The 72089-nt window shown below is 45.6% G+C and overlaps 2 protein-coding genes across 3 annotated transcripts; one reads left to right on the top strand and one right to left on the bottom strand.

Annotated features, from left to right (window-relative positions):
- Window positions 1-37518: 37518 nt before the first annotated feature.
- Window positions 37519-44373, bottom strand: LOC115314584 (putative nuclease HARBI1). Of its 2 annotated transcripts, XM_040501655.2 has the most exons (4): window positions 43842-44373; window positions 42721-43140; window positions 41594-41833; window positions 37519-39552 (listed from the first exon to the last, which is right to left on the bottom strand). In XM_040501655.2, exons 1-3 carry the CDS (start codon window positions 44225-44227, stop codon window positions 41596-41598), a joined length of 1044 nt encoding a protein of 347 aa, XP_040357589.1. In that variant the 5' UTR covers window positions 44228-44373; the 3' UTR covers window positions 37519-39552; window positions 41594-41595. The 2 variants fall into 2 exon arrangements, 1 of the variants encoding a protein (XP_040357589.1); XR_006078123.1 differs by lacking the exons at window positions 42721-43140; window positions 43842-44373 and having other exon boundaries at window positions 39396-39611; window positions 41594-42022.
- A 20345-nt stretch (window positions 44374-64718) lies between these two features.
- LOC121837157 lies at window positions 64719-67309 on the top strand. Its single transcript, XM_042292675.1, has 2 exons — window positions 64719-65518; window positions 66383-67309. The coding sequence occupies exons 1-2, from the start codon at window positions 64992-64994 to the stop codon at window positions 66555-66557; spliced, it is 702 nt and encodes a 233-aa protein (XP_042148609.1). The 5' UTR covers window positions 64719-64991; the 3' UTR covers window positions 66558-67309.
- The last annotated feature ends 4780 nt before the right edge of the window (window positions 67310-72089 follow it).

The following is a 72089-nucleotide window of genomic DNA, read 5'->3' as shown; positions in this document are numbered from 1 at the left end:
ATACCGATGCGATCGATGTTGTGACCGTACATGTTTAACCTTTCTCCAGCATGAAGAAGAAGAGTGCACTCAGATCCGAAGAAACGGAGCCTTCTGAAGAAGAGTAAGTATTTTCAGTTTGCTCTGCTTTCTAACAAGAAGCCTGATACAAAATAACCAAACTACGTTTCCGAAATTGGAAAAAAATACATATAAAATAGTTTCAGACCTTTTTTTTTTCGGAATGCTGACTGTTTTCAAAGTCAACAAACATCTGTTTAAAATTGTTTTTGATTGTTACAAAAGGCAAATCTAGGGCCAAGTGAAAATTTAGCGAAATTTAGCGTACAGTCTTAGGTCATGGGTAGGGGGGGGGGATATTTATATCAAGAGCTCCCAATAAACATGGTGAGTGAGAATGTTTGCCTTGACATATGCAGAAAGATATGGATAACATGTAATCCAAGTGTGCTGCCTGTGACACGCATACCTCGGCATTCTCACTCATGAGTGCGATCACTCACGATCACTCACGCTCACCGTCAGATTTGAGGTGATCGTGAGTGAGGCCGCGAGTCTCGAAAAATTGTGAGCGTGAGTGTGAGTGGGATCATGAGTTATGTGAATTCACGAGTGTGAGTGTGAGTGTGATCGTAAGTTATGTGAACTCATGAGTGTGAATGTGAGTGTGAGTCCTGAGGGCTCATGAACGTGAGTCTGATTGTGAGTGTGATCGTTAGTACTGAGAACTCATGAGTGTGAGTGTGAGTGCGAGTCCTGCGAACACATGAGCGTGAGTTTGATCGTGAGTGTGATCGTGAGTTCAGAAAACCATGGAATGTGAGTTTGAGTCCAGAGAACTCATGAGTTTGAGTGTGAGTTCTGAAAACTGACGAGCGTGACTTCTGAGGACTCATGAGTGTGAGTGTGAGCTTGAGTTCTAAGTGAAGTACTCATGAGCGTGAGTTTTGCGATCTCTTGAGTGTGATTGTGAGTTTCAAGGCTCATGAGCATGAGCCTGGATCAAGACGTGAGTCTTGCCTGGATCAAGACGTGAGTCTTACCGCTCATTCACACTGAAAGCGGATCCGCGTTCGCAAAGCGGTTGCGAACGCGGTTGTAGTATAAGGATCCAGTACAATTGCACGCGCACTTGATGTCATCGAGTGCGCGTGCAGTTGTACTGGATCTTTATACAACCGCGTTCGCAACCGCTTTGCGAACGCATATCCGCTTCCAGTGTGAATGAGGGGTTAGGGCAGATTGCATTAGTCTGCCTGATGAAGTGAGAGCTGCCGGGCCATCTTAGTGTGCGAGGAGACTCCCGCTTCGCAACTACTGTGTGGGGCTCAGGGTTGGTTTGGGTGTCGCTCGCCTGCTCCTCCGCCATGTAAGCGCGCTGGGTCCTGTGGAGGGTGGAGGAGGAAAGGGAGGGGGGGGGGGGGTGCTTGCTCTTGCAGGCTCCTCCTTGCCAGCGCCCGCTGCAATGTCTCAACACGCTGTGGAGGGCAGAGGAAGTATGGGGGAGGGGGGGGGGGTCGCATTCGTCTCTCCACGCCGTTCGCTCTCCGCTTCTCGGCAGACGGCGAGACGCCAACGGACTGACGGCGCCTCGAGGCGGTGCGGTAACGTCGGAGTTGGCGAAGCGCTCCAAACGGTTAGCGCTCCTCTCTCTGTGGCATAGAAAGGCTCGTGTGGATTTCGGGTCCTGTTGCCAAGTTGGTGCCGGTGCGCATAGAATTTTATGATTGCGTCAACTATACCGTTCGCACGGCTGCGACAAAATTAAGTGACTCGCATGATCCTCATCATCACCCAATCGAGCAAACAATTTTGCCGTTCGCACGGCTGCGACAAAATTAAGTGACTCGCATGATCCTCATCATCACCCAATCGAACAAACAATTTTATCTTTCCGCACACCTCACCGTACTTTTCGCATATGAGTTAACACTCAAAAAGTGCAACGAAGGGGGTGTCATGATAGATCAAAGCTTCGAGTGAGATGTTTTACATTGTGCGATATCGTGCTTTTATGTGTCGTTCGGGGCAAGATAGCACAAGCGCATGATATCCAGCCGGCAATGGCCAGGCGGAGCCACGAGAGTGCTGCATTCAGCTCCACAAGCGGAGGTGCTTCTGTTAATGGGGCGGCCAGTCTGCCCGTCAGGCCGTGGCGAGCGGCGGCGACCCTAATTTCAGCAGTTCCTGTGTGCACGTGCGCGCCATGTCCCTGTTTATTTTATGTTTGGAGCATATTCTAGAGTTGTCATTTGAACACCAGTTTGAGTTGTCTTCACCACTTGTGGGGTCGCTCTATAATAATCGCCTCCCGATCGGTCTGAGAAGGCAACGAGAAGGCAGCGAATGGGTTTACTGCACTTCCCGGTTGCCCGTCTTCGAGAGCCGGCAGTCGGACCCGCCGACCATAGTTGTTGCCCGTCGTTCATAGCTCGCAGTCGGGGTTTGTGTCCAGGCCTGCGGATCGTCCTTCCCACGCCAGCGCTGCGTTGGCTAGCTGTTCCGGGCTATCACAGTCAGTCTCGCTGCAGAACCACTCCTGGACCGTCATGGCCTAGGACGGTATAGCAAGGGCTCGCCATTTCCGCCAGTCCTGATCTGAACCTCGCTGGTGGAATGTTCCGGGGATCGACATGGGCCGGACCAGCCAGAACGGCCCTATCGTTACTGCCCGGCCCCAGCCTCGTGCAGCACGCTCTTCCTCTTTCCTCGCCAGCTGGCCCCCGCTCGCGCCTCGCTCGGCCGTCCTCTTCTTCTCCCGACGCCCCCATGACACTAGAATAAAATGTGGATAATTAGAACCGAACTCTGCATGCTAAAGAACAGTACACAAGCCTGGTGTAAAAAGGCGACAGGCAACAAAATGCACGTGAGAAGGATATTTACGCTTCGCATGAGCTTTTTCAAAAGAAAACCTTTTGCGTCCTATTTTTTGCACGCCGTCACATTTGTTACCAGACTCAGGATTAAATTTTGTAGCCGAAACAAACAAAAACATTTTTTCTACGAAAATCTACTATTTGAAAACTTGCAGGTTTGGAAGGTTTTGGTTGCGACCGCGCGTGCCGAACGGCTCGCGCGGTCGCAACCAAATGCACGCTTAGAACTGCGAGTACCGGAGCGGGGCAACGGGCATCTCGCCTGAATACCTGATCGCCTGATCCTCGATGACACAGCGAAGCCCAACAATCGGCCCGATTTTTCCCACCGTATTTCTCTATGTGGCTGTCTCAGAGACTCGTAAAACAACTTGTTTAATATGTTATTTTGCCAAGTAGTCTGCAAAACGAGTTTGTCAGACCACTTTTTTAAACCTGCACATGTATCTTCGTTCAATTCAACAATTAATGTAAAATTCACTGACTTGATGCGTCGCACTGCAGTAATCCACTACTGTCGCCGTGTCGCTTCCCAAAATATTGAAGGGAAGCGGTAAAGTTTGACGCTTGAGTCACCTTCGTGCCTGTGGCACTCTTTCACGCAGCAATAACGATGTTTATTTTTTGGGGAAACTCTACGAGTAGGCGAGATGTCGCAGGAACCCGGTGAGGTCATGGAGACGTGAAGTTGAGACTTACTTTTACGAAAAACGGTTCCAAAAGGCTCACGCCGATCCGAAATGCCACGTTCACACGCGGTTCCTAAACGCGCCCGCCTGCAGTACCCGCGCGACCCGGGTCGCCCACCTGTCTTACTCCAATGAATTTAATGGCTCCACGGGATGCGTAGAATTCGCCGTGTGCCGTGTGCCCGCTTACAGTGAGAAGTAGAGGACGGCGGCGCGCGGCGCCGCAACGTCGCGGCGCCTGCCCCACGGCCACGGCCGGGTTGCCGGCGCTCCGGCTGGGTGCGACTGCGAGGCGCCAATTGCCCGGGCTTCTCGGGCTTCGTGCATGACGTACGCTGTGCTCCCCTTGCCCGTTGTTTACTCGTGCTGCGTTTTTACGTTATTATTGTTGAATGTATGGGTACTCAGAGGGTGGTAAGATTTTCTTGTAAAACAAAAATAATATATTTGAGAATCAACTTTTTACAATTAAATTGATTAAATTCTAAAACACTTCTAATCGCTTGAAGGCCAATGACACACATCGCGATGATTCAAGCCCGTAATAAATTTTTACAGTGGTGTAGCACAGGTCAAGATTGATCAGCGGGTCGTTGAAGACTTGAAGTACGCTACTGCGTTGAGTGAATACTTGTCAACCGAGCGACAGAAAACCTGTCTTGAACCGATGGCTACAGAAACGACGCGGGTTTGACAATTATGTAACATAAATTATAATATTTCTTGTGAATGTGCAACCAAATGTCTAGAAAAACCGTTTGTCATAATTTCTGCCAGTTATGAAAAAAAGAATGCCACTCAACTTCAACTTCCCGAATGTGCTGCTAATTTCCGGGAACTAAATGCGCGAAATAATGTTAAATATGGTGTTTAAGAACACCGACCAGTTCAATTTTGATTGTGCCCGCGTAAGCTGTTGTGGTCGCAAAGCTGTGACACCTCATGTCGTGCAAGCACGCACACTTAAAAGGAAGGCATGTAGTTGGGCTAGTTGGTGGTACATACTGTTTGGAGGGAATAGCGCAAAAAGGACGTAGGACGAGGTCGAAGAAACACACAGACAGGGCGCTGACTTACAACTGAGAGTTTATTGCTCTGAAAAAAGAGAAATAAACACAGAAAGGAGGAAGGGGAGAGAACAAACAAATCAAACCAATAACATGCGACTTCACCCACGCCCACGCTCCGTCACACGAACCTGCCACACTTTCTTACAAAATCCACCTCGTCATTTGCAAGGGCAACCGAAGGAGCGCTCACACACGTGTCAGCTCCAATAGACGCGATAAAAAACGCTTCGTCTATCTCCCTCGCAGTTTTGTTTTTGTGACGAGACAGAATCTTTATGTCACGAAATGACGGCGTGCAGCCACGCCTGTCACAATGAACCGCTAGGTTTCGTGAGGGCGAGGGACGGAAAAAAGGGAATGTTCCCTTGCCCTTACGTTTACACAACGCCAGGTTTGACCAATATACACCCTGCCGCAGGACAGGGGGATCTGGTACACGACCCCGCTTACACAGGCGACGTACGGGGTGCGATGTTTGACGTCGCACACAACGGAAGGGCGTCCCTCTCTACTAACAGCAGCACAAAGGTGTGAAAGATTAGATGGCGCCGAGAAGACGACAGGCACCTCAAACCTACCGGCAACGTGCTTAACTCGGTGGGACAAGGCATGGATATACGGAAGTACGACAGGTCTAGCGGATGGCTTTTGTTTTTTCCCAGGACTAGCGTGCCCCCTAAACATCCGAACAAGGGACTCAGCAACACCCACCACAACCGCCGAAGGGAAGCCCGCAGAGGCAAGCCTATCAACCTGAATCATAAAACTTGACCCACACCTAGGGTGACATGATTTTAACAAAGACGCCCTGAGACACGACCCAGCAATAGCCCTTTTCACCAATTTTGAGTGTGCCGAGTCATAAGGAAGTAATCCCTTCTTTGATCTAGGATCATAGGCCGAGTACACGTGTGACGTTTGATTTGTTTGTTCTCTCCGCTTCCTCCTTTCTGTGTTTAATTCTCTTTCTTCAGAGCAATAAACTTTCAGTTGTAAGTCAGCGCCCTGTCTGTGTGTTTCTTCGACCTCGTCCTACGTCCTTTTTGCGCTGTTCCCTCCAAACACTTAAAAGGACCATGAAGACACGTGCACCTTCGATATTTTATTTTACAATTGGAATAGGCTTCAGGCAATCTTGTCAAAGTCATAACTAGGGATGCCGCGAACCACCCTAGGTTCGAAATCGAAAGGTTTCGATATTTTCGAACCGAATTGAGGTTCGAAATCGAAATATTTCGATATCTTCAATAGTACCGAGGTTCGAATTCGAAAAGTTCGCAACTTTCAAAGACCGTGGAGTTTCGCAATCAAAATGTTCGAAGCTTTTACGGTTTCTTAAAATTCGGATTCGATTGTTTTGAATATTTCTTTACTTGTTATTCGAGAAATTCGAAGATTTCCAACTTTCCTAACTTGAAATTCGAGAGATTCCAAAATTTAAAACTTCTTAGGATCTAAAGTTAGAAAACTTCGAACATTTCGAACTTCTTTGAATCTGAATTTCGAAAATTTGAAGATCTCGATTTTCTTTGGATCTGAATTTTGAAAAATTCAAATTTTTATAGACACAAAGTTCGATAAATTTGAAGATTTCGAATTTATTTCTGCACAAAGTTCTAAAGTTCGAAGGTTTCAATTTTCTTTTAAGGCTAAACTCGAAAAGAACTTAGAAGGTTTCGAATTTCTTTAAAGTCCAAGTGCGGAAAGTTCGAAGTCGGGCTTTCATATTTCTCCACAGTTTCAGTTTCAAATATTGTTTTCACGCCTCAGTGGTTTTCATGAAATCAGGTTTAGAAAAGTTCGGGTGTGATATTTAGACTGTGCTAAGTTGGTCAGGCAATTAAATGAGACGACGAGTGTCCCGGATGTACTGGAATATTTGCCAGTGCAGAGCGATGTGTGACCACAGAACAGTGATTATGACCGCCAGCCCGGGGGGGGGGAGGGGGGTAATTAACGTGCATCACGCAGTAGTGATCACAAGAACGCAATGCTTAACGATACAGTCGATACTCATCCAGTATGAAACGGCCAGGGGAAGGTAGGTGATTGAGGCTCAGAAAAGCTTGAAGCGATCTGGCAAACTGCCTACCTACCCCCTTGCACGCTGATACTAATCCGATCGAACGCCGCCCGAGTGACGGTGGCATATAGTAATATTAGTTTGTACATGATGCAAAACCATGATGGAATGAACTTTGAAAGAAAAATTGTACGAAGACAGAAAAACGAGAGGAGAACGTCTCAAACTCAGCTAGCTCAGGACAACGTCGAGTTTGAGACGTTGTCCTGTCCCCTTTTTTTCTGTCTTCTTACACTTTTTCTTTCAAATTTCACTTTCAGTCTCAGGATTTTTCATCACGATCAACATACACCAGCTCGCCTGCACCTTGGCAATTTTTCAGTTTGTAATTGCTCTAGATGCTTATTTTCCGGGACGGAAGAAACGCCGAGCAAAACGCACAGAAGCCGACACAACTCGAGGTCGAGGAGCGTTCTACCATACCAGTGACGTCAGAAAAGTAAAAACTGGGGACAAAACAAGAAAAGAAAAAATAGGGGGGGGGGGATTTTGGACTGTTAAAGAAAACAATACGGGGAAATACGGTGTGGTCGAGTTTATTTTAATCTGAAATTATCTCTGCATATGTATAGCTACTGTCGTCCTTCACAGCATAAAAGGTCGCGTACATGGTCGTTGTTAGAAACTCGTCACTACTCGTCACATGCTCAGTGGTTCGGAAGTTCAAAGCTATGTCTTTGCAACCTATATAACTATGCCAATAATAATAATAATAATAAAATGAAACATAACAATAAATGCGGAAATAAAAAGCTGGCGAGAAAAAAGAAACTATCAAGAATCCGCCGGAAGTGTTGTATTCTTGCAGATTCAGAGGCCCAGAACTACGAAACAAGTTTCTCCTACCAAAATGTGTACAGGCTAAAAGAAACACGTTCCAAAAACGTAAAACGACAAAAAAAAAAAAAAAAACTAAAAATGATTTTTTTTTAATGACGTGCTGAATTTGAACAGTATTACAAAGCTTCCCCCATGAGTGAATTTAGTCCTCAACGTGAAAAAACAATAAATACATCATTTTGTATTCTGCAGATGGCAATAATATGTACTGTCTGTGGTGTTAATTTAAATCCGAGGCGAAAACAATTACCGAGTTTAGAGCACAATCGCCCGTAGATACATGTTCGGACATTTCTTCGAAATTCATCTTTAACCGCAATACCTATTCTCACCTAAAGACGACACTTACCTAGGCTATACGTAGATAAGTCTTAAAAAGTTTAACATCTGTACCATACAGAGCTTCGGCTATAACGTGCTTCAAATATGGAACGAACGACAATTGTCAAAAACCCGTCGTCCTTGCTGGCTCCTTCGGGAATTTATTTCTTTAAAACCAAGCATGCCAGATGATTGAAATAAACGGCATTGTCTTTCGCAAGGAATGCGGCACCGCATGTCGATATTTGAGAAAAGAAATTACGAATGTACAACGTACGGCTTGAATCCAAATGAAACCGCCCGCCCGTCTTTCGAAGTTCGACGACCTTGAAACTTTTACCCTAAAAGTTCGAAGTTCTTCGAACTTTTGACTTTTCAGGAATCGAAAGTTCGAAAATTTTCGAATTCTTTAGATAAATAAATTCGAAAGTTCTTTGATAGGATGGGGGTCCATATCACATGAGCGAATGACATTTTAGCGAACAGCGACATTTGAGCGAATGGTCGGTTTAGCGAATAACGGGGGCGCGCGTTAACCTATCCGCCGCGCTGCGCTTTACGCCGCTTCGCGGCGACAGTCTGCGGCGGCTCATTACAAAAATGTGAACCCATTTGGCCCACCCGAAAACGCCGCTTGGCGGCGTCCGACTATTCGCTAAAGTGTCATTCGGTGAAACGTGGGCGTTCCCTAAAACGTCATTCGATCAAGTAAGTGCCTCCCCACTCAGGAAGACGAGTGCGTATGCTTGTCTTCCTGAGTGTCTGGTTTGAGATTGGTTTTCCCTGCGCTGTCACTGTCAAGTTCGAAAGTTCGAAAATGATCGAATTTCTTAGCGTAGGGAATTCAAAAGTTCGAAAAGCTTCAACCATTTTAGTGGAAGAAATTCAAAAGTTCTAAAATCATCGATTTTTTAGTCTATCAAGTTCGAAAGTTTGACAAGCATCCAATTTCGCAGCGTAATAAGTTCAAGAAGGATCGAACTTTTTAGCATAAAAAGTTCGAAGGTTCGAAAAACATTGCGTTTCTGAACATGTAAAGTTCAAAATTTCTAAAAGCGTCGAACTTCTTAGTTTAACAAGTTCGAAAATTCGATTTCCGTCGAATTTCTCGATATGTAAAGTTCAAAAATTTGAATTATTTCGAACCGCTTGAATCGATCATCGAACCTTCGGTTCGAAAGACGTTCGCGGCATAACTCATAACCTGTACTGACGCTTGTGTGCCGAACAAATCACTTAGATAGACCCCGCTAGTATTCGTACCCGTGGCGACGCCTCGAAAAGGCGGGAAGACCTATTTTCCGTGACGTTCAAGCGTAACATCAGAGTAGGCTCGTAAAGGCCGGTTCACACATCTGCGTTCCGATCTAGAGGAACGACTGAAACGATACGAACGACATGACACCGGGACCACCGTGACACATGATTGCTTGATAAAGCTGCTCTTTGCCATCTCTGTCACGTTCTGTTATGCGAACAGAATCGTCCCGGTGTGATGTCGTTCGTGTTGTTTCTGTCGCTCGGAACGCAGACGTGTGAACCGGGCTTGAGGTAATAGACCGACCCACCGCCAGTTTCGCTACGCCTCCTGCGGCGCAAGGCATTGCGGAAAGTGTAGCCTTTCCGCACGAGGGTCAACGCTAGAGCACTGCACGGGCCGGAATTTCTAGGCCCGGCCGACCCGGCCCGGTAGAGACACGGCCCGGGCCCGGCCCGAGCCCGACAGAAGTTTTAATTTTTAGGCCCGGCCCGACCCGGCCCGGAAGAGACACGGCCCGGGCCCGGCCCGAGCCCGACAGAATTTCAATTTCTAGGCCCCGCCCGACCCGGCCCGATGGCTGTAGCCCGAAATAACCCATTCCCGTTTGAACCCGTCCCGTTTCCACCCGTTCCCGAAACGAGCTCCCCATTTGAACCCCGTCCTGTTTCGACCCATTCTTTAAACGCCCTTCCCATATGAACTCGTCCCGTTTCGACCAGTTCCCTAAACGCCCTTCTCGTTTGAATTTGTCCTGTTTCGACCCATTCCCTAAACGCCCTTCTTATTTCAACCAGTTTCCGAAACACCCTTTGCGTTTGAACGCGTCCCGTTTCAACCTCCTTTTATAAGGCCCTGCACATCGCAACCTCTTCGCAAAAAGTCTCCATCGTTCTAAGCCTGGTCTGCGCACCTTTTCTGTTTACGAATATGTTCTCAAGTAGCTTTACATGTCAACGCGTTCTTAAAATATACAACCCTTTCAGGCAAGATTAAGTTTAATATATTCCTACTTAACCCCTTAAAAGTTTTTTTCAAGATAATTCCCAAAACGTGCAAGCGCGGAACGGACTATGTACACTGCGCGACGCTGATACCGCGAACACGACGTTGGCTCTTTTTTCGAATTTTACATGGAAATGGTATTAGTAGGCACCAAAGTATACCGCTTAGGTCTTTGGCCCAGATGAGCACTTCTAAAAACACTAATAGTTTTGAAAACAGCGTTTTGATTCTATGAGATAAACATAAAAACACGACGATCGCTTGTTCGCGCTAATATAGTGTCGCGCTCTGTGCAATAAGGGAGTCTTAGAATAACGTACTCAAGCACTTTGAGCAAGCTAAAGTTAGCATCGCCATAGGTTTTACATCGCAACGCTATTTTTACGGTACCCAAAGGGCTTGCGTACGTTTTTCTAAATCTTCCTAATAGTGAAATAGATATTTTTGAGAGCTATGAATCAGACAGACTGACAAGGAAACAGTGCACCCTCAAAACAAGCACTCTCATTCACACAAAAGAAAGAACCACTTACACACCGCTGAAGTGGTTCTTTCTTTTGTGTGAATGAAAGCTTAGAGAGCTTGTTTTGAGGGTGTGCTGTTTCCTTGTCAGTCATGAACAACCAACTCGCCCGAATCTCCGTTTTAACAGGAATCAGACATGTTGACAAGCATATGACTGGGACTTTATTTTGTTTACAATTTATAACACTGAACCCTCGCTCACACGAAAAAAGCTTGAAGGCTTTCTAGCTTCAAGACGTCTTTCAGTTATTATTTTTAACGACGCTGTAGTGAATTTGCACTTCGCTTTTTTTTGTATTCAATGAACCTAAAAGATTAATGAGCAAACTTTTTGCTATCAGCAACAATTTATGATTTACGGCACAAGATTGCCCAGGCACGGCCCGGGCCGGTTCGGGCCGGCGCGGCCCGAGAACTTTTTTGTTCAAGCCCGAGCCCGGCCCGGGCCCGAGGAAATACGTGCTACCCGGCCCGAGCCCGGCCCGCGGGCCGGGCCGGGCTCGGGCTTTCGGGCTGGCCCGGGCCCGTGCAGTGCTCTAGTCAACGCCGCTGTAGGCTTCCGAGTGTCGATCACGAGCCGTCTCGTGCACTACCACTCCCTCCTGTGAAGTAGAACTATATATATGGCTGCGTCACGCACGCTCCAGACGGTTGGCGAGGGGGGAGGGGGCTGTATAAAACGGGAAAAAGGGTTTAATGCCTATGCAGATTGTTATCCTCCAGGAAGGGGGAAAGAAAGATGAGAGAGGGGTTTGTTAAAGATAGTTGGCCGCAAATATGCGGAAGGGTGCCAATCAATCAACGTATGTGAGGGAAAAGTTGGAGAGGAAATGTAGAGCGTTGGGCAGATCAGCTCATGGGAAACAGCGACGCGCGCAATCTAGCTGGTAGTTGTGTCTCTTTCAGGACTCATATGAGTCACACAGGTCTGTCGCGTCTCCGCGAAGCGGCGGCGCGATTAAGTTCACGTTTCACGGCTACCACAATTGTCATTGTGGTAGCCGTGAGAGTGTGTGAGATCGGACTATTGGTCAAAGCGAACGGCGAGCTCTGGTTTTCATTTTTTGTCGGGAGGTGTTTACAGATATTCCGTTTTGCTGGTTGATAACAAGAACCTATTGATATGTCGGCCTGAAATGTTCACTACAGTACACACGGATGAGCACTGTTGAGCACTATATAAATAGGATTACGCTTCCAGCGAGAGCTCCAGCACGTAGAATCGGTCACCTGCCCAATGGCAAAGAAGACGACATAGGCGATAGATCTCCGCCAGCTCCGACTCTACACCCTACAATAATGTAAATACCTTGTTCATCGACTCTTAAAGACTACCGAAACCGACAGGTTAACCTCTACGTCACTACCTTTTTCGGAAAACTTGCAAGACGAGAATGCAAAACATCAGTTTTTGGTATTTTGCGTGCATTGCTGGGCACAAAATAAGCCTTACATAATTCTACACAAAAAAAAAAGAATGGTATACGAGGCCACCACCGCTTCGAGAAACACCCCTTCAGAAAAAGTTTGGAACGATTATGCATCTCGCGAGCTTCGAGTGTGCACGCAGCCAAGAGCACGACAGAAAGCAACAATTACGTCCGGCCGTCTGGCTGTCGAGTGCCGAGCCTCAGCTTCATAGGGCAAGCTCCTTACGTAAACAAATAGCCGCTAGACAGGCCGAGCACGCGCCCGTACAACCAAACGTATCCAAAAGAACGCCTCGCCGCACGCACCACTCCAGCAACGTGAGCGCACAGCGCACTGCGTACAAGGAGAGTGGAGCATTTGCGCTTGCGTCACCTGCGCCCTGTCCGTAGCGGACACCACGGTAGTGCGCTGCGAACATGCGAAGAACGCGAGACGCCAAGAAGCCGCGTCGATGAAAGAGAGAAAGAGAAATGTCGTCTAGACGTCCGAGTAAAGAAAAAAAAAAAAAGACGTGTCGACGAAATGTAGCAAACTCTGCCAAGCATCGAATGTCGAAGAAACGGTCTGCCGATGAAACATCGCAGTGTCAATGAAACGATCTGTCTATAAAAACTTGTTCGATGAACTGCGAGCCAAGAATGGCGCGGCTTGCCACATAAAAAGTGGCGCACCCTACGTGATCGAGACCCCAAATCCCCGATCCACTCTAAACCAAATTAAGCAAAGCCATGCCAAACCAATCCAAGGACGGCTGCACGTATCAAGATAATAAATGCTGACACTGCTAAAGTTGAGGCTTGGGCGAGTTGGTACATACTTCGGAATTAAAAACAGCGCGGAAAGACGAGGACCAGACAAAGAAGTGACACGGACGTAGCGCTGACTTACAACTGAGTTTATTGAACGCAAATCGCAATATATATTTGCGGTGTCACGAACAAAAAAGAAGAAAGAATTCAGCCCATGTGATGCACCACCAATAAACATAAAACAATGATAAAACATATATACATATGTATAAAAATAATAAAATAAAAATGCGCCATGACACAGCCGTAAAGAGTACGTGCTAAAAAAACGAGCAAGTCAGAGAAGCAGAAAATTCATCTCTTTGCCTGATAGGGCCACAGAAAGACTGCTTATACATGCTGCACCCAACCTCGCTATTTCAACAGCCTCAAGAATTTCCCGAGTAAGCTGGTCCCTAAGGGTAACTGCAAAGAAAAAAAAAGTTTTTTTTTTTTTTTTTTAAATAACCTAATTGGGACAAGCATGTCAAAAAACAATTTTTCCGCGAGAAAAAACATTTTTTACAGCAATATTTATGGCGTGAGACTCATTTTAGTTTGCGGCTATTTCGTCCGTTTTAAATGGCGCGCCACGAAGTTGTGATTATGTGACGTCAATTCCAAAAGGTTCTCATTGGCTAAGAGTTTGATTGACAGCTTAGATCTTGGTTGTTAAACCTTTGTTATATGTTGCAATTTCCTTTTGAGCGGCATATTTTTACGTTTAAAGAATAACCCATGTGTTGAGAGTTATTATTCTTTACAAAAGGTTTACAAGACGGGCACTTCCGTTTGGATTCATACCATAGAGTAATATAGTAAACGTAAAGAGAGGACACAGGAGCCGATTCGCGGCCCAGATAGTGCGTTTCATACCCTCCGCTACGTGGCGCTTTTCTGCAATTTGGTTAAAATTAATTAAAACTCTTTCTGTGAAAAGTATTTATTTTTTAAATGGTAATGCTTTAATATTGTTTAAAGTGCTTAAAACCACCAAATAGTTTAAAGTCACATACGTCACAAAAACCACGTGATGAATGGCGCCTGCCATGGCCTGCCTGCCTGCACGCCGTCGCCTCTGCATCATTCTGCATGGCCTCTGCTCGTCCCTGCGTCGTTCGTCTGTGCCGTGCGTGCCGTCCATCTGTGCTTCCTGCTGCATCATGTTCGGTCGACTTTGCATCAATCAAGGTGACGCATGACCGCCCGCGTGCTCGCATGCTCGGCGTGAATTCGTGGCGCCGATTGGTTCGAGCTTCTCGCGTTGTTGTTTCTGCCGGGCTGTCTGGCTGCACTTGAACGTGTGTGCAAGTTGATTTTCGATGAGATTGTTTTAAAAAAAGAATTTAACTTATGACCCTGCACACGACATTGTCCATGGGTTTACAGATGACGGTGTTGAACGAACCTCTAACATTGCAGATAGAGCCTTGGTTGTTATGCTGTCTGAAATTTCCAGGAGGTGCATTTAGCCCCTTGCAGACACTGCTGTGCACACTCCAACGTCTTCTGTTTAACGCAGTCTCCTTATTTCTCGCATTCGGGAGCTTAAAGGGGCGGTGCAACGATATTCAATTGGAATGTTTTTCACTTTACACGAGCTTCACTAGTGGGACTCAAGGATACTCGCACGCAACGCCACTGACCAAGAAATTCCTTTGTTGCGCTGTAATTTTGAGGACAAAACCCAGTGTTTTCATTCGATCTCCTTCGAAAAACCCGATGACGTAGCTGGGCGGTAGCAGTACCGCCCAGTGACGATATTTGAATACGGCTCATAGAGTGGACCCCAGCATGGCGTGGACACTCGATTTGGACTCGTGATAATCGATAGCTCGAGAAACATTCGGGTAGTGTCCTGTGTCCAATCGCTGCAATGACGACAACAGCCGAACCATAACAATGTCTGGAACTCGGCGCGTGTACTGTGCCTTGCCAACCCCAGCGCATGGCTATGATCAACATTGGCGGCATATAATCGGCTCCAGATCACGGGGCCGCTTGTTCTGGCTGCGAGTTGCGGGGATGAACTCTGCTTGTTTTTCTTTATTTTTTTCTGCGAGTTCAATTGCGTGTGCCGAAAACGAACGGGTATTTTACAGATCATTAACGTCAGGGATTCGTTCTAAGCGGTATTTGCGCAAAATACAAATATCAGTGCATCGCCCCTTTAAGACTGTTGGCTTCACAGTAAAGGCTGTGGTCTGTGGTTAGGGGGCTTCAAACGTAAGCTTGGTGTGTGTGGTGATATGCCATTTTTGAAGTTGACAACGAACACGTTTACTTTGTCTTTGATGTTCTGCACCTTCCCAAAACAACCAAGAGAAATCTCCAGGCCCCCAAACTTTGCATTGGAAATGAGGTCATTGAGTGGTCGTCTATTGTTGAACTTTATTGTTCTATCCATGAGATGACCTTGCAATTGGCTCCAAAAGTTACTGAGAGAAACATTTTTTCAAGAACCTTTCGGTAACATGGAAGAAAATTGTGCCCCACAGGTACTGAGTGCCTCACTCTTTCTTGGCTGGCTGCCTTTCATTTCATTCAGCAACTAGAAAATCACTTTGTTCCCATAATAGAGAGTGTGACACATGTTCGAGGAGTGTGTGCCGCCTAGTATAGCACACTTTGAGGTCTGGATGGTTTTAGCCTTTGCCCAGAGGAGTACCACAAAGGGTTTTTTTAAATTGTTTTGCAGAATACGCTTGTGTTGACATGTTTGATTTCATAACCGGAATTCAGACAAAGTTCGGTTGCACTCTTCAGTGGCTAGTAAGAACGAGACAGGTTTAACTGTTAATAGTGTATTAACAGAGGTGGTTGCCAAACCAAAAACAAAAAGTGCTTATTAAGTGGGCGGTGCAGCTTGCTCTCCAAATATTTGTTTCCCCTTTTTCCAGCGAATGTGTATCACGGCTCCCTAACAAAAATATCTGTCCACTTTCTACAAAATTTCGATAGAAAATAGTGTATAGAGGCTAAAAATATTTGAAAGAAAATGTATCCACTTTTGTATCCACTGTCCATAGTTTTTTAGCCGCTTTTTTCTGAAGCCATATTTCTTTTCTGAACGATTTCGGGGAAGGTTTAGGGACGTTGAATCTTGTCAGATTTCGAATAGAGTTCTCATTATTTGGTAATGGCTCGCCCACAGTGAGTTCGAGGCTATGCAAATTGGTGTTTTTTTATATTTGCCGGAAATCGGGAATTTGTTCTATCCGGCGTGTGCTTCGCACTGTTATTATGCTATTATGACTGGTAATTATAGTGATGACTTATTTATTTTCGCACTTACTTCCCGTACCCGAGTCGGCTTCAAAGTGAATGTATCATACAGCATGTTCTGCGTGGAAAGGTTTTGTTAACTTGGTTCCGCTAAGAATCTATTACGAAGTCTACGATATGCCGAAGTCCTTCATACTCATTTATTTTTGTGAGTATCGATCTCCTTCGTATAAAACATACAGAGCTTCTGAAGTAAATCATGTATACATGAATGTGGTCCAATAAAATGTCTTCGAACCACTTACTGTTGTTGACCCCAAAATGCTCCACCAGCCAGGAGTCAATGCGGCGATTGTGTAACTTCAAGCTTTACAATAGAAAAAGAACAAGAAATATATATACTTCTGCTTTGTGAAGTAAGTTGAAATATTGTTTGACACATTTTGCACGGACTCTATCGTAAAAAAATAAAGCAAAAGTGCGTCAGTATTAAAAAAAAGAACTAAAAGAAACAGCGGCTTCAGGAGTCAAGGAGCTTCCGAGAGCCGAGCGAGGCGGGGAGGAAAGAGAGAGAGAAGGGTACCGGAGAACCGGAGCAGAAACGCCCAAACCAAAACCGAAACTAACTTGAACGGAAACGGAATCAGATTATACTTAATACCGCCCGCTAGGAGCGCTACTTGTCACTGGTCTATCTGGGCCGCTGGGGCCTATGGCAGTGTCCGCTTTTTAGCTTGTGTATATTACTCTATGGGGGCACTTCTCCGGTCACGTCTTCGCTACATGTGCTCGCAAACCGCGTCAAACCAAAACAACGAAAACAATACCGCGGCCTGGCGTAGTTGCCAGATCTTGCCGGAAGTCGAGACGCTGACGCTGCGTCGTCCAACGGTTCAACTCCGCAACGCAAGGAGAGTGAGGGGCGGGGCGTACTCCTCTTTCGCGGGGGTCGAAAGAGCGGGAGTTTCAAACGTGGAGAGGTTCTCACTCTACTAAATTACGTCCTGTGGCGTAAATATTGATAAAAAAAAAATCATTTTTTTCGCGGAACATTTGTTTTGTGACATGCTTGTCCCAACGAGGCTGTTTAAAAAAAAAGCTTTTTTTCTTTGCAGTTACCCTTTAACAACCTCAGACCGTTGGAAGTCGGGTAGGCAACCACAGTCGCGGCAATGAATGCCCAGATGACCGGACGCGGTTGTGGAGACACAGTAAGCGTGCTCTTTTAACTTGTCGTTGAGACTGCGGCCCGTCTGGCCGACGTAGCGCCTGCCACACGTCAGAGGGAGAGAATAAACAACCCCCTCAGAACACGAGACGAAGCGATCTCGATGCCTCGTACTGCAAGCCATGGCTGCCCTCGAAGAAGGGTTAACAGCTCTGCACAACCTGGACAACTTGTCCGGGGCAGGGAATAAAACGTCGACGTCACATCTGCCAGCAATGCGTTTTAGGTTGTGGGACAGGCCGTGTATGTAGGGAATGACCACAAACTTTCTTCTTTCCCTTCCCTTTCTGTTGTCGGCCTCTTCTTCACTTGTCCAGGGCTGTTCTTGATATCTTTCAGCAAAGACTTTTAGCACGTACTCTTTACGGCTGTGTCATGGCGCATTTTTATTTTATTATTTCTATACATATGCATATATATTTTTATCATTGTTTTATGTTTATTGGTGGTGCATAACATGGGCTGAATTCTTTCTTCTTTTTTGTTCGTGACACCGCAAATATATATTGCGATTTCAATCAATAAACTCAGTTGTAAGTCAGCGCTACGTCCGTGTCACTTCTTTGTCTGGTCCTCGTCTTTCCGCGCTGTTCTTAATTCCGAAATGCTGACAGTATTTTATAAAGGCCGAGATGACTGAAAAACAATGTCGGCTGATGATTCCTTAAATCGCAGCCTAGTGCGGCAAGCACGGTCGATCAACAAAAGCAGAAGTAGCTCGAGTGAGAAGGAAAACTCGGCCTCCAACGGTCTCTGCTCATAGAACAGCATACGACTGACGGACACCACAGAACTGCGGAACCCCTCACCCAACACATCCAACAGGGATTATGGTGATATTTCAAACCAGACGGACGTCACCCTATCTAACAATACCACCCCCCCCCCCCCCGAAAAAAAAAGAAAAAAGAGAGAAAAAAAATTTGGTCAGTGCATATATTTATTATATATATGCTGCATAAACTTCCGTAGAATTACGTGTGGGTGGCACACGAAAAAAGAAACGGGGATGATATATGCATTAATCGTTCATTTGTGTACAAATGAGCGAGGTATGCACAGCGAGTCGAGGCTCTAATCACTGCGACGTTGTCTGTGTAACCTGTCGGAAGGCGCGTTTGTGTTTTTCCGCTGCCCTTGTCAGCAGGCGAAAGTTCAACACACCCAATTTCGTCAGCTGGCATTTAGTTATTTTCGTAACTAATCAGGGTGAACGAGATTTGGTAGAAATGTGCGGAGCATAAACATAAACATAGTACATTTCTTTCAAATTGGATAAGCGGTTCAGAAGTTCACTGTTTTGGGGTAGTATCCCCGTCGCACGACTCACGCGGAGACAGGCCAACGGCTTGCGAGGAACAAAAGAAAAACAAAGAAAGCAACCTGTAAGCGTGATGACCTGTGAGTGTGAGGACCTGTGGGTAACATGAGCGTGAAGACCTGTGTGAGCGTGAGGACCGTGAGGACCTGTGAGGTGTGAGGACCATGAGGAGCTGTGAGTGTGAGGACCTGTGAGTGTGAGGACCTGTGAGTGCGAGGACCGTGATGACCTTGAGTGTGAGGACCGTGAGGACCTGTGCGAGTGCGAGGGCCGTGAGGACTTGTGAGTGTGAGGACCGTGAGGAGCTGTGAGTGTGAGGACCTATGAGTGCGAGGACCGTGATGGCCCGTGAGTGTGAGGGCCGTGAGGGCCTGCGTGAGTGTGAGAACTGTGAGGAAGTGTGAGGACCGTGTAGAGCTGTGAGCGTGAGGACCTGTGAGTGCGAGGACCGTGATGACCTGTGAGTGTGAGGAACGTGAGGACCTGTCAGTGTGATGACCTGTGAGTCTGATGGCCTGTGAGTCTGATGATTTGTGATGACCTGTGAGCGTGATGACTGTGATGATATGTGAGCGTGACGACCGCGATGATGACGGCGAGTGAGTTTTGGTTTTGTGTTGAACCGTGAGGGTGAGTCCGGGTGATGACCCTATTTTGAATAAATCGTGATCGTGAGTGGGCGTGAGTCCTGACTGAGGAAAAAATAGTGATTGTGAGTCTGAGTGAGGACAGCTTAAAATGCCGACCTATGGTGACACGTTTACTTGTGGTTAAGCTCGTCATTACTGGTGTAATGCTTTCAAATAGGGTGTTGCCACCCCGAAAGAAGAACTGGGAAGTAAAAAAGCAGTTAGATACCAGGATAATAATTTTTTTCACTTAATACACAAATATTATCTCACCTTCAGTAGTGCTAATTGGTTCGCAGAACGAACGAGTCTCATCATGTAGTTGACCTTTGAAGTTGAAGCAAGCACTTTCTAAGAATCGTGATATCTATGAAGGAGTTCTAAATGTCTCGAGGTTTACAGGTATCGAGAATTCACCTCGACCCCTCCTGTTTGGGTTACGTTGAAGTGTTGAAACGTTCACTATAAGTACTTTAAATTAAACGAAAACTGCCTCCTTCAGATGGATACACCCGCGCGCCACACAGCGAGCAAATTTCGCTACACAAACCTTAGTTTGAGAAACGCTGGTAATTTTCTTAAAATCTGGAAATGTCATTTTGACCGCTTTCGATGAATTTTAGGGCAATTTTAAAATAATAATGAGAAAATAACAGTGACAAAACCTTTGGTTTCACATGCAAGTTGTTTCTCCTGTCCTTATTTCGAGACCCATAAGGGAAGACTTTACTCTATTTTACCTTATGATTTACCCACAGGAAAGGCTACAAGCTCGAGCTCCTTTTTCTAGGGCACATCTCGGCGGCAAAAGTTATCATGCATTAAGGGCAGCTGCCAACGCTTTGAGCTCAACCTGCTAGCCTTTGCTGTGGTATAACATAAGGTGAAATGTAGTATAAAAGCTGGTTTACAGTGCACAGTTTTCTTACGGTTACTAACGTTACGTTTTAGTCACCGAAACATTCGTGTCGCGCATTTCTCCGTGCCAGGCAATATCATTGAACTGGTAGCCACGCTTAATATGCAGCAGATATGTCCTGGCGACTAGTGCGCAAGCTTTCGCAACATAACATAACGTTGAAGAAAATGGGTCTATTAGTAGAAGCTCAAAGGATAGCTCCGTACAAACGTAGAACCAAAATAAATGACTCATATAGATTTACCGAAACTAAATACGAGCACTGCCAAAATATCACACTATTCAGAAGCCGCAATCCACTCTAAAACCAGTATTAGAAATGCTACCACAAGCTTCTCGGCAAGCATTGAGCGGGTTGGATATTTGTCAAGCAACCTTGTGTCCCTATGTCATATTCGTGCTCAAGGAGGTTACGTTTTCTGCTGTCACATCTTTAGGTTTGTTTTTCTGTAGCAACTCCAGCTGTCCCAGCAGTCATTTCCTGCTTGTTGAGTGATATTTTAGCGGCTGTAGCTTGTAAATGCTCCTCGGTGAACAGACACGACGATGATTGACTTCCGGATCGCTCAAGGACGCAGGGGTGCCGAATGTAACTTTTACGGGCGGCAATAGTTTAGTGCGTTCCTGCTCAGCGCGAGCTTACGATTAGCTTCCGCAGCGCCCACAAAGATTGGGGTCTTTCTCACAGGATAAGTGGGGCGTCGGGCGGAGCCTGGGCGGAGGCTGCGTTCACTACGGTGAACTCGCTCTTTGACTGGCAACTTAAAGGCACCATGAAATGATTTTAAAGTTTATTTCTGCTTGGCGTTCGTTCTCAACTCAGAAGCCCAATAAGAATAATTCACGAGGCCGTGATATGCTTGGGCACCGGATGCGATGAAGGATGTTTCGACGTGCTTTTTGAACACACCATGGAACCTGTCATTCCGAAGTGATGATAAGTACCGTCACGTCACTCAATGGCCACGAAAACCAATTTAAATATATGCCGACGGATTGATTGTTGACGAGAGTATACGTCCAAGTTATTCAGTGCTCGCGTCTAATGCTTGAGCCAAGATCGGCTGCTATGCTTGAGCAGCGCGGATACATGGAACTGAAAAGGCGGAGAACTTCGGAAATAAAGGATGTAAGAAATATCCCGCTCTATTTTCTAACTTTCGTAGCGAAGGGCAGGCTTTTTATGCTCGTGTACTAGTTCTATTTTGGCGCACTAAACGATATGCGATCTCAGCTGAGAATTCATTTCTTGGTCCCTTTATGCCTGCGGTACCCCAGCGGCCATCTTAAACAAGCAAGTAGTTGAACCATCAGGGCGGCGTTGGCTGTCCGTGTGAGCAAATACTGAGGAACTCTGCGCTCCAATTTCGAAAATTGCTTTCGCATCGTCTGCGACCATGAGTTACCTTCACCGCTCTTCCGCCGCTCCTTGCACGTGTTCACCCACCTGCGCGTCACGCGTACGTTCATTGTCGAGACGACAGTGTACCGGGTAATCCCCAACTAAAGGCTACCCTGCCTCAACTTATCCAGTTGCCAAGTGATCTGAGCGAGATGGGGTTTTGCAGCGTTATGGAAAAGTAGGACCGCCAATTTTAAACTAGGCTTTTTTGAAGTTGCACGAGTTCTGTACAGGGCTGCCAAAGGCACAGGCGCGAGGGCGTATCGGTACACAATGCTTGGGTTGCAGGAGCACTCGCACAAAGAAATGTTAGAAAGCGCCTTTCCAAACCGTACACCGACATTCCTCAGCGTTGCGATCCTACGAGTAAAAAAGGAGTACACATTCGGCAATGCGTCAACGTCTCGTGACCGCGCCCTGGATGCCGGCCGCACCTGGCGCTTCCTGTCACCACTGCATTTGCTTGCACACGCTGCCGATTGGCGGTTCTTTCCTTTTTTTATCTTGTATCGTCGGTCTTTTGAGAATACTGAAACTTTGATATTTTCTCAGGCCTTGCTCATAGTACCTCTGAACTGCAGTTATGTAAACACATTGTGATGTAATTTGATATATGGAACGGAGTGCCTACATTCTTATCTCGTGTGTAATGCCGGCATAATATCCCTTCGCAGCAAAAGGGTCAAAAGAGTGGTAGGGTCGGCAGCAAAAACTATTTCAATGTCCGAATTATGATCAAACACCATTAAGAACATAAAAAAGAAATCTCATGGCCGCAATAAAAGGATTGCTACGACAGGATGGTGCGTGGAGCACAAATAATACTCGCAGTGACGTTGACGGAACGCGACATGCCAGATCTTTTCTGATGGCAGTCGTCAAAGAATGTGAGCCAAAAGTTGATCTGGTGCCTTGTTTTGATCGGCGTTGCACAGAAACTCGTCCATTATTCGTAGTCGTCCTGTCTCGTCTGTGGTGAACATAGTGAACATGATCTCGATGATTTTTGGTTTCTGTAGCTAAACCAGACTATCAAATATGAGACGTCCACTGACGCTTGCGTCGGCTAACAAAACCTCAATCGCCGATCGCAGCCGATGCCGTGGGTGTACACAAATACATCAAGTCGTCTGCTTCCAGTTTATTCGGGAGCCGCCTGCGACAAGTAAGAGAGCGAAAACTGGGTGGGAGCAGTTAAAGCGCTGCGCTTTTTTGCCGATCAGTAGACACTCCGCGAATTCTGACTCGAGCTACTCCGTGCGGAGCTGAGGGAGCCGCTACTGAACACGACCAATCAGAAACCAAGAATTGTTGAAATTTTCTAATCTCCGCGTTATTTGCCAATTCATTTTTCCAGTCCTAGTAATTCGTCCCAATCGCCATTCTATTTAATAATTCATTATCTGTATGAAAGGATATAATTTAAGACTCGTACGTGGCCTACCGGATGGCAATAAAAAATGGCATAGTATTTGAAAACTACAGTGTCACCCTAATTCACAAACTTGTTTCGCTAAAAATAAGAACTGACGCGCAAGCGAGCTGATGGAAGTTTATACTAAAAAGGCCAGAAACGGGAAAAACAAAAAATAAATAAATAAGAGCGGGATAAACACAGCATATATATATATATATATATATATATATATATATATATATATATATATATATATATATATATCACTATTTGGTTACGTTGGCCGAAATTAAACAAAATAATTTCGCGAAAGGCTACTGTTATTAATTTACATGAGGAGCGTAGTCATTATGTTTGCAGCAAGTTGAAAGCAGAAACGTAATTCGATGAAGCATTGTCAAGCTATTTGATGAGTTGGCGTTCAATGAAGCGGCATTCGATGAAATGTCAACTATTCGATGAAACCTCAATTAATAAAACAGAGTCTCGTCGAACGACGATGCCAAGCTGTGTGAGCCGCGATATTTCATGCAAAAAGGAGAGAAAACAGAATCAACAACAACTAAAACCACAGAGCTGCCCTCCTCATTTCATTCACAGTTGGAGCTCGGTCTACACATTGCGCCGATCAAGCACCACCAACAGCTCAACACCTAAACGCCACGTCGTTCACTATCTCTGTTTGGGTGTTTCAGCCCACCAATATAACACACGCACCCAATGCGCCGTGAGAAAGCTCGTTTTTTTCTGTGTATGTGTTTCCCTATTGTCTAGCCTTTGTTTGCGCTCTGACCAAGAGTGAAACCAACTATACTAAAACATCGATAGTTGTCTCTTTTTAGCAACGCTCGCACACCTAAACGATATGCTTGACTTTGACGCAATGGCATTATCCTCTCCCATACACGGGCAGTTGGACAAAATAGGTTGGTCGGCCTTCCCTCTTTAGCTGTGAACCGTTTTGACCGTGACGTATGTATGATTCAAAGAAGCACCGACATGCGGGCGCCCCTCTGGAAACATGTCATGCTCGCGTAGAGGTATTTAGGGCCTATAGAATTGTCCGTAGGTATTCATTTCTAGGCCAACTCGTCGGCGTCAGTGGGCACAGGCGCTGGAGGCGTGAGCAAAATGCTGGCAGATGTCGGCTTGAGGAGCCCCACGCTCCCCCTTTGCGGCAGATGGCAAATAAACAAAGCACAATACTTGTCGACGGGCAATTCACTGAATAGGCCTATCGGTAGTAGTATGACTCGACGAGGGGTAATTCGGCAAAAAATTCAATTCGTTGACGCTTGGCTGTGAGGTCATTCAATTGCTACATTACACTCATGTTCTGTGTTAGAACACAGACGCATGTTAGACATTTTCATATAAGTAAGTTTCGGGCACCAGATATTTTATTGAAATGCTGTTTAGCTGAATATCACATCTTGCGATTCGTCGGATTTCGATATAAAATCATAATTACTATACTTGTCGCTTCTTCAGTTAGAATTGGCTACAGATAATTATAAAATAAAAGTAGGCTTTCGCGAAAATTATCTCGATGACATGCTATGCCAACGTAGCTGAACAGTGAAAAAATATAAGGGTGTTTTGGTTAGGGTTCAGGAAAGACAAAGACGATTCTACACGTGCGCACTGGTCACACAGGCCGACTGGTAACAGGATGTTTCGTCGCAAATAAAAATTTGTCATAGGGTGACTCGTTTATACGACAGTTCGTCACAGCGAGAGTGCAGGGAAGGATAAAAGTCCGTCCCCAATGTCTTGCAGAAGAAAAGAATATAAAAAAAAAGAAGAGAAGCAACTCTGTACCGTCATTCAGTCACGACTCACCTCAATACTTGTAACGTAGCAGTAATTGCGATCGCCCTTCTTGTGAACGGGACATTGTAGGTTAACGTGGCTTCGTGGTTTGATTCGCCAAAGTAGCAACAAAGCGGCATTTTACGATCGAGGGAGCACTACCGTCGGAAACACTGCCCAAAATAATTTTGTGTGGAGTTTCCGGCTTTTCACTGCGACATAAACACGTGGATAGACAAACAAGTATTGACAGCACTAAAAGTCGAATATTCTCGGCACGCTCACACCTGCTTTTTCTTCATCATTTGATGGATCATACGCTGATTTCGGTTGTGCATGCGTACTTCTGACCGGCAATTTCATTTCGTACGGGAAGCTTTTGCGTACGATCCACTAAAACACTTTATTTTGTGTACCCAAGTTCAAGCGGAGCGTGTTGTTTTCCGATCTCCCTCTGAATGATACGAAGTTTCATGTTTTCATCCTGTGAGTGAAGTAAGTTGGTTAGAGCAAATATCAAATGCTTACTTCGAACGCTAATTTGAAAATAATGCCTGTGTTACTGCTTCGCGGCCAAAACTATATATGCCCTTATCCCTGTACCAACATCACGTGACAGGATTTATGCGCTTGTTATGATCGTGTACCGTTGTAGTCGAGGTCATCCCGGCAAGGCGTATCGTTTTTGTATTCAGTTCAGCCCTGCGAAAAACACCTAGGAAAAAAAAATTTGCACCAAATTTCTTCTTCTTTTTTTTTCTTTTTTTATGGTGCAGAAACACATTGGCGCTTTGTGCTTTTGAAGGCATAGTAAACGGTGGTGAGGTGGCCGACCCCCATGTCCGCCGGCGCCTCGCTCGACGTCCTGTGTTGTTTTCTACTGGTGCTTGGGTATATGTGGATCAGCTGCATTGCGTGCTCCATCTCAGAGCACGTAACCAACGATACTTTATTTTGTATTCGGCTCTTCTCGGAAATTGTTATACGCGCGGCGACGAGGTGCCGCATCTGGCGAAACAGGTCTGCGATGGCATGAAATTATAAAAAAATCATCGAGGACAGCCCAGTTCGTTAAGTACTGATGGGAGCGATGTTGTGACAGTCCCTGTTTAACCTCCCTCCAGTGTGAAGAAGAACAGTGCACACCGATCCGAAGAAACGGTGCCTTCTGAAGAAGAGTAAGCATTTTCAATTTGCTCTATTTCCTTACAATAAGCCTGATACGAAACAAGAAATCCACGTTTAACACATTGAACAAAAGCATATAAAAAAAGTTTTGGTCGTTTTAATGAGGTACTTACTGTGCTCAAAGTCGTTAAACATATCTGTCAAAATTGTTTTTGTGTATCTGTGGAAATTCAATTCTATGGTCAAGTGAAAATTGAGCGAAATTTAGAGTGCAGTCTTTGGTCATGGCGATGGGGCGAAGAGTACAATAATTTTATCAAGAGCCTCTCAAAGAGCGTGGTGATTGAGAACATTTACTTTGGTAGCTGTAGAAAGATATGAAAAACATATAATTGAATCTTCCTGCCTGTGACGTCCTTACTTTTGGCTAAGCTCGTCATTACTAGCGTAATGCTTTAATTAGGGTGTTGCAGCCCTGACAGAAGGAGTCGTAGATGTAAGGAAAATTGCGACGTTTACAACTCCCTGTAATGCCGAATCAGAGCCCAGCTTTTGAGGAGGAGGAGGAGAGGTACAGGGAGGAGGGTATGCCCCTCTTCTCCTTCTCCTCATCGCTCTCTCCCGCCTCCATCTTCCCCCTCCTCTCCCCCTCCTCCATTTTTGTCTCCTCCTCCTCCCTCTCCCCCTCCTCCTCCCATTCTCCTCCCTTCCTTCTCCCCTTCCTCCTCCCCCTCTCCTCCCCCTACCTCCCTCCTGTCTCACGACGTCACTCGTGACCCTCGTGACGTCATTCGTGACCCTAAAGCTGTAGTAGTTCAGTCTTAGGGTTATGTGTAAAACTGTAAGACTAGTACGGTTTTAGGGTCACGTGTAAGACTGTTAGACTAGTAAGCCTCCTGACGTCACTCGTAAAGGCAACGTGAAGGTCGTGACCTTCACGTTATTTTTACTATAAAGGTCGTGCTCTTCGTCATGACCTTCACGAGTGACCTTCGTGACGTCGCACGTGACGGCACGTGTGACGTTATTATGGGAAACGTCCCATAAAGCAACTCGCGGTTACGAGGGACGTCACTTGTGAGCCTAGTGACTTATGCGACGTCACTTATCACCCTTATGACGTCACGTGTGACGCCAATATGGAAAACGTCCCATGATGCAACGCGCGGTTACGCCGACGGCGAAACCGACGGCGCTCAAGCTGGAAAATGGGCGCCTAAGAGCTGCGCTCTAAAAACTAAGTACCGAAACCATAGGCTTTTTATTTAACACGCAAATAATATCTCACCTCCAATAGCCGTGATTGGTTTGCAGAACAAACAAGCCTCACCATGTAGTTGATATTTGAAGTCTAAGGAAGCACTTTCTAAGGATCGAGAAGGTTCTGAAGGAGTTCAAAATACCTAGAGGTTTACAGGTATTAGCGGCGAGATGTTTTGGTGGCACCCTCCTATGGTTCCCTCTCGTGACGTCATTACCTTGCAAAGAACAAGCTCGATGGTGTTTGTAACTTGCATGGTGGAAGCTTGAAATCATTCCGCTTTCAAAGCAGCACTGCCAACAGCGTCAAAAGTAAAGTTCTCGTATTCCTCATATATCCGTCGATAAGACATCCTTTGCTGACGTCATAGTCGGCATTCGGCCAATCGTGGCAAGCCGACCACAGCGACGCTTTCGATCGCGCACGTCGCCAATAGAGCATGTCCCTTCACCCCTTGTGTTCGAGATATGTCGAAGGCAGCTGAAACAGTGACTATATTTACTTCATATTAAACGAAAACTGTCGCCTTCAGGTGGAAACACCCGCGCGTAACTCAACGACCTTAATTTCACTACACAAACCGCAGTTCGAGAAATATGATTGTAATCTTATTAAAATCTTTAAATATTTTATTTTTAACGCTTTCGATGGATTGTTGGGCAATTTTAAAATATTAATTAGAAAACATCAGTGTCCACACCTTTGGTGTCACACGCAAGATGTTTCTATTATCCCAACTTTAAGACCCGTAAAGGAAGACTCTACCCTATTTTACCTTATGATTTACCGCAGGAGAGGCTACAAGCTCGAGCTCCTTTTTCTAGGGCACATCTTGGCGTTAAAAGTTATCGTGCATTAAGGGAAGCTGCCAACGCTATGAGCTCAATCTTCTAGCCTGTGCTGTCGCACAGCATAAGGCTCACAGTGCACATTTTTCTTACGGTTGCGTTTGCAGGCAACCAAAGCGACTGTAACGACCAAAACACCACAACAACCGTGACTCGTGGATGGCTTCATGAAGCTAGCCCTTGCATCGCGTGCCATGCTGGGTACAGCGAACACTTATCCCGGTGATTTCGTCGTAACGGTCGTTTCGGTTGCTCACGAACGCAACCAACGCAGATGTGTGAACCAGCCTTTAGTCACCGAAACATTTGTGTCTCGCATGTCTCCCCGTGCCAGGCAATCTGATTGAACTGGTAGCCACGCTCAATATGAAGCACATATGTCCTGGTGACTTGTGCGCAAGCTTTCGCAACATAACGTTGTAGAAAACTGGTCTGTGCGTACCAGCTCAAAGGATAAAGGCCGGTTCAGACACTTGCGTTTGAGTGCGTTTGACTGCGTTGCGTCGAGAACAGAAAGCGAGTCTCCGGCACATCTGTGCTTCGTTTGAAGCGTGGAATCCAATTCAAGGAATCATCTTGGCACGCGAAATAAGCAGCAGGGATATCCTGGTTTCTCGCAGCCGCAACGCAGTAAAACGCAGTCAAACGCAGCTGTCTCAACCAGGCTTAACTCCGGACAGAAGAAGTACCAAAATAAATGACTGATTTTGATTTACTGAGATTAAATACGAGCACTGTCAAAATATTACACTATTGAGAAGCCGCTATCCACTCTAAAACCAGTATTAAAAATGCTACCACAAGCTTCTCGGGCATTGAGCGGGTTGGATGTTTGTCAAGCAACCTTTTGTCCCTATGTCATATTTGTTCTCGAAGAGGTTACTTGTTTCTGCTGTCACATTTTTAGCCTTGTTTTTCTGTAGCGATCCCTGCTGCCCCAGCAGTCGTTTTCCCCTTATTGTGTGATATTGTAGCTGCCGTAGCTTGTAAATGCTCCTTGGTAATCGGACACACAGATTATTAACTGCCGGATCGCGCAAGGACGTAGTTGTTCCGAATGTAACTTTTATGGGCGGTATAACTTTTGTGCGTTCCTGCTCAGCGCGAGCTGACGATTAGCTTCCGCAACGCTTCTACAGCGTGCTTTGTATGCCACCAAGATTGGGGTCTTTCTCAGAGGATAAATGGGGCGCCTGGCTGAGCCTGCGCGGGGCCTTCGTTCACTTTGGTGAACTCGCTTTTTTGCTGGAGACTTAAAAGTCACCATGAAATGGTTTTAAAACTTATTTCTGCTTAGCGCTCGTTCTCGACTCAGGAGCCAAATGAGAATTCACGAGCCGGTGACGTGCGTGGGCACCGGAGGCACGGTGTAAGATACACCCTTTAGGTGAGGACACGGCGGGGCTAAATGCGCGGCGCGAGGAATCAGATAGCGTTCGTTCGACGAGCATCCGAAACGCTGCGTTATTCCGCGGCCACCGTATCCGCGGCTGTCAGCATCGCCGGCGACGGAACGGCGAAACTGTGTGAGAGCGAAAAAAATTATCTCGTTGCCTTGACATCCCCGGTACACCGTGGTCTTTCTGCACGTGCGACAACCTCGCTGAAGCTCAGCACATGTGGAGCATGAGGCGGCACGAACCGTCTTCTGCAATGCTGCCTGCCTCCTGCGTCTCACGCCCACGGGTCGACGAGTCATCTACCGGCGCGGCTTGCAACCATAGTGAGAGAGAGAAAGAGAGAGAGTGAAAAGCGAACTATATCGGCACGTCGCCGGGAGCGCGCTTTCCTCACCTGAGTACAGCGCGCTCCTCGCGACGTGCCGATAAAGTTCGCCGTGACCGGAGGCGATGACTCCATGCTTCGGTGTGCTTTTTGAACAAACCATAGAGCCTGTCATTCCCAAGTTATGATAAGTACCGTCACGTCACTCAATGTCCGCAAAAAACAATTTAAATATATGCCGACGGATTGATTGTTGACGAGAGCATACGGCCGAATTATGCAGTGCTCGTGTCCAATGCTTGAGCCAAGTTCGGCTACTATGCTTTGCAGCGCGGATGCATCAAAGTAAAAAGGCGGAAAACTTTGCAAATAAAGGATGTAAGAAATATCCCGCTATATTTTCCAACTTTTATACCGAAAGGCAGGCTTTTCGTGCTTGTGTACTTGTTTTATGTTGGCGCAGTAAACGATATACGGTTAATAAAATCCCAATTTATCCCAGCTGACAAAGTATTTCTTGGTCCCCGTAATGAACGTGTGTGGGTATTTTCAACAGATGCCTAATGTCTACGAATGAAAGCAGTAAAATAGCCGTAGCATCTTACCTGTTGGATGTGAACTGCTCTCGCGACCAAGTTGATCGTCTGTTGTGCGGTACCACGGTACGACCTTTACGTCGCACCATGACCACGCAGCTGATTCCAAGGGTTGCCTTCATGCTCTACCCGGTAGTTTCAGTTTCCCCGCAAACCCCCTAAACATTACTTTAATACTAGGTATCTACCAATCTAAACAACGCATGAAAAAGGTGACATCTCGTAATTCAGAGACACTCCCTTTACTTAACACAAACGTAACCCTAAAACCGAGAAAATGTACCGGAGTAACCCTTTAAGTGTCAAAATAATTGCGTATTTGTGTAAACAAGCTTGAACGGACAGTTTTCGCTACATTTAACTTAATAGGTTCAACACGATGCCGCACCAGCACTACCGTGTACCGTGTTCATGAATAAAGGTCTCTTCACCCGATGCATCTTTTAGGCGCGCAACAGTTTCGCGACACTTAAGTTTCGCAAAATGTGCTCGTTCACACGTACCGCTTCACGTGCAACAACAACACACACCGATGCACCGTTTTGAGTGAGCTCCGAATCAGATCGCTATTTACCGGGGGACCTGCTTTGCGCATTTTATGCAGTCAATTCACTTTAATTTTTTTTTTTTTTGCTCACATACTGCACTACTTGGAGCGATCCCGCGTGTGCGCAAACCCGATTGAGGCGGCAACCTGTACGTGCACGACATGTGCCGGCGCTGAGCCCGTACGCAGCCAATTCATTGCCAAAGCTCCTATCACTGCACATGGTATTCATAGAAACGCTACGTGCCCAATCTGGTTAGTTCTCGGCGCCCATGTATGCCCCGAGTTTACTGTGCCAACTGTTTCAGAGAGCGCACATGGTTTCACGTTCGCTTGTAAACAAAGCAAACTTGGTTTCAGTTTACTCGATGGTCTCGTATCCAGCGGTACCGTCGCGAGAACAACGCTATAAGCACTATTCTAATCTCGCCAACTCCCGCTAATTGTCTTCGTCCATCGCTGGATTTTTTTCCGGTATGCTACTCACTTTTCCTTCAGTGGTGCTTGACGTGCTTGCGGAAGCGCCGGCAGTATCCATCGTTCGTGGTTTCGGTTTTTTCCGGATTTGGCTTCGCTACAACACCGGCAGTGAAGTGGTCTTCTCAAACAGCTCGCTCCCCCCTCAAAGGCCACGTGAGAGCGTTTCTGAGCGGCCATTGGTGGCGCCCTCAGAGTGATTGACAGGACTCGGCAAAGTTGCAGCAAAAGCTCGCTCCAGAAGCGAGGTGTGCGCGCAACTTTTTTTAGATGCGCGCGTCGTTTTCGGACTCGTTCAGACGGCGCAACCATTTCGCGAAACTACATTTGGCGACATTAGATGCGCCAGAAAAATGCATCGTGTGAACGGGCCTTAAGGGAAAGTGTTGGGACCCGAGCGGATCGTGCTTAGCCGCGTGGTGTAGATAGCGTCAAGTTGTCGACACCGGCGCATCGACAGTGAAGTGGTAAACTGCCACACGTGCTTCACGATGGGCGCACGGGCTCTGAATGCCTGATGCAACATTTCCCAAACTCGACGAGAGGTAGCGATTTTCTACTATCTCCATGACTGAAGCAGCGGCGGGACCGTTTTGTAAACACGAAGCCTCAAGGTCTCTTATTGCCGAGGCCTGCCGGTCCAAACACTACCCCGTGTTCTTGTACATTCTATCAGCACCAATTGCCCCAAGCCAAACCGTTTCTTGTTTTTATTTTTTTTCTCGAGCTCTCACAGACGGCGGCTGGCGGTACGCATCGCTTGAGTAGCACCATAGACTACCGAAATTGATTTCGCCGGAGAAGAGCGGGATTTTCCTATCGTACTTAGAAGTTTATTTGTGTGATATTTGACTGCTGGGCTGCTCGAAACAAAAATATAACCAATGACAAAATACACCGGTACGACGTAGTGATGTCACGATAACGCGCGCCGCGCTTTCAATTAAAAATGACGCGACTGATCTGTTATCCTCAAGCAGACTTGGGAAGTAATCCGTTATTAGTAACAGACTTGTAATACGTTACGTTTTCAAGAGCTTTTGTAATTGCCAGGTTACTTTTGCAACTGTAATTTTTAATGTAATTTCGTTAGAAATGTTGGTAAAGAATTACTTTAATTACTCGTTACTTATAAAGAAAAAATATATTGCAATACAGAAACCGGAACAATATGAGCAGACAAATCAGCACCATCAAAATAGCAAGTTAAACAAAATATAAAATGTCGCTAAGAGAAAAATAACCCCCCCCCCCTCAAAAAAAAAAAAAAAAGAACACAATTTTGTGTGACCGGTCACTATATACTCGGCGACAACGTTTCTTGGCAATGCAGTAAAGGGTACAGGCACGCGTTCCCTCTTCAATTTTGAGCGCTGACTAAAGCTGCGCGCGGGCTCTCCTCCTCTCCACTGCATTGCCAAGAAAAGTTGTTGCCGAGTGCAGAACCACTAGAAAAACGTGCAAGGCACGTGCAAATATGCCAAAAACAAAGATAAAAAGGCAACGCCGAGTAAGCGTTGTAGGGTGATTTCAGAAAAGATCGACCAAAGGATGGCTAGTCGACATTTTCAAATCAACTGATGTTTTTATATGTTATTGTCTAGTGTCTGGTATGAACGAATCCAAACTTAGTTTTGACTAGAAAAAATACTTGGGGACAGGAAAAATCGTAAGGCATGAGGTGGTGGACAGTTGCATTAACGCGCACTGATGGAGGGGGCCCGTTTGAGAGTGAATAACTAAAGCGATAACAATAGGAGAACTCTAATACGTTTTAGGCGCAAACTATGGGTATAGCTTGCTTGTAATATAAAGTAATCATATTTATTTAAAATTTATTTATTTTTCTAAAAATTGACAAACATGCCTGCTCGAACAACAAATGGCAAATTTTGGAGGTCTGTATCTCATGAAATAATTTAATCATTATGATATAATTTGCAGATATTATTCTACTAATATATAGCTAATATTTAAAAAATAACTAAGGTATCTGTGTGATACAATAGGTAGGATATATTTAGTCAAACATGGAAAAAAAATCAAACTAAGAAAAATTCCGATGCGAATAAAAAAAAAACACCACCCTCGATTTTTTTTTAAATTTAGGTAACCTGTTATACGCTATTTCGGCATTCATTTCCATTAAAAACATGTTGCATCATTTTATTGAGAAAGAAGATACAACTCCCCAAAGTAGGGTCCTTTTTCAAAGCCTACACTTAGCAGTGTTTTATACAAGAACTGACTCTGAGTTCCAGTTTCATGAAACCAACACACATCTTTTATATATTTTTATTCAGATGAGGCCAATGATAACTAAAGAAATCGTTCACACACTTAAATTAAGGAGAAACTACTGTGTACAAAGAGGTATCATATTACGGACTAGTGATCCGAGAAAAGATCATGCAGCCATCGGCCACTAGGCCACTCTCCTGCGACACTATATGCTATTCCCTCTTCCGCTCTACCTTCATCTCTCTCTCTCTCTCTCTCTCATATATATCCCCGATATATATCCAGAACAAAAACATGTTCAAGCATTCCCTTTCTGCGTGGTAGTGTTCTGTGGCTAGCAAAAAGCATTTCCTCGCTAAGCTCACGATTATGGCAAAATAGTTGCCGGAAACCGCAGACGACACTCGTCGCTAGTTCTGGCAAAACGGCCGATACAATCTTTTTTTCGCATTTCCCCGCTCGCTGTCAAGGACAAGGGGGTTCGCTTCAACCAGCAAAACATGGCCGCCGACGCCTGTTTACTGAGCAGTCATGCCTGTCGCCATCTCACTCGCTGGCGTCACGGGCGATAATATCAGGCACAAAGGGGCACACCAACCGGCAGCATTATCCCCAAATACTCGAGCCTCGCGTAAATACATAGAGTGTAAACGCTGTCGCCATGTTATCGTAGTAAGACCGCCCCCCCCCCCCCCCCCCCCAACGGGGGACTGCAGTACGCGACGGCGTACTAACACAACGGCGACGATATCGACATCGCGGGCTCCGAATTTTCCCATAGTTCTACTCCACGGGCATTTCTCGAAACGCTTGATAATGTGTACGCCCGCCTGGAAGGATTTCAGGCGCGTAGTTAAGATAAGGCGGTTCTCCGCGGCAAAAGAAAGCAATTTCACAAAAGCTTAAAAGCGGCGGCGACGCGTGTGCGGTGAACGCTTGTAGTTTTGGTGTAGACAGGGTGTGTGCGTTCTCGTTGTTGACACCAGCCGGCGATAAGGCACTGCAGGCGGTAGCTCAGTACAGCAAGGGCTAATCCGAGTGACCATCAACGTAACCCCACCGCCAACCCCTCGCGAACCGGTCGCCGACATGGCTCAGGCTGTGTCATGAACCACGTGGTAGAAGCTCGGGTGCTTCCATATCAGCGCGTGGAGGGACGACAGTGCGATTCCGGAAAGTCTTTTTCGAAGGCCGCTGACCACAATTTTTTGTCTGGAGACTTTCCCTCTTTCTTCCTTTGACGTGGATCAAGCTTTGCCGACAGCCTCAGTTGTGACCTCTCTTTTCAAATGTACGTTTGCAGTGAGTGAGCTCCTCAGCCTCGGACTTGTCACTTGTGCACCCAGTAGTTCTTTCACTTGGCAATTATATGCCATCAGTTGGGGTTTAATTTCTATTATTTATGTATACATTATGAAGACGTCCTGGAGCTCCGAACGAGTGTTTTGTGCAGATTACTTTTGCAAACACAAAAAGACTATACCAAAGCAGCGGAATTTTCGAAGTGTTGGCGAGTTGGACCTAAACTCGTTGAAGCAAATTCTTCCGCCTGACTGTTCCACCAAAGTGAGTGCGACGGACTACCTGTGCTACCATTGCTTCATGCACATCACTAAGGAGATCTCGATGCGAAGCTCAGAGCAGTGCCCTGACATATTTGTGCCAGCTGAAGAAGCCATTGAAGATCTAAATCGCAGCATACTACCTACAGATGTGTCGCCGCTGAGACAACCAAGCGTCGTAAGAAGTCGGGACAGGCCTGCCTATGTCAAGAGAAAGCAGACAGAACTGGAGCAGGTTGCTGTCAAGAATATACGCTCAAGGCTACGTATTGCGTACGACAGGGACGCACCATCGGGGTCGTCCGAACCAACATGCTCCACATGCACTGAGTGGGTGGACAACTTTCGGCAGGCCTTTGAAACCGCCACCTCTCTCCGGGAACGTTGTCAACTGCTTACACTCCTGCCGTCAACACTGACGAAGAATGAGGTTCAAAAGATGATTCCACAGGCCTCAATGTACCTCATCAGTAAATCCCGAAAACTCAAGGAAAAGCATGGCGTGTGGTATGAGCCGGATCCTTACACGAGGTGCAAGGTGAGCCCTGAGAACCTGTCTGCTGCCCTAGAGTACTTCACGAAAGACGAGCTACAATGTTCGCGCCAAAGTCCCAACCAGAAGGACGTCATCTCTGTCATGCTCAACGGAGAGAAAACGTTCGTGCCAAAGCGCTTCATGACACGCTCAATACGAGAGGCCTTCCGTATATACAAAGACAAGCATCCCGATTCCGGCGTTGGGCTAACGAAATTTTATTCGTTGCGCCCTAGATGGGTCCAATGTATTCCACACCAGGGCCCGTTTTCTCGAACGCAAACCGTGGTTTAAAGTTAACTATTGTCCCTAGAACGGGGAATTTTAGGTCACGTGACTGGGCGAGCAGGGGCGCCGAGGGAGAAGCAGTACCTACAAGCAAAATGGCTGCGACGTCGCTTAATGAGGGCTAATAGTTCTGCTTGGTTCTGCCGAACATTCATTTCGATCCGGCTGTTATATTAATGACGCGCCATCAACCTATTAGCACGTCAAGCAAAGCGGTAGTTCAGAGGGACAACTAAGCTAACCGACGGCAGCATTCCGCGAACGCTTCACTCTTCACCAGTCCGGGACCCAGGACATATGACGGTACATCAGCCTTGCAAGTGTTTTTATGGTGAGTAAAACATGTTTTGCGAACAAGCGTTGGTATACGAACAGGTTTAATTTGTTACACTATGCACGCCAACTCGCGAGCAGCGATTACTTTGCGGAGAAAGGGGTTATCTTCGATAAAGTCTTCGTTCCGAGTGAACAGCTGAGACATTGTACCGTTTTTTTTTTGTTGTTTTTTTTTGTTCGCAGTGCGCCGACAGTATGCCGACAGCATCGAGGTTTCTACATATCCCCGGTGGCCAGCAATTCAACGGTGACGAGAACCTTAGCTTTACGCTGAAGCAGTGCCGCTGCGTCTGGTTCTGACCGCGACGGTCGGTCGATGCATCCACCAATGGAAAAGATACTACAAGCGCGGTATACGAATCAACCTTGCCGATGTCATCTGCAGAAGTCGCAGAAACGAGAAATAAACAAACACTTATTACAAAGAAAGTTGACGAGATCATCCTTTCGCTTTTTTTTTCGTTTTTAAAAGTGATATTAGGATTATCTTTCGTCTTATTGCGATATATAGCAAAACGCAGGTGTGCGGGTAGAGAAACCAAGGTAGCAGACGATAGTGTCCTGACCGCAAACGTCGGTTGAAAATGGACCAAGCGTCAGTATCGAAAGCTTGCGAACAGAGGCAAAAAATTATGACATTAGACGAGAGATTGAAGTTAATTCGGGAAGTTGGGGCAAGAAGGGAACAAATTATGGGGAAATTCGGTCCTGCAGTAACTGCACACACGAGACAGCAGGCGTGGCTCGACATTGCCCATGCAATGAATGAGCAGGGAGCTCAGAGGACCGCAAAGCAGCTGAAGGAGGCGTGGCAAAACCTCCTGAAAAAATGCAGAAAGGTCTACAGCGCCTACAAGAAGCATGAAGGGCGCACAGGTGAGTCGGAGGAATTTGCATATTTCGAAAAACAAACTAGTTTTCAATTGTTCGCTTTAAAGATGAGGGGGGGGGGGGGGGGGGGCAGGGACACAAAAAATAAACAGAACCTTTTCTGCCATGGATTATAATGCCGTGTTTGCATTTAATTTTTTTATGGCATGACTGATGACAGATATAAAAGTGAGTGTTGACGTGTAACTTTCCACTACATTCCTGTCCCTGTTCGAAAACAGTAATAAAATCAAAAGAGGCAACATCTCAAAATACTTTATTGAAATTTCCTTTAACCGTGTTTTAGTAACCGAGACACACATGAAACAGCAAAAAGTGTGGTAGACCTGAGACAGAGGAGATCAAAATGTTGAAAGCACACCACCTAAACTGTGCCTTTTCTGTTGTTTTTAAGAAAACAGTCCTAAAACTTAGGGCATTGTTGTTCATCGAACACGTCGCTGAATACCCTACACTACTGCATCCTCAAGGCACACAGAAAGCACTATGTACAAAGTTGACTGCAGCACAATTGCACGCAGTGATGTGCATGTTGGAAGGTCACTGTTGCGAGATCACTCCACTGCAATGTTAAGAAGTTACATTTCTGCCACACAGTACAAATTACTATGCTTTTATTTGATGCTTCATAATGCCGTTGGATTTCTGCTGTTTATATTCTAGCTTGGTAGTTGGTTATTGATCCCCCTCCACTCTGCAATGCCTCTGGGGCCCGGTGACTACGGAATGAAAATAATGTGCATTCATTTCGTAGGTGCCGGCCCGAACCCCCATGAACTGACGCCCCTAATTCAGGCAGTTCTCGACGTGATCGGCGTCGACTCGCCGAACCTGTGTGGGCTCGATGTCATTGAGGGTGACACGGAAGAGTGAGTGGATTACTCTTACATCAGTCTGTATGACAAGTCAACAGCACTGGGTGCCGGGCATGCAGAACAGCTCTGTTATTAATGGTGGGACCCTAAGAAACTGATGTGAGAACAGGGAGATTGTAAAAATTGTCATAGTGCCATACACACAATATCTAATTGGAAATCAGCGCACTTTCATGTATCACTACTGCGTGATGCAGGTTAGGGATAGGGAGCCCAGGCTAGCGGACATACTGCACTGCCTTTGGGTCACTTATGGCAAGCATGTAATCGTGAATTTCTCTTCATTTTACTCATACGGCTGCATAATTGCTCTACAAACAACCTGCAAAAAACACACACAGAAGGATATGTAGCAAAATGTGCTCATTACTAACATAACTAACACCCAGACAACAGAACTACCGATGTACCAAAGGCAGATATCCGAGCAAAGAGTTGTAGTACACTTTTTGATGGTTGAAGGAATGCAAGGTGGTGATATTTAGTTCTAACCTCTTAACCAACAGGTGCAACAAATAAGACAATATTCTTCCTTTGAAAAAGAAAGGCATAACCCTGCTGTTACGCATGATATTTGATTAGTTGTTGAATGAGTGAACAAACTCATTGTTTATGCTGTGACGAACTAGTGCGGAACGCAAAAAGGAAAGAGGTAGCGTTGCTGGCATCAGTTATCGGTTTAACAGCAGGATAGAAAGCCATAGCAAGATTCACTCTATACATAGCCAAGCGAAAACTCTTTTGTAGCATCGTGGATTTCGTAAACAACGAGACTTGAATGTTTGGTTTCACAACATCCTTAGGTGAAATAAATGGCAAGGTTAAGAAATTTATAAGAAAGCTAAAGGTAATGAAATACTGAAAGTTGCAACCGGTACAACGAATATTACCGTAATATCCCGAGAGACGACCCATCCCCAACAGATAGCCCATCCTGATTTGTAGCAGGACTTTCTATTTTTCAATGGCTCAAGTTGAGCTACCTTGTGAACACCGAATGTTAGCCTACCCCTTATTTTTACCTAATGTGCTCTCAGTTTTGGGTAGGCAATTTCTCGAGATATTACGGTGAGCATGGATTTCTGTATGAGCACCATGTGTGTGGTCCACTCGGAGATGCTTGAAGCATCAGAGAGTTTCTGTTCTACAGTTAAGTACACTGTGGCAAAATTCCAGCAACATGTCGGGGTTACAAACACCGTATGTTATACGTATGTTGCATGCACACTTTTAATAACTACAGCAAATCACTTCCTGCATATCCATTTGTCACAGCGATAGCTTGAGGCAAACGGCAGCGCCGCAGCCTCGGGCGTCAGGAAGCGGCCAAAGGGTGGCAGCAGCAGAAGAGTGGGCAGCAGCTCCCCGTGTCTTGCAGACGAGACGTTGGTGCCGGGAAGCTGCGCAGAGGTATCAGCAGCAAGCTGAGGACCAGCAGCAGATGGAGGCGGAGAACCTCCTGTTGGATAGGGAGGCAACAAAAAGAGCCATAGATGCCTCCAATGCACAAATCGCTGCAGCAGATGCTGCTAAACAGTATTACACTGAAATGCTAAGGCTACAAACCTTGCAGGCTGAACTTCAAATTGAGCTTTTGAAAAAACAATTGGGAAAGGAGTAATCAGAACAGACCAAGGGGGGGGGGGGGGGGCATTAAGTTCTAAGATTTTTTTTTTTTTAGATTGACGAAGCAAGGGCGGATGTGAAATAATAAAAGTACATTCTGAAATGCAAGGATTTGTGAAAACCTCAGTATGTTATGGGGTAGTCGTCCCTGGAGAAAAACACTCGACCCTATGCGACAGCCAGTAAGATGGTGCAAGTAATTTTAACGAATAATGAAATATTTTTATCGCCTCCCCAGTATTCCAGAGTACCACATTGGTATCCGACACCAGCGACAATCTAACCAGCGGAGTTTCCATACATGTGCGCAAGCCTGTCGACACGTCAAAAACATCATTGTTGGGCACTAAGGAAAGAAGCTTAACAATTCAAAACAAAACAGCAAGTAAGCAAATAACCTAGGAAGTGCCTGCACGGCGCAAACAGGGATTATGCGTTTAAATGCATGGTTACTGGTGTGACCACTCGGTGTGCCTGATTTCTTCGAGGAGAGTGTGTCGCGGAATTTACACCGTTCAGGAACTCTGTACTCTTTTTGTTCACTTCCCGAAAAAAACAGGCATTACCATACTTCAACGTTGTTCGACAGCGATTTTATACACCCTTTACTCTTTTACTAAGTGAAATAACCAATGACAGAATTATTCCTCTTATGTACATGACCCATTAATGGCTGTTATAATCGGACCACTACTGTGACGCATACAGGTTGACTCCTCTCACCTGTAGAATACTTTTAAATATGGTAATAATACCAACTTATAGGACAGTGGCGCAATAAAATGAAATGGTATTATTTTTAAGGCTATTATTTCGCTCACCCCTATAATTACTCGCACTGAGGGCATTGATGTTCGCGTAGCCTGTAGTACGAAGACAAGCACGATGACCAACACGCAGAAGTGGGCCGAAGCTTTTCGCACAAAAGCCGCACGCACTGTTGACCGAGGCACGCAACAGCAATATATTGCAGGACTTTTGCGTATGTGGTTCCATGGGTCATGCAGCAATTTCACTGTTAAACGCAGTTGCAATTATGCTGCTTGACCAACTCTAACCTTTTACAACGAGGTACGCTGCAAGACATGTCAATCAATCTTTGGGCATTTGTTACTACATACCAAAACTGGATGAGGCGAGAATGATTCTGATCCGTGCCTGCAATGCTGTTCAGAAGAGTTACCTTGTTTGGACACCGCCACATTACATCTTAAGTGCATGTCATTGTTGCAACCAACAAAAAACATGCTGCAATGAAGAGGGTTTGCAAGACAATATGGTTTGCAATGTTTGAGGCACTCTTTCTGCTACAATGTTCGGAATCAGGAAAGGGTACAGACGTCTTCAATATGAGGGTGGACGCCTGAGCGGCATACGACGGGCGCTGCATCGTCTCCAAGCGACGCTTTTGCAAATAAAGGTGGATAGCAGTCGCAGCACAACATCTGCTTGCTCTAATATCTGCCAATGCTTCCATTCTTTTGCAACGAGTGAATTCCGCAAAGCCTGTTTACCCTCGTATTGAAACCATACATGAAGAGTGCTTAATAAAGATTAAAATATCTATGTTCTCCAAGGAATATGCTGGGGTTGGTTCAGCCCCTTATATCAGCTGCTGGTAAAACCACAGCCAAAAGATGCCACGAAGCATTCAAGAAAATTTATTATATGAAATCGCGTGCCACATTCAACTTGTTATTATGGTTATCCATTTACGGAGCCTGGTAAACACACAGAGAGGACAATATCTCTGTATGTTTCTCGCATTCAAGAAAATCAGTTTGAATTGAAAAGACCACATACCCACATACTTACGCTCAACAGAAGAACTGGTCGACAAGGGCACGCCGGGCCTCGTTGCTTTCTCCACGGCCGGCTGCCATGGGCTCCACAGGAACCTCAGGCGGGATGGCAGTCCCTGGCATCGCGCAGGGGTATCTCTTGGCGAGATTGTGGAGCACGCAGCATGCCACGATGATGTCGCAGCATCTGCTTGGCTCCATGCGCAGCTCGGCGTGCAGGCAGTGGAACCTGCGCTTCAGCTGGCCTATTGTCCTGCGTGCATCATATGGACAGAATGAGTATTATTTATTTAAATTACACTAATATATTAGGGCTGAGACTATTTCATACTTTCTGAATGCTGTAGCCTACCGAAAACCCGGCAATCATTTCTTATCATTGCCAAGATATATAACAGTATGTTTACATGTAGACCATATTAAACTTCCCTCGACAAATGTTCCTCATAGCTGAGTGTAAGCGAAACACAGTTTCATACAAACAGTCGTTAACATTAGCAGTCCGAAGATGTCTGTCAACGACTTCCCTATAGCAACCCGAGCCCGGTGCAATTTGTCACATTTTTACGGCGAGTCCCAGCAGTGTGGAGTATTTTAGAATGTATGACAAGTAGGCGTGTAATTTCTGTAAAGGTGGGGCCGGAAAAAAAAAAACACGGCTTTGCATTTGTATCTTTTTGCTCTTCTGTATCCAGATTGAACCAAAATATTGCCTTTCACATGTAACAAATCCTGCCCCTAACGAACGAACAATGTGATATGTTCTCCAAAAAATATGTTGGAGAATATTTCACGTTTTTGTTTTTTGATACGATGCATGCGTTTTGCGTGTCTGCTTTTTATGCAACACTGCATATATGTGTCTACGTTGCACCCTTATGCAGGCCCTCGGGCTGTATAGGGGCACTGGAAAGTACAATAAATAAATATATATTCTTGGGATAGTATTTTCTTTCTTCTCTCTTTAGGTTCCGTGCAATTACTGTTTTCTGCTGGGTCTAGAGAACACAAAACTGCATGTAGGGGCGTTACAATTAACAGTGTCTTCTGTGCTGTGACAACAAAATGTTACGTTGTCTAGTGGCATTCTTTTCAATATAGCAGCCCAGTAACCCACCACGATGCGTGACTTTGTCTTACCTTTCAACAATACTCCTTGTCGGGGTGTGTGCCGTGTTGTACCTCACTTCTGCTGCTGATGATGGCGACAGGAATGGCGTCATCAGCCACGGCTGGCAGGTGTAGCCGCTGTCGCCGAGCAATAGGCCATCGTAGATGCCATCGGCCAGCTTGACTGATAGTGTGCTCTCGGTGAAAATCCGGGAGTCGTGCGTGCTTCCCGGCCATCTCGCAACCACATTGCGTATGCGGCAGGACGCGTCAACTACCACCTGTACGTTGATGGAATGGTACAGGTGGCGGTTCACGTACACCTCCTCGTGCACGCGCGGTCCCTGGATTCGAATGTGGGTGCCATCAACAGCACCCACGACACAAGGGAACCCGGCTACGTCAAAGAACTGCTCCTGCAAGGCAGCACTCTCTGCGACGTCAGGCCACCTGCATTGCCAATACATTCACAAGTTAATTTACAGCACAATACCCTAGCATGCACATTTATGCAAAGTTTAGCCGACAACATTCGTTTTTTTTTTTTTCTGCTTCAGTGTTCATCGTAAAAAAGAAATGTCATAAATATCGCCAAATGCCTCGACAAAACAAAATGTTCGAGAAAAAAAAAGTGGGCCCACACCGCGGATCGAACCCGTGTCCACTTATGTATGAAGCAGACACCTTACCGCCCTATGCACGGTGTATGCCCCTATGCTATGCCATCTTTTTTTTTTTTTTTAACCCTATGCTATGCCATTGCTTATAAAACACGTAGTAACCATTCGTGTTATAGGCTCCCTGCACTGACGTCACATCGCATACTTTTGAACACCAAGTAAAAGGAGGAGAGGGAAACTGCCTTTGTAAGAATGTTGAGTGACAGGTTAATCTTCTCTAATCATCTGGCAGGAGAATAGCAACGCCTGTGCAAACCCGGGAGGCACAAAGGAGGACCCTGATAAGAGGGTAGCTCCTTCTTTCCCTCTTCTCTGGAGGGCAGTTTCGCGTATTGCGTATAGCCCTTTCCGGCCGAGGTGCACGACGGAGTGCGTATAGCTTTACTCATAAACAAACTCAACACAATCTGACTTTCTTTTTTTTTTTTTGACTCGGAACGCTCAGGAACTTTTTACCGTATGAAGTCTTACCGTATGAAGTCCCTTGCTCGACGTGCCAGAGCTACGGTGACCTGCCTCACGGACCGTGAAGCACTAGAGACTTGCACGTGTACGTAGTCGCCTGCAGTGATGAGGAAGTTGCCTGTGGCGTAGAATTGCAGAGCGACGATCACCTGCTGCTCTGCGGACAAGGCGCAGCTGCGACGCGTCGACCGCTCCAAGTCCGGGCGCAGCGTCTCCGCGAGAAACATAATTCCCGCGCGACCAAACCGGAATCGTTGCTGCAGCGCATCCTCGTCGAATTCTTCCAGCGGATCGAGGCGGTCCCGGAACACACGTTGTCGTCCCAGCATGACGACAGCGTACTGCGCGTACGCGCGGTCTCGTCGACGTCGACGCCTCGTCCCGTTCGACATCGTTTCCGTTATCAAAGTACAAATAGGTCCGCAAATCAGTTGTTAGTAAGTCCGCAGTCGGTCGGTGGGCTAATCGGTGGATCGGTTGGGCAAACGGAAGAGAGGGCAAACAGTTGAGATCAGCAGGAATCGTAGAAACGTGCGTCGCAGGGAACAAAAACGAGTCTACAGCAGCGGCGTTGCCAGACTGGAAGGGACTCGGGAAAGTTATGCGTTGTTTATGGCGAAACATATTGAAGGAAATGTTTCTTACGTCTTCAAATATTCGTCGACAAACTCTAGCATGGTAGCTAAAATTTCTTCGTAGCATCTGAAGCAAATAAATTGTTCTTCAAGTACAACATTACTATATTTTGACTTAAAATACCATACTAGAGCGATAACAACCAGCGGAAAAAGAGAATAAACAAAATGACTGGCTTGTTTCACCGATAGATGACGCGTCTTACTGCCCAATCAAAAATAATTATTGTGGTTTTATATCCAGCCGTTGATTATAGTACCTAGGTACTTTTTCCTTCCTAGGTACCGTGGTTTACTAAAATGGGTTTACCATCGCTTCGAGAAAACCGGCCCAGGAAGTGTGCGTTTGTGTGCGCTGCGCCAATTATTATCTTTGTATTGCCGCTCTAGAGAACGTTACAGGCTCAACATTCAACACTAGTGAAATGAACTCGGCATTTCTGTGCGACCCAGCAACTGAACTGTGCCTTCAAGGAGACTGTGATCACTGCCCAAAAGGCCAGTTTCTTACACTCCAGGAACTTGATATCCCGGAGGATGAAGAGATTGTGCTTGCAACATGGGAGTCCGGCGACCTTGTGAAAAAAACTTTGGAACCTGAGACTTTCCTAAAAGTCATCCAAGCGACGGTTGGAAGTTGGGTACTTCACAACCATATCCGGCAAACGCAAGGTAAAGCGATCTACGATGAAAAACAGTGCATGCAACGCGGGAGCATTGTCTTTCATTTTGACTTTGCTGAAAACTGGACCATCGTGCTTCCTGACGAAGTGCAAGCATATCACTAGAAAAAAAAAACAAGTTTCGATATTTACATGTGTAGTGACGACAAGAAAATCTACAAACAGCTTTGCCATCATCAGTGAGGACCTGTGTCACGACGCCGCTCACGCTTGCTTGGCTCTAGAAAAAGTGAAGGAGTGGGTTGAAGACAACGTTGCGGTATACTCGTACGTGACGTACGTAAGTGACGGCGCCGCCAGTCATTTCAGGAATCGCTACCAGCTTCACCAATTTGCAAAGGACGATTGCCCACAAGCCCAGTGGTTATTTTCTGCATCTGGACATGGGAAAAATGCATGTGACGGAGTTGGCTGACTCGTGAAGCACCAGGCCACGCTGAACAACCTGAGAGAACGTTCAGTAAGCGCAATTCAGACGGCCAGGACAATGGTGAGCGTTCTATCAAAGAAACTGAAAGGTGTGCATCTTGTATATCTGGACGAAAATGAGGTTGTTCGGTATCGTGAACAAAAAAAAGAAGAGTGGCTGACGGTGCGCGCCTTCCCTGGCATTCAGTCTTGGCACGCGTGGCGGCTCAGCAAGTCATCAACAGAAGGGACCTGTGACGTATATGTAGCACGGACAGTCGGATCTGCTTGGAAGCAACTTTATTAAATGGGTACAGCGAGGAAAACCTTAGCGTAAAGTGCCGAATTTGATTTCCCAAGGACTGCTCATTTTGAATGCAGGGACATCTTATTTATCACATTTTTCTTCGCGGGGTATTTAACCTACTGTTTTTGTTGGTGGTGACTAAAAATTTTTATCTGATCACTATAAAAAAAATCCCAAAATGTTATCCTCGAGCAGGATAAAATATATCGGCTTGCCACGATTCATTCATACACCGAGAGCATCGAAGCTGCTCCAGTTAGGCACTATGGCATCCGTCACCTGAAATTGTTTGTAATCGTAAATACACAGCCAACCTAAATATCTTACTATTATATCTTTGTTTTTGTGTGTGGAAGTAAAGTTATTTATTTTACTCTACATGTAAAATATACCGGAAGGTACAACTTCACACTGCATCATCTTTTCTCAAATCATTAGTCTCTAATATGATACCACTTTGTACGCTTATGTAAAATGCTGTATATAGTTTCTCCTCCCTTTTACTGTGTGACCGATCGCTCTTTTTATCAATGATCTCATCTGAATAAGTGTATATAAAAGATTTGTGCAAGTTTCATGAAACTGGAACTCAGAGTCACTTCTTGTATAGGACACTGCTAAGTGTAGGCTTTGAAAAAGGACCCTACTTTGGGGAGTTGTTTCTTCTTTCACAGTGCAATGATGCAACATGTTTTTAATAGAAATGAATGCCGAAATAGAGCATAACAGGGTACCCAAATTTTAAAAAAATCGAAGGCGGTGTTTTTTTTTATTAGCATTGGAATTTTTCTTTGTTTGATTTTTTTCCCATGTTTGCCTAAATATATTGTAACTATTGTGTCACTCAGATACCTTATTTATTTTTTCAATAATAGCCATATATTAGTAAAATAATGTCTGCAAGTTATGTAATAATGATTAAATTATTTCATGAGATACAGATTTCCAAAGTTTGCCATTTGTCGTTCGAGCAGGCATGTTTGGCAATTTTTAGAAAACTAAAAAAAATTTTAATAAATATTATTACTTTCTATTACAAGCAAGTTGTACCCATAGTTTGTTTGTAAAAATTTTTAAATTCTCCTAATTTTATTGTTTTAATTATTCACTTTCAAACTTGCCCCCTCCATCAGTGCGCGTTATTGCAACTGTCCACCTCTCCCTGCCTTACGATTTTTCTTGTCTCCAAATTTTTTTTTCTGGTCAAAACTAAGTGTGGATTCGTTTATACCAGACACTAGACAATGTCATATAAAAACATCAGTTGATTTAAAAATGTCGACCAGCCACCCTTTGGTCGATCTTATCTGAAATATCCCTGTATTCTTCATCTTCTAGCTGAGGTAAACGTTTCTACTCAGGTGCACACCGCTTGCTTTCTCTGCAGAAGTCTAGGGATCATTTTCGGTCTCTTAAAGCTCGCGGGATGGCGGTTGTGGTTGTAGCTTTCGCTGTCTTCTCAGCTTAAAAGCGAACGGAGTGCACCCAAAATTTCTTTCCTAAATACACGAGTTTATTTTTTGTTTACAATGACTTTGATAACACGGGCGTATGGGAAATGGAAAGTAGTGTTCCAGAAAATTTTCGAAATGTCAATATTGTTTCTAATATTTTTATAACTCTAGGACAAAAGTAACGTGAAAGTAATTTGTTATGCAACAAGTAGAGTAATCCATTACTTTTAGCCAGAATTACTTTTAATGGTGATCCATTACATTTGAGGATCGGTAATTTGTTATTGTAATCCATTACTTTTCTTTAATTAACGGGCACGAGTCCGTCCTGAAGTCACTGCATTCTGTAAAGTAGCACCGACCCTTCTTTATGGTCGTCATTTTTATTCATGGAACGAGCAGTTTCTCCTCTACTTCTTCAGTCTTTGGGAGCCCATCAATATTCTCGTTTACAGGTTGCTTTATAAACACATTTCTTGAGTGCATAGATTTTTTTAACCACACACCGGCGAAACAAGCGCATATCTTCGCGCCATTACCACATGCGACGTCAGTGCGTGGCGCCATTAAGAAAAATAATGTTCTTGTCTTGAACTACGGAAGAACAACAATACCATCGTAAGATATCTGTGATAGGCATGATTGATTAGTTGATTGCGTACATAGCAGCAGTAACGCTTTATTGGCGAGGAACGCTTTCAGTACGACGGTGCTCCATAGCAATCTTGACTCTTCTGGTTCAGAAATAGTCTTCCCATGCTTCAAAGATTTTAATAATCCAAAATGGCGAGTGCCATGGCAACTGACACCGATCAGTCAATCACCTTGTGCACCAAGGCTTAGCCATATGTATGTTATTATATGTTTGTGTCCGTCAAGCAGGCGGGGACGGCAACGGCACTATTTTCCCAGGATCCGGTTAATTCAAGTTAGCCCACACAGTTAAGTCTTAAGACGTACGCGTGACCCCGCACTCCGTGAGTCCCCACGCCGAACCGAAAAGTCACATGTTTTCAACGCTGGCTTTGCTTAGATATGTTGTTGTAGAGCCTCCTTGGTATCTCGATCATTTTCTGGCCAATCAAGAGTTTGCAATGAGCAAGCGGTGTGGCATATGTCACCTTGCGAGGGCAAGCTATACGCTGTTTCATCATCTGTGTCGAAAGGCCGAACTACCTTTCACGTTCACGGCCCAAACCAAGGCGGGCGTTTTTAATACTCCCCTGACAAGCTTGCGGGTGGTCACCTTAAGGCCGGTTCACATGTACGGCGGAGCGCTAAGTTAGCGCTACGTGAGCGCTCAAAGGAGCGCTCATGTGGCGCTTCCTCGCGCATGATGTAGCGCTCTGTTAGCGCTTCAGAAGCGCTTTATTAGCGCTCTATTAGCGCTCTCACGCTCCTTGTGCCGTGCTTGCTGCTGCGGAACAGCGCGTCCATGGCGATTCCTTGGTTGTTGTTCTTCCTTTGGCATTGAAAGAAGAGGAATTAAGGGAGCTGCTCTCTAAGCAGAGGGCCGGGCAGGCGACCCAGAGTCATGGACTCTGAGCGACTAATTGATTGGGTACGACCTCATCGCTTTCAATTTGATATGTGTGACGCTGCTTTCAAGGACACGCAGGTACAAATGATCGCCTTTGAAAGAGCTCTGTGTCCCGTTCCCTCAGCCTCGGAACAAGGTTCGCCGGGTACCCGTCGGTATCTCAGTGGCGAATGATTTCGCGCACCCAGAAGGCTCTTCTGAGAGTTAAGCCGTCCACACAGATATGCACTAATAGCGTATGTAAAAGCATTTGTCGCATTTCTATTTCAGCATCCCACATGTCCGCCATGGTGCTCCTGATGCACACCCAACCACAGGAACCGAAACCGCAGTGCACCTGCTAATCCTCAGCACCGCGGTACAAGAAGCGCTAATGACGCGCTCACACGGCGCTACTGGAGCGCTAACAAGGCGCTACTAAAGCGCTAACCACGCGCAATATTAGAACGAAATCACGCGCTGGAAGCGCCACATGAGCGCTCCTTGGAGCGCTCACGAAGCGCTAACTTAGCGTTCCGCTGTATGTGTGAACAGGCCTTTACTCAGCTTTTTAATTCGACGTCGTGGCCTAGCTCAAAACACAAGTAGATGGAGGTTTGGCCGAGTTATAGCGAGGCATAGCTTGCACGTAACGCTACTGCACGATGCTGTTGATAATTCCTATTTGTTATTGACAAGAAACAGAGGTGGGGTGAAGCGAAGCGAAGCGAATTCTGTGGAAGGCACGTGTTCAGCAGCAAGGAAGTATTCACTGGCGGCCATAGCTGTGTGCGCGACTGCTGAGCGCGTGCTGATGGCGAGCTTCCACAGTTATTTTGTAACGTGCATTCCGCACCCTCAAGATTGCCGGTCTTAGCAGCCTATTAATGTGGGCTCGTTCTGAGCATGCGCTCTAGACAGCACCCACAAAGCTGTTGTGAAATCCCTGCGAGTAATAGAAACATTGCGCGCGTGTCCTTGGCCTTGCTCTCAATTATAATGAAACAGAGCATTGAGTATAGTCTTCATGCTCTTGCCGAGAATTTCAATAGCTCCTAAAATTTCCAAAGAAAAAATAAGGTGGGCCAGAAAGAGGCCGAGGTATATCAAGCAGAGACTGCAAGCCATCGGAGTCAATCCAGCACTAAAAACATGCGACTTTCCGGTTTTGGCTGTTGTAATTATTTTAATACATCGATTGGAAAGTAATCCCACGCGTAGTCTCAATATTTATTAAAGTAATCAGTTTACTTGTAACCTTTACCATATTCCCTCCTCTTCCTAACGGCACATTTCGTTTGTACAAGTTTCATACCAAGGAATGCTCGAACCCAGTCTTCGACAAGAGGATCGTGCATGAGTTACCAAATTCGTGGATTAAGAAGATGTCTGGTTTATAATTCGTCCATTCTAATCTATTAATAGACAGTAAAAATAGTTCTCAAACTGCAAGGAAAACTGGTCCTTTGGAAAAACTAAAGCGTTTTGAAAAGCAAGGGGTACTTTTTTGAATAACGGCCGGTTACCTTTCTTCTTAAGAGATCTAGTGATATAATTCAATACTTGTTAACCAAGCGTAATCGTCATCGGTTACCATTTCCGTGTAACGTGTACAAGTGTACTCTAAATTAGCTCGCTGCATCGACGATGGTTACACTCCAATTCAAAGTAAAGGGGAGGCGCGCGGCTACTCACCACACCGCGTTGCCACCAATTCACTACACCATACATGCATCGTCTCAGAACTATCCTCTGGAGGGCAAGAAAGTTTTGCAGCTTTCTGTGGAAAGCAATCTTAACAGCGCACGTGGTCAAGCAAACGGTGCTTACCGCGCACCCCCCCCCCCCCCTTTTTTTTTACGAAGGCTTTATCGGTTGTGATGCCAAAGTATCGTCGCTCGTGGAGTCGTGCAGCTTGAGAACCTCCCCAAGATCTACACCGGTGATTTTTATTTCTTCTGAAATACCACATAAGAGTTTCCCCGAGTCATGTCACCCGCTATTTTGTTGTTGTTTGTGTTTGGTTTTGTTATAGCATTCGGCGAGATTGATTGGCAAAATAGTGGTAGAGAGCCTGGACTTTCCAACTGCTCATTCGGGGTCACGAGGTATAGGCGCGACGTTTGCCATACGAGGAGCGATGAGCTGGCAAAATCGTTGGTTGTCTGTAATCGCCTCCACCTTTCCGCCTGCTTTCCTCCTCGCCACGCAAACACGCAGCGCGTGCGCACCTGCGACTAATTATTCGTATTAGGCATCCACCATTAAATTTCAAGCGCTCCAGATGGTGTGAGATGAGCCCCATCTAAACACTAAAGGTTGAACTCCATGGAACGAATTATGGGACGAATAACTGGCGAACGCCGCCACACGGCACGCGCGCTTTGCGCGCGACGTAGCATCCGCTGTGTTGGTACCAGGCGCAGAGCGAAAGCCTCCGGGCTGAATTCGTCATTTATTCGCAACATATTCGTCTCATGGAGTTCAGCCTTAAGGCTGAACTCCATGGGACGAATATACAGCGAAAAATTGACCAATTTTGACCGGCGGCTTTTGCTCTGCGTGTGGCATCAGCACACTGGCTGCTACGTCATGCGCAAAGCTAGCGTGCCGTCGGGCGGCGTTCGTCAGTTATTCGTTGCATAATTCGCTCCATGGAGTTCAGCCTTTAAGCTCCCTAAGCTCTTTGATAGGTGGCCAAGCACGTAACGCCGACGTGCGGCACAACGTGCTTTCTTTCCTCGTCGGTCCGGCTCGCCTGCTTGGTTAGCGTGGGTCTGGTGGCACACTGGGAGTAGTATGTATGCTGGATGGACATTAAATATGCGCTTGTTTCGGGAATTATACTCGTTCTTTGCTGTAGACAACCTTGCCGCAGATGACGAGGGTCGGCTTACGAGAAGCTCGAACGAAATAAAACACTGCTGAGACGGGCGCACCAGGGCTTTAGACTCGATTACAGATGCCACAGCGCTCGTGCACTAACTTTGGGAGGGCTATATTTTTTTTTTATGAAGTTGTTTGCCGCGTGCACACGTTTTATTATAGGGAGTATTCGCTGGCGGACATATCCGTGTGCGCTGCTGCTGAGCGCGTGCTGACTGCGAGCTTCCGCAGTCCTTTTGGAGCGTGCATTTAGCACCGCCAAGGTTGCCGATCTTAGCAGGCTATTAATGTGAGTTCGTTCTGAGAATGCGCTCTAAACATCGCCCTCAAATATGGCGTCCAGTGAATACCTCCTATTGGTATATTCCTATGGCTAGAGTTCCTTGGTATACTCCCCCAAAGAGGAAGCAGTGTTAGGCACTTGTTTTTCCCGAGCCGCCGCACCGCTATCCGCCGAGATCGATCACGTGCGGAGCAAAACATCCAGCGCCGTGCAGGAAATGCACCGCTACGGTCGCTACGCCGATGTTGCACGCGCCTCGGTGTATGTTCCCGTGCTTCCGTCTCCTTGTCCTCCTTTTCTGGTTTCCCTGCGCGGCGGCACCCCCGGCGCCGCTATCGTCGAGTTCGGTCACGTGACGAGCAAAGCATCCAGAGCCGTGCAGGAAAGCCGGCGCATGGCCACCTGCCGAGGCTGAATGTGCAACTCTGCTACCGCAGGTAGCTATAAACAGGAACTCTGTGTATGGCCTCGAACTCGCCCCACCCTGCGGAGCTCTGGAGATGCAGCGCTATTCACTCGTGTCTTCCGAGATGTTTCGAACGTTAGTGCCTCTCCTCAGGCCGTTGCGTTCACGGGTAGAAACTGTTACTATGGAGAGCTTGATGGCGCTCGCAGTTAAACCACACAATATAAACATTTCGTTACTCAATGTAAACAAATAACCGCGGATTATCATAATCAACAATTATCCTCAATCTACGTAACTTAGAAGCAGCGCAAAATGTGCTCCACGCCTCTCGCCGCAACAAGGACCTTTGGCAATGAAGAAGTTTGATCGAAATTTAAATGTGTATCTTTTTAAAGCGTGTATGGTGAAAAACAAATGTTTGCGCATGTAAATAGAGTCCAGACAGTTGTTCACACGCATGATGACAGAAATATTCACATGCGTGACCTGCTGGCCCAGGCAGTATCTGTAGGCGACAATTATAGGTTCCCACTAAATAAGGCATTCGGAGGTATCATCCAGCAACAGCGCAAATACCGGAGCAGCGAATATAAATTATGAATCAACAGAGATCGACTTAGCTATATCTAGCCTGATAATGCGAACAATATTAATGCAAGCTTCATGCCACGGGCTCACACCGGACACCTTGCTTTGATGGGACTCTGTTCGCCCTTTCTTGTCTGGTTATAAGCGCCGCATCCGTAGATCGCGAGAACTGTCTCGGCTCGCTTTTTCTGCTGGGCAGCCGAGCGTGTGGGGCGGCCGGGGCAGAGTGCGTGAAAAAATCTCGCAGGCCAAGATTCGCTCTTTCTCGCGTAAGTTGAAACGCGATGGCACTAGTGTGCAAACAGCTCTCAAGCGCTTCCGGTCCCGCAGTGGACGGCGAGTGTTGCAGTATTTCCGAGATCAAATCAAAACGCTATCGTTGTGTAATGGCAGCTTATAGAACTGTCAGACTTAATTCGCTCTTATAGTAAAAAAATTATTAGCGATAAATTGGGAATTATAAGTCAACCGGAAGTATGTCAGGGTTACCGTATAGATAATGCCACTGAGTAGTAGCCACAAAATAAAAATGGGGCGACACGCTCCATTTACTGGCCAGCCGAGTGTTTGGAAGGGCCGGAGGAGAACTTTGCGCGCCGAGAATCTCGGTTGCCATGCCCATGTACTCGGGACTACACAGACATCTAGGGGTCGCAAGTACTCGACAAATATCGCGGCCAAAAACAGCTAATGCCGTGGCATGTGCCCGCTCAATGAATAACACTTTGGTTTAAGCAGACAAGTAATGGATTCAGGATAGTTTGCCCCAAATTTTTTCAACTACGTCTAAAACTTGAGTTGTTTTATCGGCAGAAGCGAGCTTTAAGAACTTTATCCTTCATCGAAAAAACGATCGAGTGACTATTCACTGTCCTACCGAATTACGCATAATGTCTGGTTTACGCGGCTGCGCAGGTTGTGTTCAAAACGACCTAGGCAAGCCGCTGATACCACAATAAAGACATAGTCAACGCTACAATTGTTTGCCCAACAAAACTCGAAAAGCATAATGCAAAGCGCACCTTGCATTATGCGCTTGTTCCCGCGGTTAGGTTGTAACTGCCGACTTTGCTGCTCTATTCACAACCAACGCAACTTGCCTCCCGTGCTTCGGTAGCCATCGCGCCACACCCCGACAACACGGAAGCCAAAAGAGAGAAGCAGATATTTCCGAAGGATTTGTTTCGGACAGTTGAGTGTTTTCCCGCTAGGTGCCGTACGTATGGCTGATGTCGCGAATATTGTGGCCCCACCTCAGCATGCTCGCTCGCGTTGCGCACAAAGAATAACTGGGGGAAAAAATCAAAACAAGCCAAAGGGAAAGCGTTATTATAGTTCTGATAAGACGCTGAATTTCGGTGTTCTTTTCCTTATGTTTTATTATTTTCTAAGTTTTCCTAGCGACTGTAAACTGCAGAGTGTAGATGCTTCTACACCGTTTTACCGTTTGCAAATTCATCTGAAAGGGTGCGATTTTACAGCCCAGCACAACATTGTTTTTCGCACCAGAAAGCGTGGAAAGCACCCGCAATTTGCAGAAACGCTGAAAACCAAGGTGGCTACATTTTTTTGTTGTTGTACTTTTGTTGACGCAAAGCTGGACTGTGAAGAGTGCAAAGCCCTGCGTGCGACTTTCACAGCCCAACACGCGCATGTTCGTCGCTTCAGAAAGCGAACAGATCACGCGCTATACACACGATCACTGAAAATGGAACCGGCCAGCAGCCATTTTTGGAGAAGCCTATATGAACAAACTATACTCCGCGACAACTTTTCTTAGCAATGCAGCGGAAGGTACAGGCCCGCGTCCCCTCTCCCATTTTGAGTGTGCGCAGGCTCTCCCCTTCCCCCATTTCCGAAGGGAAAAGGAGAATTCGCGCACACTCAAAATGGGAGAGGGGACGCGGGCCTGTACCTTCCACTGCACTGCCAAGAAAAGTTGTCGCGGAGTATAAGAAGAGTATATTGTTTACAAGCGCTGACGACGCCGTAGCTGGCGGACGCGTAGTATCGCGCCGGTGCCGAAGTGGACTCACGCGGCACAGACAAAACGGCCGCACATCACGAGCGGCACAGGATTTGTTCGAGCTGCGACGTGCGCGATCGAAAGCGTCGCTGTGGTCGGCGTTTCACGATTGGCTGATTACTGACTATGACGTCAGCAAAGGTTTTTCTCGGCGAAAGGAATAGGAGTAATGCAAGAACTTCAATTTCGACGGTTTTCGCATTGTTGCTTTCAGAGCCCAATGATTTCAAGCTTCCACCATGCTTATTACAAACACCACCTAACTTGATTTTCGCCACGTAATGATGTCATGAGAGGAAACAATAGGACGCGCCACCGAAATATCTCGTCACTAATTAGCGGCGAGATGTTTTGGTGGCGCCCTCCTATGGTTCCTTCTCGTGACGTCACTACCTTGCGAACGACAAGTTCGACGGTGTTTGTTAAGGGGTATTCACACGAAGGTGAAATCCCGGGGATTTCTCCCCAGCACGCACATCCCACGACGAAAACGTCAGGCTTTGCGATGTGCAAAAGCCTCGCGTTTTCATCTCGTGATGCGCACGTGCCGGGGAGAAATCCCCGGGATTTCTCCCTCGTGTGAATACCCCTTTATGGTGGAAGCTTGAAATAATTTCAACTCTCAAAGCAAAACTGCCAACACCGTCAATATTGCAGTTCTTACATTCATCTTATTTCCGTCGATCAGGAATACTTTGCTGACGTCATGATCAGCGTTCAGCCAATCGTGGCAGGCCGACCACAATGACGCTTTCGATCGCGCACGTCGCCAATAGGGGATATTCACTGCACGCCATCCTTGAAAGCGATGTTTACCGCGCTTGCTCAGAAGGAACCCACATTCATAGCCCGCTAAGAACGGCAGTTTGATGGTGCGGAATGCACGTTGCGAAAGGACTGCGGACGCTCGCCGTCAGTACGCGCTCAGCTAGCAGCCACGTAGGTAACTATGGCCGCCAGGGAATTGGTGCAGCAGGTCGATCATGGGAGAAGCTCTCCGCTGCATTTTTTTTTTATTTCAGTCGTTTATTTTGTGCTGATAAAGATTCATTTGTTTTAACAGACGTCTTTTTTTCACTACCAAGGCTCGGATCAAAAGCCATTTCTACCAACGAACGGGACTCGTGCATGGTCAGACTGGTCAGACGCTAATCGAAACATGCTTGCATGCAAAGCTGAATTCTGTCGAACAAAGTTTATCTACAAAATTGATGCTGCAAAATTTTATATCCTTATATTCGTTTGCACAAAACTCCATGCAACGTCAAGCGACGAACTCCACCAAAGCTCATACGTGTGATCATGGTGTCAGTTCTGTGAGCGACGTTATCTTTCACACAGATGACGGTATACATCAAACGCAGAAAATCCGTTGGACCAAACGTGGTTCCCTCAGTCAGAAACAAGAGCCAGTTCTATGTCTTGATTGACCCTTGACTTGCGCAGGTTGTTGGCGGTAGACGTGGGCGCCGAGCGAACATACTCTAACTCGCTTAGATCGTCGGCATACAGCCGTGACCAGGGTTGTAAAAGTTATTAAAAAAATGTACCTAAGATACAGTTACAGTTACTCCTACGAAAAGGTACTTAGGTACGCACCTAGGTACTTGCTTAAAGATGTACCTAGGTACAGGTACAGTTACTTTAAAGATACTGTCTTTATTTATCTTCCCCTAATGTATAAAAATATATTGGAAGTAGAGCTTTTATACTAAGGATACACTAAAAAATGAGTTCGATAAATGTGCTTTATTGGTGTCAATGCGATGTCCACATCGGTGTGGAGTCATGTGCCTTGACCCCACGCTCCAATTGGTTCACCGAGTCCACAGCTTCCACTCTTTACCATGTCACACCGAAACCGCCGAAACTCGCTTATAGACGTTCTTGGCCTCAAAGCCGGTGCTGACGCCGACGGGCCCAGGAGACGTCGGCCGCATGAAGAGACGCATGAGCCGAGTGCATATGCACCTAACCTTCACGACGACGAGCGAAAGGCTTCAAGCTTCCTCGTTTTTTCTTTTTCTTTCGTTAGTCAGTAGAAAAATGAGATTTTTTGTTTTTGTTTTTTCTTTTCTTCCTTTGGAACTTTCTCAGTTTTGATAACTGCAAAATTTAAGTCCGATTTATTGAGTGGAAACTGTATTATATATGCAATGTTACATTGCTTTACGATTGTAATTATAATTTATTTATAATTACATTTTATATCGCATTAATGGCAGAACAGTGCCACGACCAGGACAAGATACGGGCGACAGAAACTGCGCACATCGTTCAAGTTATCTCCTTCCTTGTATAGCTGACAGAGGAACTTCAAACACGCAATGAAGTCGATTTCAGTTGGAGATGAAGGAAGAAGGTCGCTATTTTTCCTAAGCGGAGTTCCAAAGCGATTAAATAAATTGGTATCGCTAGAACGGCATTGCTAATTCACCGCTCGCTCAAATGAACACCTACATTCACTAAAGTGTGTCGTTCGCTGAAACATCATAGGCGGGGCTTCATTCGCTAAAACGTTGTTCGATCAAGTCAGTGCCTCCAATGCCGTGCCCAACTCAATGTTAATTACGGCACATGGTAGTGGGTTAATGCTTCAAGATTTATAGTTTCTACCATTTTGACGAAGTGAATAGAAAAGTACCTGTAAAAAGTAGCTTCACTTAGTTACAAGTTACTGAAAAATGTACCTAAGATACAAATACAGATACCGAGAAATTAAAGTACCTAGGTTTGTACCTCAGGTACAACAAAAGTACCTAGATACCGATTTCCAGTTACTTGTACCTAGGTACTTTACAACCCTGGCCGTGACATATATGTCAACCCCGATGCGCCCGGGCTGCAGGCGCAGCTAAGAGCAACTCGTTTGTTGCAGAAAAGAAACAGCGCAGTTTATGAGGTATAGTTTACAAAAATATCGCAATCCCCCCCTACTTTGTCTGCTACATCGTCTGCATTTTAATCCCGGTCAACCAGGGTCATCACTTCTAGAACCACCGAATAGAGTATCTCATCGTCAAAATAACAGCAAAAGCTTCAAACGCATATTTGGCTCCACAGCCGCATTTATTAACTCAGCACTTCCTAACGCAATCAAGAACTGGAACGGTCTTCCCGAAGCCATCGTCAACATATCTGATAAAAAAATGTTTCGCAATGCCCTCTCAAATCATTTCTTTCCCCCATGATCCACCACTGCATCCTGAAAATTGCTGTTTTGTTGTTCTATTGCCTTTTTTGCTCTGTCATTTTTGCGTCAAAGTGAATTTTTTGTATTGTCATTGTTATTATTTGTAATCATTTAGTTTGAATCATTGCTTTTTGGGTTCTTGTCGCGCATGCTAGCATTATAACTTCATTTTCACATCCGTTTTTTTTTTATCTAGATACTTTCGCTTTGCATTTGCTTTCTTTCCCTGTAATCCAAGATTTTTTTTTTCCTCGGAGCGCGCGTGTCTGTGTGTGTGGTTTATTTTTTTTTTTTTTACTTTGTTTCTATTCTTTTGTTCTGATTGATACTTACCCTGAATGTACCCCCCTCATGTAATGCCCTTAATTGGGCCTTTGAGGTACCATGAATAAATAAATAAATAAATAAAAGGAGTACAAAAACGAGATGTTTCCACTTATTTCTTTCTTTAGATATGGTCTATATTGTGCCGGCAGCCCAGAAACGCTCGCCTAGTTTGGTGTTTCTGGGCTGTCGGTCGAAAAGTAAAGAAAACTAATTTTAATCAGAATTAACAGCTTTCAAAATTACGTCTGCGGCTGTCTGTGAAGCTCCGTTTGGATGCAACTCGTCATGAGTTCCTAAGAACTAGCGCCGGTTCGCGGCGGTATGGAAAGATCGTGGAGTTGTTTAGTACTGAATGTTAAGCGGCGGAGAACGCTAGCGTGTTTCAAACTTTGTACATCTTAAAGCTTCCACAGTACTTCCGCAATGTGCATTCCAGTCAATCAAGATCGCCGTTCTTGGCAGACGTCAGAGACAAGCTTGATCTGAGGATACGGATGCCCTGTCGGGCCATCCATACCACCTGCTCCGGATGCGATGTGAATAACGCCCTCAAATATGGCACCTAGTGAATAACTCCTAGGGACCCTTCATTTGTGACCTCATCTGTATGCGCGGTTGATGAGCGCGTGCTGGCGGCGAGCATCCAGAGTCCTTTTGCAAAGTGCATTCAGCACCATCAGGATTGTCGGTCTTAGAGGACTATTATCGGGAGCTCGTTTGAGCATACGCTTTAAACATCGCCCTCAAATATGGCGTCCAGTGAATACCCACCCGCTTGTCTTGAGTTTTCTCTTCTGTCTGTACTTGTCCCAGTCGCGCAGTAAGTTATGATGCACCCGCTGTATACATAGCTTGAAGATGTCGTCGTTATTTGGAACTGGCGGCTGTTTCTACTTACCGGTTCCCTCGAGCTACTACTCCTGCGGTTTGAAGCTTACACTTCGAACCAAACGCCCGTGGCACACAAAACACCGGCATGACCGCGACTGACGTTGCGGACAAGCTATGCATAGGCCATATGACGCACAGCCTTCGTATATTACAAATAGGCGAGATTGTCACGTATTTGCGCCACCAAGCGGTCATGCTCGCAACTACAGTACCTTTGGGCGTGCAGAAAATCTTGATGTCACGAGGACGAAGCGAATTACGCTTCTCGCTGGCCGACTTTCAAGCGAGAGGTAGAGGGCTCGCGGTAGCCTCATTTCGTTTCGAATCCTCTTTAAAGCGTGAAACACATGTGACAAAAAATTACGCCGCTTCGCGCCGCTGAGCCGCGTGACCATGACGAGTGTGGTTCTCATTGGGGGTTTTCATAGTTACGACGAGAGGTAGAGCAAATACGATATAGCTTCGCCAATACTGGAAACTCCTCCGAAAACACATAGGAGCGGCGGCGAACGTGACAGTGGCGCCTCTAGCGGACTCGGAGTCTACAGAAGCAGTCGTCGCAATGGAAAAGTATAGGCTCCGCGACGTCCTCGAGCTTTACAAGCCCCGTATCGTCACCCTAACAGCAGAAACAATTTATTACGGTCAGTTCGCTTGCAAAGCGGAATCCACTGATCGCAACTGCAACGACAATTGAATAACAACGCGCGCATAAACAAAGATAGAGCAGTTTATTTAGCGGTCTCAAACGCCTCTCAGGGGATCACACGCGTTTGAAACGCTTCTGGTAAGCGGAAAAAAGGCGTTTAGCTACTCGAACTACGTCGTAATCGTTAAAACATGCAAAAACGACACGTTAATATTACCAGAGCAAGCGCACGAGCTGCTGGAGCATAAAAGCAAAACAAAAAGTAAGGATAAAAATGAACGTGCAAACACCTACCGAACTTTGCAGAAAAAATGGTGTCGCCATTCCCGACGAAAATGAGAAGAAAGGGGAAAGAGAAGCGAACAACGGCGAATAAAACAGAAGCTAGCAAAAAACTATTTCAACGACGACGATCGTTGCGGCGCTTATACAAAAAAAGAAAGAAAAATGGAAAGCAGCAAATGAATAGCTGGTGGTCGCCACCGGTGTTGAGTTCACGACAGACAAAGCGGAAGCAACAGACGAAACTAATGAAAAAAGAAGAAAGCGTCCCTTTTTTTCAGCTGCTTGTTGTACATTTCTTTATTTGCTTTCGCGCCGTAGGTACGAACTAAAAACAAAACAGGGGAAATAAATAACGTAGTGCAGCTCACACTGCCCGGTAAAAGAGTCGCAGAAATGTTTTGGTCGCAGGCAGCAATCTGCCTGCGAGTAACCTTTTTTTGCCTTCGAATTTCTTTTTCCAGTGACTTTGGCCGGTTGTTCGTTCGCTCGCTTGACGAAGCAGTTTAAAAGTGCATTCAAGTACTTGTAGACGTAGGTGTCCGTAGGTTGACGTAGGAAGCAGAAGAAAGATTTTCCACCACATCGCACAAACTTGTTCTTGCAATGGTAGGCACCACATTGCACAAACTTGTTCTTGAATGCGGCCGGTTGATCAACAAACGATGACCCGTAGCAGACGTGCCGGCCGGAGTACACAAATAAAATGCGAATAAAAATGGGTAACGAGCCTACACTTCTTAATATATTTAATAAATATCAAAAAGCACGTATGACGATTTTGGATTAGAAACTCAATCGAAGGTTGCAGACGGCCCTCAAAATTCGTTATCGCAGACTCGTTATCGCAGACGACAGTGGAAGAAAACAACAACAACAACAGCAAAGTTGCAGATGGCCCTCAAAATGCCCGGGCCTAGCGCAGACGAACGGGGGTAGCAAGCGCCGAAGCAAAGGAAAGGGTGTAAAAACTAAGCCAAACAAAGCAAGGATACGCGAGTGTTTACACGTCGGGCAAAAAAAAAAAAAAGCAAAAAGCAAACAAAAAATATACACAGCAACATATAAGCAGGAGGAAGAAATAACGCGGCAGGGTGGCGTCGCCTCAAAAATATAAAAGAAAGAAGACTCAAAAATGGAAAGAGTGGAGACGGTTCAACGGGTGTCGGCCTTTATCGTAGAACTAAAGAAGCAGCGAAGCAGAAGATGTTGGTCGTCCCCGCGCTAACAATCGGAATTTGTGCACTGAAAATAACGTGACTGAAATCATCTTTTTTCGCGGGGCTACGACGCTCTTTCCTTCTTTCTTTGCAAGCGCGAGAAGTCTGCTTTTTTCGTAACTCCGCTTTTGTTAATCTATAATCGCGTCAGATTTGCATATGCACAATGCCTTCTTTCGGAGCATGCTGACATCGCCGTAACGTACGTGGTTCGAAATTGACTTCTGCTTCTTCATCCGGAGACGATCTTAACGGGATTAGCCAGCTCGCCTGTTCGACGAAACGGTTATAAGCAAGACACTCATTAGAAATGGGAATTGCAACGACAAAACGAATTGACTGATAAGAACAATAAAGTTGAAACGAAGCTATGTTCTGAAATGTTTGTACATTTCCCTTTTTCACGAAACAGCGCGAAGGCATACATTCGTGTTTTGCTTGGCTTACATAAGTTGTGACAGAATGTTTTCTTCGGGAGAACTGCGAAATTGCACCCAGAAAGCTGTAACATCTTTCCCACGCGAAGAGAATGTCTTTCACTCATGAGCTGGCACCCATTTTTTAACTTTCAAAGCAGCGAATGTCCGTGACAATTTTTTTTCGTTGGTCACCTCGCACGGAGATAGGCAAAACCATTGCATTTCGGAGAATTTGTCTGCCAGCGGAGACTCCGAGCTCGCCAGGGGCGCTGCAATCACTTTTCGCCCGTTTTCCGCGGGAGTTGCCAGTATTGGCTTCCAGGGTATTTGGGTAGAGCCTTGCGACGCGAATTTTGCTCTTATGTGTTTCCTGCTTAAAGGTGTTATGAGAAGATTCGTTTACTTTCGTTAACTACTACTTAGAAACACCCCTTCATGTTAATAACTGAATAAATTTGTCTTCTTTTTTTTTATAGCCCAGCTCTTAGGCGCCCGTTTCCGGCTTGAGCGGCGTCGCCGTTGGCGTAACCTCGCGTTGCATGCCACTCAGGTTGCATGCAATCTGCGTTGCGTGCAACCCGTCGACGTCAGCGTGACCGCGCGTTGCATGAAACCCAGTTTGCATTTAAGCCAAGTTTTACGCCAGCCACCGGAGTCGCCAGGTTGCATGCAACCCGGCGATGCCCCCGACGTCACGTGTCACCCCCCCCCCCCCGAGGTCACGTGACCCCTCTAGGTCACGTGACGCCCCGAGGTCACGTGACCCCCCCCCCCGAGGTCACGTGACGCCCCGAGGTCACGTAACCCCCCCCCCCCCGAGGTCACGGGACCGCCCCCGAGGTCACGTGACCCCCCTCCCCTCCCGAGGTCACGTTACCCCTCTCCCCAAGATCACGTGACCCCTCCCCCAGTACCCTTCCCTCCTCCTTCTCCTCAAGAGCTGTGCTCTAATTTGGTGCTAAAGGGAGTTGTAAACGGCTTTCAATTTTTCTTTAGGAAATGATAGTCGCCCAAACAATTAGAGAAATATGAGCAGCGTACATCCACTCAACTCGGATTCGGAACAAGCGGCCACGTGTCTTGGTGCCTATTATATTGCCGCGTGCGGGATCGAGAAGATACGCTTCTCCGTTTATCTAGAAGATTCCCGTACACTTGTACGCCGAGAGTAAACAATAAGGACGGCAGAATGACCTTGCCTAGTCAGGCTCGGCAAAAATCTTTCCAGAACATTCTAGCTTGAATATTCGAGACAACAAGAGTTGTAGATAAAGAGCGGGGCGCCGTACTGCTGATTCATTTGCTGACCCCTCGCGATAGCCAGCTGTTACGCCGACGTACCGTCGCCTGCTGCTACTGCCGTCAACGCTCGCTGCTGCTTTATCGACGTATGTTTTTCTCTTTTTTTATGGTATAAGTTTGGCCCCATTACATCTTTAGTTCATTTTGTTTTCTCCTGCCTCTTCGCCTGTTTTTCGAGAAAATATGCTGCCAACCTTAATCATAGCCACCCGATACGGTTTGCAAAGTAGAAAACGGGTGCTGTGCTCCAGGCATTGCTAGAGTTTGGCTATTCCCCTCACTGAAATTGGTGGACACGTGCAACTACCCGAGTGTTTGCCGAGGCATTGATTCCTACGAGCCCCAGTCAAGTACTCACGCAGGTGTCGTGTTCAATCTATGAGCCAAGCTTGACTGTCGTCAGGCGAGTGGTTTCGATTCTATAATTATATCATCAAACTTCGCGAAGTCAAAACTGAAAGAAATAATCCGATTTTATCCACGCAAGTTTACGGCGACAAAGATGCTTCTGAACCAATGGCGGGCTGAGTGAGTGTGCCTGGGCCAGACCGGTACCAGTATATCTCTGCGAAGTCATAAACATTCCAACCCGATATCCGTTCACAACCCCTTTAAAACCTATGTTGCATTTACCATACAGGTTATACTGTCTAAAACGGTAATATAAATGAGAATACTCGGCTATAAAAACGTGGATGCATATTCTTGTGCTACACTTCGTTCGCAAAAATTTCGGTCTTTCTTTATTTCCTACCACAGCGCAAATCCTAATATTGAGTTCATGCTGTTAAGCCCTAGTGCATCTACATCGCACATTGCAAATGAAGCAGGTTGAGGTTCTGTATTAGATTCAGATTCAGTTACTAGGCGTAAAAACAGTACTTTTATTCTGCTGGTGTTTTGTAGGACTCGGCGATCTTACGTTTACTACAGAGATCATGTATTCATCAGGAAACTGAGCACTCCTTAAAACATTATCCACCGAAGAAGCGCGTAATGTTGTGGAACATCTTGTTGCGCACGTGGAACCGGGTTTAAAAATTAAGATACAGTGAATTTTTATTCAACATTTCTCACTCATACACAGTTTTCTCTTGCGTAGTTAGTCGAGTTAATAAGGATGCATTGTTTTGCGTGTGCCTTGCATTCGTTAGTTGTAATTCTTAATGAAAGCACGACACAGTGCTTATTTTTACGTACTGTTTTTTTTCTTTTCTTAAACAGCATTGAAATTGACAGTCAGCCAGTAGAAACAAAGTCGGGCAGCGGTTTGAAAGCGAAAAGCGGACAATCAACTAAAAGTACACCTGTCGAAAAGACTGGGGAGAGCGAATTGCATGAGACAGCCAAGTCTTCTAAAGAGGAGGGCAACAGAAGAAATTCTACACAGGAGTCAGGAAGTACCTCTCACGCTTCTACGGACGCACAAGGGAACGGTCAGGCAAACTCAATTTCCAGGAAAGGATCAATCGTTCAGGATGGCAGCCCCGGTAAATCAAAGGACCAGTCAAAATCAGCCGACGCCAGCAGCGTGAAGACTAGTGATGGCGACAAGACCAAGTCTTCTGACCGCAGCAGGATAAAGGATAGTGATGGCAAGAAGACAAAGTCAGCTGACCGTAGCAGCATAGAAACCAGTGGGGGCGACGAAACCAAGTCGGCTAACCGCAGCAGCATGAAGGTCATCGATGGCGTTAAGACCATGTCAGCTGACCGCAGCAGCATAAGGGCCACTGATGCGGACAAGAGCGGCGCCGAGGGAAGTTCTTCAGACAAGGACAAGGACGAAACGGAAACTGGACATCTGTCATCTGCTAAACAAAGAAGTTTCAAGAACGAGAGTGAAAATGAAGAGGGCACCACAAAGGACAAAGACGAATTCAAGAGTGACATAGCACAGGACTATGACAAATTAGAACAGGTAGATGAGATCGAGGATCTGAATAACAGGGCGGTGAAAGAAGAACCCCCAGTGCTCGAGACTGCTCTTTTGGGCCCTTCGCCACAGCCAAGGTCGGCCTTCTTTAACTTTTTTCAACGCAAACCCGCATCTTCAGCTCCGCCATTGGACGATCATGCCCTGACCACTTCGTCAGCACCGCCACGGAAGATAGGCTTGAAGTTCCCTTTCTTTAGCACTGCGACACGAGCTTTGCCATCTGGCCTACGGGACGCAGCACCGGAAGATAGACCAACAAAGCCGTGAGTAAAAATATTTCTTTTTTCATTGCAGGATGCGAACATAAAAATGTGTAGCATGCTGTTTGCTTTATGAACTTTAAGCCTTCTTCCGAACAACAAACCGAGCAATGCATCGCAGTAAATCGTCTCCCTGAAAACGTTTGTGATCGGCCTCAAGGAAGGCCTCCACTGTACTTGCTAAAAACCTCTCCTTTTGTACTCCTATCATCGGGCTTGTGCGTGCTCTCACTAAATTCACTTAAATTCAGAATAAAAAAAAAAATCTTAGACGTTTTTTTACCGCAAAATGGGTTCTAGGTATGAGGGAATACGTTCCAAAGATACGTTGATAAGTTTTACTCTTCTTCTTGTCTCTACCTAAAAATGTATGTCAGCGAAAGCTGCGGATGTATAGGGTGTCGCCGTAAAGACTCGCACATTTGGTACGCATTGCTTAATTTAAATCGCTTAATACTGACTTGTGTACATCCTTTTGAGAAGTGATGGGAAATAAAATGTTCACCTCCAGCTAAGCCTCTAGTGCAATAAGCAACTCCTTGTATTGCAACAATATATTGCGCTGCACTCTTTTAATACCAACAGCAACAACAAAAAAATTAACAAAACTTAACATTTTTAGAATGAAACTGTGTCTCCTCACGGTATCTAAAATATACCCCTTATTGCTAGACCCTGAATTCCTCGTTTCGATGAAGTACAATCACGTAGTATATTGGCCAAGAATATTGTCGAAACGTGTATTATATTTCTTATGTTATTCCGCAATAACATTTTGTTCGACCTTTTGTGCTAGAAACCTGTTTTGACACTGAGGTTAAAAATAAATGTTCGACCATTGTTATATCCTATTCCAAACTATCACAGAACAGTGGAACCAGGTGTAACAAGTTCACAGGTGCCATTGAGCTCAGCTGGTCCACCTTCATACAAAAGGCCATCCTTCGTGGAACGCTTCAAGGGAGTCCTTAGCAAGCAGTTTACAAAACCACTTCAGTCTGCTCCGTCTCGTTTGGAACCTCGTCATCCGTCAGATGGGTAAGCAAAGAGAACGTTAAGGCTTGGAATTCTCGAGTGATACTGTATCGTGATACTTTTTATGCAATAGGCTTCATTATATGCGCGTATTTGCAATAGAATATATTGTAAGGTTGCACTTTATTCCAAAAGTTAAAAAGAAATGTTTATTTATTTTATCACGCCAGAAATATTTATTGGAAATCGGGGAAAACGTGAAACCCTAAGTTGTATTATGCCTAATGATATGTGACCATGACCCTGACACCCAACTATATTTATCTTAGTCTTCGATAAAATACTTGTTTGTCATAATATCGTGACATTCCCCAAGAAAATATGGAAATATTCGGAAATAATGATAGTGACAGCATTACTCGATCGGTGGCGGTGTTCGGTTGTCTCGTCATACGAGATCACAAGGCAGCACATCGCACCAGGTCAAAGACACGCGTAAATCTGTGAACTATCCTTAAATGTACTGCACTTCATTTTCGTCATAATGTGACGGTTGCATTTGTTTTTAAATGGTGCGCTGCACTCGTATACCAATACCGCAGCTGCTTTGAACAGTTCCAAGAAACCAATGTGTGCATTTTTAAAGTATATATGCGTGATGTACTGTTTCCATACTAGCAAGCATGAAGTATATTTTGCAAATTGCTGTATTTGGTATGTATCAATTGCGAAATGTGTGTGCTGTTTAACGTTCTCTTCTAAATGCGATTTATGTAGTATAATGCACGAGCAATAAATCTGAGTCTCCCTGTGTTTTAATCGTGACGCCGGGGCATTTTGGGAACGCATCATTATACACGAGGCCGTGTTTTCGAGAAGCACTTTTCAATACTGTTAAGATGGTGCAGTCGGTGGTTAAGTAGAAGAAAAAAAACAAAAAAACACAAAGGTAATTTGATGAGATCCGGGCTTCCTTCACAGGCTCGGCACGTGGTGATCGTGCGCGCTGATGGCAGCCGTCTTCACCTTTCTTACATTATACACAGGACTCCAACGAGAAAATAAAACCTAGCTTTTGCCACACCCATTAAATAATTTCACAATGCATCAACTTAATCGCGCATATCATCAAGCGAATAAATTGCCCATCGCAGCAATTTGTTAACTCCTGGTGGTAATATAATTCAACAGGTTCTAGAACATTTCATTACGTGCACGAAAAGATAAAACAAAACAAAAAAATTTCGGGGCGTGAATACACGCTGAGCAGGTGGTTGGCTAGCGAAGCTGTGGTATCACCTGCAGGTATTACTCATTGCATGCACCATAGGCGTTTTCTGTTTCCTGTCGTTCACAGTCAAGTGGGTTCCGTATCTGCTACGTGGGCCGAAAAATAATTAAACATTTTAATCTGGAGTATGCGAGAAAATATAGGTGAGTCAAAAAAAAGAATGTGTCACAATCACAAATTTTTCGTAAACACCTTCGAGCGGCTTGGAGAGATCAACGCGATCTTCTACCAGATACCAGAAGTTACGAGATTCAAGATGGCAGCGCCCTTATGGGAAAGGTGTATACCAAATGATTTACGAAAGAAAAGTGAATGCACTGCACCAAAACTCTTTATACAGGCCCTTTTTATGGCAAAGGCCACCAGGCGGAACTCCAGTTCTGACATCTGAGAGAACTTCTGGTACATAAAAAAAAAATGAACAAAGCTCACCCCAACACTGCTGCTTGAAATGTCGATGAAACGTTACCATTTCTCTAGGTCAACGCCAAGAGAAGGAAGAATCGCGACATCTTTTATAAATGTTCGAATATTCTTGTAAACCAACTTGAATCCTCGAAGATATTGAACTGTACAGCCGATGGCAGGGGAAGGACATTAAAAACTCAAAATGATTTGATAACGTGAAAGGCTAGTGGAGCCACAACCCACGTCGCAAGCTGCCGACGCCACAGCAGCTTACGTAACAGTGATCTTTAGAGCTGGACAATTGATTAATTAACCTTCCGATTGATCGATTAGGGCTTCTATCGCGATAAATTTTTTAACCGGTTAATCGGTTTTTTAATTGTTACCCAAAAAGATGTCGATTGGACGCACGCACTGCTCTATCCTGGACGACCTGCCCAAACTAGAAGTTCGCAGCTTGAGCAAAAATATGCGAGTCTTTGAATGGTTGAACTAGTGCCACTAAATAAGCTACGCTTCAGATTACTGAAACTTGGCCATATTGTCTTAAAATCATGGTTGCGAGTTATCTGAAGCTTTATCTGAAAGCAGAGGAAACGCTTTTCCGCCCTCCACAAATGGTTAACCAGTTCGCGACAGAGCAAAGCAATATTGCGTGACCCTCCGATGAATCATGACGATCGGCAGTTGCGTCTGCTCTGCACACGAGCCAAAATGGCGGCGCCCACAACAATGTCGGGGAACGGAAGTGCAGATACCAACGTTACTAAAACCACCCAGTTGGAAAACTGCCATAGAGATGCTCTAAAAAGTGGCCCCAATTTGTCCGCAAAAACCGAGCTAATGGCGAACACAAGGCCGCCATTTCTCCCGTAGCGGCCACTCGAGGAGCTGCACTTTACTTCTATTTTGGCTTTAATCGGTCATTTTGGCGCCGAAACAGATACAGCAGAAGAGGTTACCGGGGCGCCACCCCCACTTCCCGAGCAGACGCACCGCCAATTAATACCGAAGTTAAAATGCACCTAGGTCGGGACGCGCTACCTGAAAGGACCGCTGAGGCATGGTTGTATAAAAACAATAGTAATTGTTCCGCAAAACCTTGCAAACTAAAGATTATAAAAACATCACGCGCCCTTCATTTTGTACTAAACTCCAAAACATTTTATACAAAAAGAGTCTTTTCCGTTTGTTTTTACGCAAAAACATGCTTTCTAAAAGCTCAAGGTGACCACAGTACAGACAAATGATAAAGAGTGGCGCTGTTGTCGTATTTAGCTCGGTCTCACTGGACGCCAGCGGCCCAGGTTTCGACGGTGAGTTTCCCAACTGAGTGTTCTAGTAATGTTGGCAGATACTCTAAGCGAAGCTTATTTAGTAGCTCTAGGTTGAACTATATGTATCATCAATTGTAAACGTCCTTTGCGCCGTGTACAAGAAAGTAAAATAAGTCTTCAAAGGCAAGACAAGTGTTTGCATTATTTTAATATATTATAAAAATCAACGAAACCGTTTAATCTATTAAATAATCGATTAAAGCGTGGCGATTAACCGGGCTAAAAGTTTTAATCGACGCCCAGTCTAGTCATCTTTACCTAGAAACGTAAGGGGTGTGTACTGCGTGATTCGCATTGTTATCAGGAGCGCCTTATCATCAATTATCTGGGTCGGATGCTTGTTTTCTCCTTTTTCTTTATTGAAACGACAGCTGTGTTTTGTGGTGTGTGCGTGATATGCACTTTTCGTTTCAATCGTGGAAGGGTTTCTTTCCGCGAGGACGACGACACGACACAATTTCAGAAATCCGATCTATGAGCTATATACAGCTTCGCTGTAAAACAAACAGTATTGATGAGTCGACGTGAGCCTAGTCATATTATTATTCGAAAAAAGGACGAGAAATGACATTGAGGGCGTTTGTGGCATTTATATGAGTATATACCTCTTAGCAGCATGAAAGGTTATTTATTTTTGTTTCAGTTAAAATGTTTCCTGCTAGAATTTTGACATGGGGGCCCATTATTTAGTCCCATCGTTAGACGAATATTAGGTATAAGGGTATGGAACCTCCGAGAGAAATTTTATATTTATATTTTATTATTAGATCCAGACAACGTCATCTCAAACGCTCGCACTCCATCACAACCACTATCCCCACATCCACAAAGGGTTTCACAGTACTGCGATGCGCAATTTATTTATGAGGGCTGAACACAGTGTTTAACGCTTGCTATCGCACCTAGTACATGCCTCTTTCTCGATATCTTTCCGCGGCAGCGCCTAGAATATTGAAGCTCAACTCACTTATACTCACGTGAGAGTTTTTACATTATTATTAACTAATTAAATAAATAAGTGAAATCTCTTAGAACTTAAGAATTCATTACAAATGGAATTCACAATATATAAATTATATTCAAAACATATACCATGAAAGAATATGTGCAACAACCAAACAGCGAAGAAATGTTGATGGCGCCACCGACTTGTTGTGGTCACGGGATGCGGGTTTTTACCCGAGATATGTTACGTTGGCAAACGTTTCCAGTTTTAGTGGTGCCCCATATGTGAATATCTTGGTAACATATGGCGATTCTCCAGAGGTTTTCAGTTCAAATTAAAACATTAATGAAGGGCGTTGTAATTCGTAGATACGGTGAAACGATATTCGGCAACAATGAAAAAAAACGTACTATAAGATCACACAATTGACTTGTAGATGTGAAAAGACATAATCGGGCAAAACAATTACCCAGAATAGTATAAAGAAAACAATTTCCTCGGGGTAGTGTACGAATATTTATCCAAAACATATATTTTAATTTTTTCTCTGCCTGCATAGATGATAATTCATAAGCATGTTATTGCTCTTATCGCTAGCGTCAGGAATTTACATGACCGCCCCCGGTCGGTCAAGGTAAGCGTCGGTCAGCATATAGGCGGTTCCGGTAATTCAAGTGCAAGTTTTACGGCTATACTCTCAAAAACCGATGAGGCTTTCTGTGGGTGGAGGAGTCCCGTGCTGTTTTATATAAATAAATTGGGGGGAGGCGGGGGGACCATGTCTTAAAAAAGAGTTTGAGATCTGTCGCAGTGTATATAACTTACTTAAGGAAGGTCAATTTCAAGGCATACTGCTTCCTGGGAAACTACCATCGCCTTAAAATAATGCCGCAAGTATTCACCGCAGTGAGGACGGCGCAGCTAAACCGAGAGGCAGGTTGACAAGGGATGCATGCAGGAGCGTGGCTTCGTCATTTTTCACCCCCTCTACTTTTACGATTGCCGTTGTTGTGCGTGTTTTTGTTGTTTAAACGAATTGTATTCCTCCACACACCTGGCTTTAGCGCCTTTTTAATTGCCTTAGTTTTTAAAGGTGTGGAACAATGACATCATAACGCAGTTAGACAGAGGGGAACTCAACTTAGCAGCCAGACAACTCAACCGTAGCTTCCACCATCGGAGCTCATTTTCGAAGCCCTCTTTTGTCGTCGAACGCTGGGAAGACTACCCTAAGAACATATGATCACCTTCCATTATTACCTTGGGCAGCTTTCAGCCTTCGATTGAGAGCAGAAAGACCTCACAGCAGCCACCTGCAGAGACGCATCCGGCCATTTCCAGCGGCGACACGCGACGGACGTGGGCGTCGTCGACTCAGAGGAGCGCCAACCTAATTCCCCTGGACATCCCGCAGAACCTCGGCACACCGTCCTCTGCCATGACCAACCAAACATTCCGTCAACTGGAGCACGGCACCCACAGGTACACGTCCCAAAGCGCATCACACAAATTGTAGGCTTGTGCAAGATGTAACGGATCAGTGTGTTTGTTTAAAAATTGTAAAGATAGTCAAAGCAATGGGGGTCCGGTGTCTTCGCCATAGATAAGAAATTTAGC

This window comes from Ixodes scapularis, unplaced genomic scaffold (assembly GCF_016920785.2).
Source record: "Ixodes scapularis isolate PalLabHiFi unplaced genomic scaffold, ASM1692078v2 PGA_scaffold3__209_contigs__length_174095766, whole genome shotgun sequence".
Classification (NCBI taxonomy): Eukaryota; Metazoa; Arthropoda; class Arachnida; order Ixodida; family Ixodidae; genus Ixodes; species Ixodes scapularis.
Note: the sequence above shows the minus strand (reverse complement) of the source record. Positions and strands in the feature narration are given on the sequence as shown.

Coding starts and splice junctions, on each gene's coding strand:
- LOC115314584 (XM_040501655.2), bottom strand. CDS start 44,227: ATGTCGAACGGGACGAGGCGTCGACGTCGACGAGACCGCGCGTACGCG. Junction 43,141..43,841: donor CGAGCAAGGGACTTCATACG/GTAAGACTTCAT, acceptor TTGGCAATGCAG/GTGGCCTGACGTCGCAGAGA. Junction 41,834..42,720: donor ACAAGGAGTATTGTTGAAAG/GTAAGACAAAGT, acceptor TGATGCACGCAG/GACAATAGGCCAGCTGAAGC.
- LOC121837157 (XM_042292675.1), top strand. CDS start 64,992: ATGAAGGTCATCGATGGCGTTAAGACCATGTCAGCTGACCGCAGCAGC. Junction 65,519..66,382: donor GAAGATAGACCAACAAAGCC/GTGAGTAAAAAT, acceptor AAACTATCACAG/AACAGTGGAACCAGGTGTAA.